Raw genomic sequence first — 72,089 nt, forward strand, 5'->3', positions numbered from 1 at the left:
TGCTGCTGGGGTGACAACTGCTCTCACCTCTACCTGACAGTAATGGGCCAGTCTGCAAATCTCTTATGGGGTACAAGTAGCTGAGCTTTAGGGGTTTCAAAAAGCCTTTCTAAGGGACTGGTAGATAAAGTGTTGGAATATTCAAATAGCCCATATGCACTCTAATAGCAATTGTAATTTTTCTAAAGAAGGTTCTTTTTACTTGACCTTTTGCTCTGTGTGCTGTAAAGCCAATAAAATAAAATCCAGCTTTGATGTTGAAGATACTTGCTGTACTCCTGAAAATGAAAGCAGCTGTCACAAACGGCTTTTTTTTTTTTTTTCTTATTTAGAGAATAAACACTGGCAAACAGACAAATGAGTTGTTGTATTTCTCCTAATTGGAGTCAAGTTTAATTTTTAAGCTGATACTAGCGGTACTGGAGCAAAGTCTCAGAAATATGAACTCCAAAGAAAGAAGAGCCCTTTATTCAGTGATAGCTCTCACCTTGTCACAGCTGATACTTGGACTTTGTCACAAGTTTGTGAGGTGAAGGAGTGGGGGGACAGGCTCCTTTGCATTTCTGAGACAATGGCTAAGCCTGGACTAATGCATATTGAATCATAGAATCATTAAAGTTGGAAAGACCAAGAAGATAATTTTGGCTGACCATCAACCTATGCCTTTTACCACTCTAGACCATGTCCTACAGTGCCACATCCAAACGATTCTTGAACACCTCCAGGGATGGTGACTCCACCACCTCCCTGGGCAGCCTCACTGCCTCACTGCTCTTTCTGAGAGAAATTTTCTCTTAATATCCAGCCTGAACCACCCCTAATGAGGAACTGCCCTCACCAACACACAGTATTTCTCTTTCTGAATAGGAAATGCTGTTGTTTTGTTTTGCCTACTTCAGCTCTCAGACAAATTTAATTTCTTTCTTCTTCCAAGAAGCTTGGATTTATTTTCTAGACCAGGATCTAGATCTAGAAAAATAACTTCTTCTGGCACAGCCTCTGATTTCTGAAGAGAAAGGGGCTGTTCAGAGTTGATACTGCTGTCCAAGTCACTGTCTATCACACTTTCCTGCTCTATTTTCACTTTTCTCATGTAACATCACATCATCTCACTTAATACATTTGTTTCTGATTACTGGCTGTGTATAATGGCCCAGCACAGTGCCTTACAGTATGCTATGGCCTCATGCCATGGGAAAACATATTCGTAATTTTTATGACCCCTGTGCAGCAGTGATGCATTTTAAAAAAACAGAAGAACATATAAAGGAATTATTTTGTAGCAGGATTAAGCATCATTACTCACAGCAGACATACACATTTGAACTCATTAAGCCTTTGCTTTGTTATTCTTGGTATTTCAGAACATGTGCTCTGAGTGTCTCTTGGTTCTTTCCAATTCTGCTATATAAAACCCCTTTAAAATTAGGCAGGACTAGACCATAAAGCTCTTGATCTCAGACTCTGGGGACGGATTTTTCCCTGCCTGTCAATCTGGAGTGAATCTGCAGGCAAAGGATTTTTATTTCAGCTTTAGATGGTCCAAAAAATGCTGATGGTATGATAAGAAAGGTGACAAGGATCAGCAAAGTGAGTGGGTTACAGCAAATGGATACACACATCCTAAGGTTGCCTTTTGCTGTTCCATGCTATTAAAAAAAAATAATAATAAAATTAAAACTGAGAAGAGTCTGGGTAGATGGATGAATGGGGTGGGGAAGAAAATGTCAGAGCAAGCCCCTGGCTATTTCTCATTTCATTTCACTCAGTGGCAATACGTCAAAAACAGAAGAAAAGGGAACATTGAAATTTAAGGGAGGGAGAGGATGTGTGTGAAAAATTCCATAAAATGTGGTTCTGTTTTAGACTCTGCTGTATGGAAACAACTTCAATGTTTTTTGCCTTCTTTTTTAGTCCTTTCTGCAAGATGATGCTTTTAAAGGAAACAGGCTAAGTCCCAAATAGCATAAACCCTTCTCAGAGTCATGCTACTCAAGGTCTAACTTCTGAAAACTTACTGGCAAGTAGAGATGGGGATCAGCCTCAGCCTTGGTGTAAATCCACTATCCACTCTAGGGCTGCATTACAGCCGAAGTTATTCTCCAGAGAGGTAGCTCTTTATTTTAAGATTAAAACAGTACTGAAGCAAAGTAGAAAGCAGAATCTAGTGAATAGCTTCATTCATTAGGGTGGAAAGTTTTGGTAGAGTAGACTGGACCTTGAGCTGTCACCACTGCTCTTTATCCTTGGCCCTCTTGTCTTGGAGAGTCTATGGAAGAAAAGGTCATTCCATACACACAACTAATTCCCCACTCTACATACCAGTGGCATTACCCATCTCTGGCCTCCCACACACTGTCATGTCCTTATCAGGACACTCACACGCATGCTAACACCAGGACACTTTGGTAGCTTCATAAAAAAGCAAAGCTATTCTTATGAGTCAGGATCTGGTAACACTAAGTTCTAGAAAAAATGTGTACAGACTGATAAGCACACAGCTAAGGATAGTGTCTGCCTTCTGGGACTGACTGCCCCTGCCTTGAAGTCATCCAGAAGACAAGTTGAGAACATGGAGATCTCCGTGGGCTACTTTTACAGAGTTGGACATCCCTAGAGCTTTATAGAATAACTGAGTTGAAAGCGTTGAACCAAATCTCCCCAGTACATCTCCCACATGTTCCTTAAAACGCCTCCACATTAAGAGTTTCAAAGCTCTTTGTGAATGAGTTGACTCTTGCTTGTTCAAAAGGCCGTTCGGCCATGTTTCCCATGCAGTGAAGCGAAATCAGATGTGCTCAACCACGTTTCCACTTCATCAGTCTTTTCTTCAGGTTTGCCATTCCATTTTCACTGCTCACCGTTTTATCTGTGTGCCTCAGCTGTTTAAGCAGTCAGCTTTGTGATGTATTCGGATTCAATCTGGTTTGCGTGTAGGAATTTTCAGGTAAAAACTGAATGCAAACTTGAAGGTTGGCTACAGAAATTTGATTTAGGAAAATTAATTTTGTCTTGATAGAGCTGAGAACAAGGACAAGGAGGAATGCTGCTTCTGCACACTGTCTGATGGAACAGAGAATTCCTGAGAATGGAGGCTCTCTGTAGAGGTTCACACAGAGAATGTGGTTTGGTCAGAGAAATAATATTCTTATAAAATCACTGCCTCTTGTGGGCTAAAAAATGGAAATACTGCATAAAGTCTCACCTCCTGGCTTTGTGCTTGTCAAGAACAGGATCTATTAGTCTTTTAAAAGAATAATATTAACACATGGTAGCCAAGGAGATTTATGTGAACTGGCGCATAATCAATGTTTCATGAAGGGTTGCTTTTTTTCCCACTTCATTTTTTAAAATTGTCAGAACTGCCATTAATAAACAAAATTTTACAGTTCCAAGTTTTCCTTGTCTTCTCATGCAGAGATGCTCCATTTCTCTGGACATTTGCTTTCTTCCTTTTTGGATAATGATCTGTATCCCAGAAAAACTCCCAGAGCAGTAGTGTGCAAATGTTGGGAAGCCTTCTTTCCATCCCTAGAAAAATGGGCCGCTAGATCTCTTCTAATTTGCTGTCTTTAAAATCATTTGTCTGCATCCTCCAACTATTCTGGCAAATGTGAGACAAACTCCACTTCGACCAGCCCCAGCAGATAGCACACCCCAGTTGCCTCACAACTTGCGTAGTCATTTGGTAAGTCAGTTATTTTATAACTGCCTTCACCTAATTGCAGCTACGTAAATTGCAATATGAGGTGATGAGCAAGCTCTGACTTCAGTAGTTTTCAGTGATGACACTGAGGTCATGGGCTGGCTCTAATAGCCTTGTAACTGTACTTCACTGTGGGAGTGGAAATGGCTTGTACGTCACTATGCAATTTGGGTCTCCTGGCACTTCTCACACAGGGACAAATGCACACAGGTGCAGCCCTGGCACCAGGGCTGGTTCAATATCCTTCCATCTCAACGTACTTGCAGCTTGACCCCAGTGACTTATGGTAATTTGGAAAGCCACTCTGGGCTGGGGTTGTTTTACAATATTGAACTGACAGTTTTACTGCATGCGCGTAACTCCTAAAAGAAGCAGAAATCAGTTGTCACCCAGGCAAGAACCAGGTTTCTGACTGTTTTCTTTTGCACGTGCCTAATTTCCTTAAAATGTAGACCATGTTGTTGTCTATTTTTTTTTTTTTAATTATTTTTTATAGGTAATTCTTGACCTTGACTCCAAGGAAAAGTATGTTTCTTCAAGAGAATGAAGGAATACCACCTATTCCTGGGGCACAATATATATTCCAAGGAAAACATTGCGCTGTAGATGCAAGAGTCTAGTTTGTCTGTCCAGAAGAAGCTGGTGTAGATACCTTCCCCGCATATGATCTAGAGATATCTTCTGAACTGTTGGAATTAAAAGCAGGTATGACTACATCAGAAAAGCAGACTGCCCCTTCAGGTCTTTACATGCACTAACACTGGAAGAGAGCCCAAGAATTCATTTATGTGCCTATATATATATATATAAGATATGTGCATGCAAATGTACATATATGTGATGTATGTGTTCTACATATGCCTGTGTGTTCTCTCTATATATACATACATGTATGCATGCATACATGTGTATGTGTGTGAATGGGAAAAGGGAAGAACAAGAGGAGCTCCAGAGTTTGTCCTCCATTAACCAGGTCATCTTTCAGACGAGAAAAAATGCTATGACCAAGCCAAGGCTTCTGCTCAGTGAGTTAATGCAAAGCCAGAAAACTGTGACAGTAACTGCTGTCTGAGCACAACCAGAATTTGAACTACTCTGTATGTGTGCATTGCTGTACAATCCATTTCTAAATAAGCTGCATTTACGGTTTGGGTAGTGCACTGAGGAAGGAGGTCATTTGCAGTCCTGAGGCTACAAACGATATCCTTTCCTTGAAACAATGGTAGGTCTCTGGGAGAAAAAAAAAATAGAAAAGAAAAAAAAAAAAAAAACACAACTGAAAATGCATTCATATTCTTTCAGTGCAGAGAGTTGTCACAAGATTTCTGAATGTGAATCACTCAATGGTGAAGGGTAATAAGAAAGAAAAAGGTTGGTAGGAAACTGGTAAACTGTTGTACATACTCAATGATTTTAAGATTAGACCACAAATGGGTAAATCCTAAGTAGGAAGTCATTTCATTTAATTGCTTGGAGGCAGCAGTTGCTTCTGGAGAAAACAGACTGAAATGATTCCCAATCTTTTCATTTTCAGCAGCTGAATCCATGTCTGGTCTCAGAGTGAGAAAATCCCACTGCTAACAATGCACACCTCCACAGTGAATGACTGAAAGCTAGAACATTACAATCCTAAAAGCCTGTCTCTTTCATCAGCAGCAGATGTGCCATGGTCTTTCCTTGTTCCATGACCCCTGATCTAGATCTGCTACTGAGGCTGTGCCTAATGTGTCCTTCCCAAAGGGTCCTTTGCCTTGCTCAGAGAAGGGTGGTTGGATGGCTTAGACCTGGATGCAACATGCTCATTTGGTCTGTGACCTTCCTGACTAGTATCACTTTGTTGCATGGAGTCTTTCACGTCAGAAGGCCAAGGAACTGAAGTATATGCCTGCTCATGGAATGGAAACAAAGTTATTGTTTTTTTCTTGAAGTGCCTGTTTTTCTCTCTTAGACTCTTCCTAAGCTGATTCCCAGAGTCTCTGTAAGCCTTTAATCTTCGATCTTTGACACTTGTCAATGATCCTTTCATGAATGATCCTTTCATTTGATGAATTATATCTAGCACTTACCTCACTCCTCAGATTTAATCTTTGATAGTCTTCAATGGACATACTGAAAATATAATTATGTGATCCTTTTGATAGCCTTCTCCCAGTCCTTCACTTCTTTGCTTCTCTGTCTTCTCTACCAGTTGTTTAATACTGGTGGTACTGTTTGTTAGTTACCTGCCCAAGTTACACACTGTAGCCTTCATGTGATTTAAGGGATTTAAAAATTTGCAAGTAGGCTGGTCAGAAAATAGCTGCCCTATCCCAAGTTTATTATTACATGCTTAAACAAATTGTCCCAAACAAGGAATACAGAAATGAAAACTCCATCAGAGGACCTGAGAAGCTGCCAAGTCATGCCAAGTTCAACTCCCTGCCCATTGCCCAGATCCTGGGCTCATGAGGATGCATATGTAGCTCTTGAAAGAAGCTTTATGAGTTATATCATTGAAGATAACACGCAATGACACTGCAGACCCCTGGAAGAAAATCAGTTACCAAAGTGTCAACTGTGGAGTCTGGAATCTCCCTCAATAGACAGTTTTTAGGCATTTGTATTTCACCAGTAGAAAACAGAAACTGTCCTTTATGAAAAACACCTATTCTCATTTGCTAAAAATCAATTCTACTTGAAAGCAGTTTTGATGTAAAAGCCTTTTCCAGCCCTACAAAGAGTAGCCCTCTAAAATGTTTTAATAAGACAGATAAGTGTAAGCTCAACAGTGAGTACAATAGAAAGCAATAAATGGCCTTGCGTGGTCCAGGACTTTTGGTTGAGTTTGCAGATATGAAGAATAGGCTAGTAGAGTCTGGAAAGGATGAAAGAAAGGGAGAACAGAAAGGCATGGATTTGAAACGTGCTTGTTTTTTTTTAAACCCTGAGTCAAACCAAGAGCGTAGGGATCTCAAGGCCAAATTCTTGATTGACACAAAAGCAGTGTAAGCCACATGTCAGACACGAGTAGATCAGAGAGTTGGCCTGGCTCTACTCTCCTCGCACTGATATGAAGCAGGAGTAACTGCACTGAGGCCAGTAAATAGGTTTTAGAAGAGTGTCAGAGCAGCGCCAGCAGATTTAAGATTGTTTAGGGGATAATGGGTCTTAGAGCAGTTTCAGCTCTGGTAGCCTGCGTGAAATGGTAGCCTACGTGTCAAAAGGACAAAAGCAAGGGTGTATCAAGAAAGCAATTAACAGCAGGGAATAAAATAGGAGAGCCAGCTTTGCTCTGCACTCTCCTTTTGTCCCTGCTCTGGACAAATTACACTTGCCTTTTCCTTTCCAGAGGCCGCTCTGTTGACGTCCATAACATCAGCGGCGGTGCATGAACTTGTAACATCAGTAGTGGCGTAAGCAGTGTTTGGTTTGGCCCAAATTACAGGACATTAAAAAGCAAAGTGAAAAGGAAGGGCTGCTCTTTTTTTTTAATGCAGTATTAATTGCTTTCTCCTCCCCAGTATGTACTGGAGTCCCTCTTGCAAAGCCCAGGATTAAATTTCATGTTCACAGTTGTCCTAAACCAAGATACTACCCTTCGTCTTTTATATTTTTTATTCTTGTTGGATATAACAAAGCATTTCAATCAGGCCAAGTCACTGAAGAGAGAAATGCCAAAGTAAATAGAAAAGTTTAAATTACTACAGCAAAGGGACCAAAATTTCATCCAGGACCCGACTTATGGGGATTTCCAAGCTATTCTATAGGGCTCCACTATATAAATTTTCTAGATTTGACTCACCCATCAATTTTGATTATCCCACTGATTTATTTCTGATTACAGAGGTCATCTCTGTATTTAAAATGTCATTTATCTTGTCGGGAAGGTGACCAATGGGGTTTGTCAGAGACTCAGGCTGGTCTCCAGCTCTCTCTGCCTTGATGCTGCTGGCTGGGAGCCACCAGCCTCAGCCACACTGGGTGAATCGCTGGGTATCCCATAGGACCTCACCCCCAACCCACTACACTGGGCTGCAGCCCCTGCACTGCACCTCAATAGGGTTTGCTTTTGCACGCAGACATTCATTATGTGCTGTAAAATAGACAGGGTTTCACTTATTTGTTGTCTCACATTTGAGGCAACAGGCTCATTATCAGAATGTGTTCATTACCCAAGCTAATAAATATTTTGAACATAAAGTATTAACATTAACTTAAACTCCCTTGGGTTTTTGGAAAGAGACCAAAAAATAAACACATCCGTTTCCTATTGTTGGTTTGCAGATATTTTAGGGCCCCCTCTTTATTTTTAACCTTGATTTTTTTCCCTCTTAACCAAATGGTGGAAAGCTGTTAGGAGTCAACAAGAAATCACAGGCAATGGCAGGGAAACCTTGACTTTTGGGAACTTTGCATCTAACTTTTCTCTTGTGGGAAAAATTGTAAACAAAAAAAAACAAAAAACCCACAACTGGCTGCAAATAGGAGTATTTTAGAAAAAGATACATGCAAAGATCACACAAACAGTTCAAAATCTTAGTGTTTTCCAAAATGCCAACAATAAATAAGCCTAAAAACCTCGGGGGCAGAAATGTTTAGAAAATAGAATTCCCTCCAAATCGGGATAATAATAATGACTGGTTCTGGTGCTATTTCCTGGCTGCTTATGAGCACCTGCAGTTGTAGTGGCTCTGCTGGCCAGCTGAAAGCATTTGCCCTCAGCCAGATGAGGTCAGCACATCTCCAACCTACTGGTAGGGTAGAGGTAAAGCACCCCGCAAAATCCAGTAACTCACTGGATTGTCACAATCATGTGACAGAAAAATAGGAAAACCTGGACACCATCACCTGTGAATGTGGGTGGGTGGAGGTCCCAGGCCTGATGCTGAGGAGCAACCATTCAGCTAGAGGAAAGCAACTGGGAGATGTATTGATGTGATCCTTATGTCCTGCGCTGAGAAGGCAGCAGAGCCTGCAGACTCTGACCTGGGGTGACTTGGCGTTCATCTCTTCCTTCTCTGGAGCAACATCCAGTGAAAAGCCAAACCCCCACATGACTGTGGAGGTGGCTCAAGACCTGCTTGAAAATGCCTTTAGAAAAGGCTTGACAAGTAACCAGCAGAATAAGGGTAATTTGTTCTGATAATTGGTTATGTCCCAGTTTGCCCAGTTGCAAGCCCAGATTGTGGGGTGGCAAGCTTGTTGCAGAGCTGGCTCTTTACTCTGCATGACTAAAAAAGTGATTTTTCCTGCTTTTGAGAAGAATTGTACTTTACAACTATTTGAATAGATATTACTATTAAAAAGCTGTCTCTCTGACATAACGTGTGTTTCCTCCTTCCCTGTTTTCTCTACTAATCTATATTTGCAACATAATAAGAGAGAGAGGGTTACTGGCAAGAACACCCTAGCAAAGGGTTAAGGGAACTAGTCCTGTTCGCAGCTCCCACTTTGTTTTAGAGAGGAGGTCCTGATCTCTGAGCCCAGCTTCCTCATCAGGATTTCTAACAGTCTCTCAGGACCTTCACCCCCAAAACAACTAAGGTTTTCAAGATCTTTTCCTGTTGCATAAGGAAAGCAGAGCCAATTTAGTCCTATTCACCTTTCCTGAAGGAAAGACCTATTTTCTAGCTACCAGCTCTTGTCTTGTATCATGAAATATCAGCTCTTTGGATCAAGAGGTACAAAGAACAGTGAGGATGATGGGAAACTGGACTGATTAACTCAATTTTGTATCATTGAAAAATTAGAATGCAGCGTCTATATCAATACAAGGAAACACTTCTTCATGCCTCTACTTACAACGTCAAACAGCGAGAGAGAAAAAGTGAGTAAGCAAGTGAGAGGGAGATTAACGAATACAATACACAGGAGCCTAAATTGAAACATCATTTTTCACAGAAATAAGGCTTTGGCAGGTCTCATGCTGTTTGTGATGTAGTGTCTCTAGCTGGTCCCAGTAAAAGTTGGCTGCAGTTTCTCAGAACCTGCTTTTTTGAGACTCACTGACTGCTTTTCTTCCCACAGATCTGATTAAGCTAATTGCACATATTCGTTAATTATAAGAAGGGAGGTCATTTATCTGCAGATAGCCTGAAAAAAAAAAAAAACTGTTGTTTTAAAATGGCTTTTTTTTTTGTCCCCTAATCCTGGCTTTTACTAAGGTGTTTGTCTTCTGCTGCCCCACTGTGCTAGGGCTGGGCACTCTGGCATATCGACAGACTCCTGGGAACTTGTGAGGATGCTTTATGGCATCCAGTCTCAGGGTTTTATACCTTGAGGAAAACATAGAGCTGCTGAGATCTCCTTCAGCCCCAGTCTGAGCTAAAGCACAACTGAACAAAGACTGCATATAGGTGCTTTTTGAATTCCTCCCCTTGAAACTTTTGCAAATGCCTCATACCAAAAACAAAATCATGCATGCTATCAAATCTGCTTTAAAGATCAGCTGCTGGATGTTTTGCAGAGTTGCTGGATGTAGCAATCCGAGATACATGTCAGCACCCAGGGTATAGCAAAAGAAAATGTATTTCAGTTATTCCTCAACTTCCGCACTGCCAAAATATCAGTCTCAAGAAGGCTATCAGGAACAGATTCTCCATGGCATTATCTTTCCTCATTCTCTAACCCAAGTAGTAAGGACATGCTGGGCATTCAGGGCAAAATTTCCCTTTCATCACTCAACCCAGTGAAGAATGTTCAAAAAAGGCAAGGAATTAATGTGTGGGGGTGAGATGGGCAAAGAGAAGGAAAGTCATTGGGACGAGGTTCAGGGAATTTCCTTGAGCTATGGACAACTCATCCAGATCTCTGCAATGTCTGGAACGTCCTCCATCCATTGCAAAATACAACAGATTTGAGGATCTGAACACAGGGGAGATATCAGTATTGCCATGCACTAACTGGCATTATGCCTGCAGATTTGAGGATCTGAACACAGGGGAGAAATCAGTATTGCCATGCACTAACTGGCATTATGCCTGCTGATAATGAACACCATGGATTATTTATTTAGAGTTCAAACCACTGTACTGCCCACCCCAGTGAGCTTTTGCTGCGGCAAGGTGCTCACATGACATTTTCCAGCTTGGGATGGAAGGCAGCGATGACTGTTTTGTGAGTTGTGTCTATCTTTCTGATTTGACATGGGCTATTTGGGGTTATCACTGGCCATTGCCCAGCAAATGACCGAGAGCCAGGCTCAAAATCATTTAAAAGAGAAGCTGATCTGGACTGTCATAGTAGCTGCCCCTAATCCCACTCTCTGTTGGGCACCTATGGACTTCTGTAAAACGGCTTCCCCTTTCATCCTGGATCTGGTCCAGTGCCATGTTCCTACCTTTTCTGTGGGCTTTGTTCACTTCTCCGTATGTGCCTTCTGCAAGCACCAAAGGTGTCTTTTTAGTCTAATTGTCTGAAGTGGTGCCAATCAGCTAAAAAATATGCTCTGTCATACAGGGTTTGACAAAAAAGCAAAGAAATTATGTCTGCCAGCAGTCCCTGACTGCTTCTGCATCTGGGTTCTTCCCAGTGCCATGGGAGCTGGGAAGTCCACACACTGGCTTCTGGGATTAAAGCACAGAGGTTCACCCAACATTTGGTAAAGGCCCATCTGTCTGTGAGAGTATGTGGAGTGGGGGTTATGGGATGGGCCTGGCCATAGCCTCTGCTGTCTTCCCTATGTGTGGTCAGAGGATGCTCCCATGCAGGTAGAGCATCACTGACCATCTGTACATCGTCCACAACTCACCCCAAATATCCATGTCCATGGCTGTTAGGCTGAGATAAAATGCAAGCTTATAGTTACAGTCACATTTTCTCCCATACAACTTTTTCTCAAGTGCCTGGGGTGGTGAAGTGATGCTGGCATTTCCCTGCTGGAGTGCCAGGCACAGACCCCTCAGGAACATCCCATTGGGATGCAGACATGGCAGCAGAGGCTGTGTCTCCCAGCGGGCAGGGAAGAGGTTAACCATGGAGCTGCGCAGAAAAGGCCAATGGGCAGAAGGCGTTATGGTCTCGTGTCTGGATGTTTTAGTGCAGAGCTGTCGTGAAGCCTCACAGAGCTGAGCGGTCCCTCGGTGGTTCCTATAGCTTTAAAGTGCCCGGGATGATTTAGTGGAGGGGAGGGATTCCTGATCAGAGAAGTGCCTTTTATTTTTTTTTTCTTTCCCCCTTTTTTTTTTTCTCAACATGTCGCTGATCAAAGCGGTGCCAGGGAGGCTAGGAAGAGCAGGATCCTAATGGATCAGCTGTGTAAAACATGTCAGCAGACAAGCCCCAGTTCTCAATATGTCTCTCAGGGAACAGCTCACAGATTAGAAAGAAAACACACACGCACACACACACATGCACGAACCCTCTTGCTGACCTTGTGTCAAGGAGTTAAGTGTTATTTGGAAGTGATTGCAATCGGCTTTTTTTCTCCTTATAAAACAAAAAAATACGCTTCCTAAATATTCAACAATAATTCAAGAAGCAATGGAAAGATTTACACAAGTTAGACAATGACCTATCGGAGACAAATGAAAAACTGAGTAGAAAAGGGCAGTGGACTCTATTGTCAACTAAATGAATCATAGCCCCCACTTACAGACAGGCTTCTCTCCCTATACCCCTACAACCATGGCATATCTTGATGTTCATGACCCTGCCACTGTTTCATTCTGCACAACTTTTGGCAAGGTGCAGAAAAAAGACTTCTGATTTCCTTTAGTAGGCAACCCATTGAAAGGCAACATCATGTTTTAGAGGATGAGAAGAAATTCGGAAATTTATGTTAACAGGAGAAAGAAAGAAATACTTTTGAAGTCTGGAACAGTAAATAAACTAGCAATTATATACACACATGAAAGGTGGTTTTACAGAAATGCTGGTGTTAAGATTGCCTTGATAGTGCTAATTAATGCCTTGTTTAAAATGTGCTGCAGAGTTCTTCAGGAATTGCATAGGAAATGCAATGTTTCTAATTCTGTAATTTTTTTCCATGTAGCCCAAGTAAAAAGGTTATGTGTGTCAGCAAGATGGGCAGCACAAATCAGAAGTGCTTGCAGCAGTTTCCATATGCTGATGGGTCCTCTTCTCCAGTACCCAGCTGGCATGGTGGCAATCAAAAGCAAAGTCTTCTCTTCCACTGCAAAGACACAAAAGCAAAAGCTTGTCTCCAGCTTCAGGTGGTCGTGTTGTTATGGTCCTCCTGCTGCAAATGTGTACTCCCTACGGACTGAGTCAAAGTGCTTGCAGAAACCAGCTCCTATGTGCATGGGCCAACTGCTTGGTGTGTTGGCCTGCACAGACAGGTGACGTCTTCCCATAGTGAAAGCATCAGACAAATGAGAGTCTTTCATCACCATCTTTTCCCCTTCTTCCTCTATGGGAATTCTCCATGCAGATAAACACCACTGAATTTGCCATCTTTAGAGAAAGAAACCCTCAAAAGATATTTCGGCTGCTCCAAGACCCCCTGCACCATGTTCCCATTGCAACTAGAGCTGAGGAACAAGGCTGATGTTTCTGCTGGCCAGCAATGAGGAGAGGTAGTTATTTGATAAAGTAGCTGAAAACCCGGGGTTACATAAACAAAGAAAGAGTTCACTTCACACAAACATCAGCATTTCCACTCAAATAAATCTGTAATGGCAGCTTTCATCTCAGGCTGAAAGGGAAAAAAAGCCAACAACCCAAAACAGCCAGTAGAAATATACACTGGCATGTAATTATTTGCTTCATATTTTGTACACATTAAGTATAGCAAGATTACTTACGAGGTGTATATTGATTTACGTTTATGCCTTTCAGTGTATCTCATATCTGCATGCAGTTTATAGGTTTCTTTTTTACAGTTTTCCTGTAATTCAGTGTACTTTGATGAGTTATGAACTCGGTTTATCTGTGGAATGTTCTCTAAGCAGCGCCGGGAGGAGTGTGAGAGGCAGAAATCCTCCCTGCCCCGCCAGGCTGGGGCAGCCCTGGAACGGCTGCGCTATGTGCCACGCGCCATATGTCAGTCCTTGAGGACAGAGGGGATGGAGGGGATCGCCATGGGGTCTGCCCAGCCTGCGAGGTGCAAAAGGCAATCTGTATGTATGCACATCATTCCTGATTTAAAGGCTCATGGGTTGCTGTGCTGCACTGGGCCTATGGGTCCCAGTGGACACAGCAGCAGCAGGCCAAGCAGCAGCAGGAAGGACCAACAGCATCTTGGACTGCATTTTGGGAAAGCACTGACAGCAGGTGAAGAGAGGTGATCTTTTCCCTTTACTCAGCACTGGTGTGGCCACATCTGGAGTACTGGGTCCAGTTCTGGGCCTCCCAGTACAAAAGAGATATGGATGTACTGGAGAGAGTCCAACAGAGGGTCGTGACAGTGGAAATGGGACTGAAGCTGGTATCCTATGAGGGGAGTCTGGCCATAATCAATATGTACAAATACCTGAAGGAAGGGAGCAAAGAGGACAGAATCAGGCTCTTTTCAGAGGCTCCCGGTGTCAGGACAAGAGGCAATGGGCACAGCTGGGGCACAGCAGGTTCCCTCTGACCATCGGGAAGCATTTTTTACTACACAGATTATGGAGCACTGGCACAGGTTGCCCAGAGGATGTGGGGGTATCCTCCTTGGGGACCTTCAGAAGCTGGATACGGGCCTGGACACCCTGCTCTGGGTGGCCCTGTTGGAGTGGGAGTGGGTCCGAGGGACACTGAGAGCCCCTGTTCACCTGTAATTCTATGATTCTGGGCTGAGTTTTCACTCCAGGGTGTGTTCTCAAATATCCTATTCATCCTACTCTGAGAAGTTCAGGGACAGCAAAGGTGAGCAGCCACTGCTGCAGTTGTTCCTCTCTGTGGGTTTGCTTTAGTTACCTGCAGAAAAGATCAAGAGATCTCAAGTGGGTTTCCACCTGGAAAGTGGGTGGGTTTTTCACCCTGCCAGACACTGGGGACTGCCTGCAGCTCAAGGCAGTGGTCCATTAAGTATATTTTGCATCTGCCTTTCACGTTGCTGCTCCACTGTTGGATATTTGACCCTTGCACTGAAGATGAGATGAAATCCTATTAAAATGGTATATATTTTTTTCCCAACAGAATAAGTTTTCCCGTGATTTAGATAATCACTTTTTGGTGTAATAATTGGCACCATGTGCTACAGGTGAACAATGATGTACTCTAACAGTAACAGGAGGCCAATTCACCAATCACTAATCTCTATTTAAAATGTAGCTTTATCACCACAGCAAACACATCGACTATAAGTGATCACCATGAACAAATAAGGAGAAGACAGATGCTCCCCATTTCATCTCTCTCTCCAGTCCTGTTTACAGTTTAACCAGTTTGCCACTTGATCTTCAACCTCTGAATAACAATGCTAACCTCAGTATTTCCTACTTAGCTAAAAATAAAGCCACACATCTTTCTAGTGCATATGATATTAACGGTTGCTCTATGCATCCAGATAAAGCATTGCTTGCTCAAAGCACTTTGCCAAAGCCTCATTCATTTATCAAGTGGCTGGATGGATTCATTGCTGTAGATAAATGCAGCATGATGGCCCTTCTTCCAAGTAGGAGCTAGCAGGAGGCAAGTCCCAGAAGTTCTGCATACTTGGTCTGGCCAGGATGGTTAGAGCAAAGTTTTGCTGTGAGGACAGACCTTGATCTAGGTGGCACAAGGGACCTTCAGGCCATGGCCATAGAGGCACTGCCTCCCCCAGCCCTCACAGCAATCCCTCTGCCTCCAGCCTTTCCTTTTTGTGGCCGCTCTGTGGATTTCAGCAGAGGCAGCGGTGATTTACAGCAGCCTGTGTGAGAAGAGAGCAAGGATACACATCTGCAAATAAAGCCTAATGAGATGTTAAGATTAAGAAAAGCCAGGAAATTCCAGAAGTTGAGGCTGCAACGTCATCATTCGTTCTCGTGCAGCTGGACAGAGGGGGCCCAGGGGGCTTCTGGCCAGCCTAGCGCCATGGCATGAGAAGCAGGCTGTGTGCACAATCAATTGCTTCCCTGCAACTGAAGGAATTACCCCTGCACTGGGCAAAATTATACCTCTCATGGGACCGGGCTCTGCTGGGGAAGCGGAGGTTGTGCATCACCCCAGAGGCAATGTCAGGAAGTCATATGATGACCAATGACAGCAGGATGCTGTAAACAGCAGTGCTTGCCTCATCTTCAAAAGGGCATAATCAAAGTCTCAGTGATTATGATCCCTATCATTGCAAAACTGCAACAGCAACTAAATTATCATTGCTTTCAGCATGTGATCCTCTGGGGCTGGGGGTTAGAAGGAAGACATGGTCTATCAGCCATCGTGTTAATTGCAGCAAAGAAAGAAAACACTTGCTGTGTGCCACAGATGGTAGAGGTAGACAAGGCTGCATTACTTAGTGGCATGATTTTGGAGCTGGAAGAACTGAAGGTGATGAGTGGAGATGAGTGGTGGTGACTACCAGAAAAAGAGCTCCTTTAATTCCTACTCCCATGCCTTAGGAGTGCTTGGATGTTGGGATTTACAGCACATCACTTTATGTGACTGGTGCAAATACAGCACATGTGCCTTTGGCTTGAGATCCTACACAAATACATAGTGGCAGCCGCCTTGTGACATCCAGCCTTGGTGGATGGTCTCCCTGACAAATGGTGGGGCCCATGTAAACGCACAGCCCCAAAACGTAACCTCCTTCTCCTCTGGTTCCACATAGTCTCTTGGAGAAGAAATATTGCATCCTACAAGACCTTCCCCTGACTTTCTGTTAACCTGTCACCCAAGCTTGGTTGAAGACCAACATCATGTCCAAGAAGAGAAATAGCTACACAGCCAGAGGGGTATCTGTTCTCCTCCTCTGTGAAGAACTGCCTGGAAATATTTGACTTAACCTGACCCACAAATGAAAAGATCATCCTGAAAACAAAAGCTGGAACTAAAAATACGCAATCCCATTGAAGTGTAGTTTTTTTCCCATGCAGGAGATCTTATTTTCATCCTGAGCTCTTGCTTTTGAGGTTGGGTTAGTTCATTCATGTAGATAGGAACAGGAGTACGTGCATGTAATAAACTTACCCCCATTTTTTATTGGTAGATAAACAAAAATGGCAGCTGAAGGATATGTGTAAGAATATTTCTGTTGGCAGACATTACTGACGCATTGCAGAGCTGGATACTTTACAATGTTTGCTCAAACCAGCTCAGCCCCTGGTGTGAAATGACTCCATTCCAACTGTGACAGACCTGTGTCAATGAGTCCCCGCTGAGGAATTGCTAGTTTGATGCAGGTTTGGGGTACCATGGACAACCCTCCTAATACCTGAAATATCTGCTCTAGGTTATCTAACACACATTTCTGGGCTATGTGTGTGCCTTTCCTACCTACATTTGATCAACAGTATGCTGGTAACTAAAACTCCCATGAAAACATCATGCGAATTGGGTACAGGGGGACAAGGGACATCTCAAAGGATTTTTGTTAATAGCTACACAAAGCTGTAAGGCTAAAATTATACTGATGCCTTTTTATTGACGTTGGTATAAGCATAGCATGTGCCTTTTGGATAAGTTGGTCCCCACTCCCAGAAAATGTTGGGACAGCACAGAGAGAATAGAAGACTGAAACTGTGTTAAAATATGTCTCAAATGGACACAGCGGGATTGTGGAAGCTAGCAGGGGTGCAAAAAGAAACAAGATCATAACAGGTTAATTTAGTATTGCAGTATATCGAAATCTGACACTGCTCTTGTCTTATGATGTAAGTAACTTAACATTAATTAAGAAGAATTATCTTAGCAGGATGGTCAAAGCAGAATCAAGCCAGCATAAGTTATCTGACCACTCTCCAAGAAATGCAGTTAGTAGTAGGAAAGGTAAACCCATAGGAGTGGCTGTGGAAGGTCGTACAGCCCCCTTCTGCTCTTGGTTTGAGGATGGGTCTGGAGTTTTGTGCCAGTTTGGGGCCCGCTCTCTGCACACATGGGGCCAGGGACCATCATGGGCTTTCCAAGTGAGATGTTCAGCTAACTCTGTGCAAGTCTTAGGTACCACAGAGGACCAGATTGGAGGAGAAAGGAACATGGTGTTTCCAGAGATGCTGAGGACAAACCTTTAGAAAGGCTTTCTCACATGAGTTATTCATGTCCAGCTACGTGACCAGACCTTGTTTGGATGAGACTTTGCAGACTACCATGACATTTAAGAGCTGCCTTTAGTGTGACACTGTATCTTCCCCCTGTTTGGCTCAGCCTTTAAATACGAATATTCCTCCTTGCACAGCCTTCATCCTGCTTCTGCCTGAGCTTTATTTGCCATGAATGCGTCCAGCTCTGAGGATTTGAAGAAAGCTGTTCTTGCAGCTCAGGCCCTCATTGCTTTAGAACTAAAGACACATGGATCTGTGATCTTCCGGGTCTACCCACTAAATGACTCAAAGTTTCCTTCTGAAAGACAGGTTCTAATATTAAGCTTTGATCTAGATTTTTTAATCTTTGTATGTATGTTTGTTTATTTGTAAAGCAATGTGAGATCTGAAAGAAATAGACAGTGTGAGAGTCTTTCTGTGCATACCCACCACACACATGCTTTAGAGAACATAGTTGTGATGGGTTGATGGTTGGCCTAGATGGTCTTAGGGGTCTTTTCTAACCTTAATGATTCTATAATTCTACACATATGTACTTCTCTTGCACACACACACACACTGGAGAAAGGTTCAATAGCTCAGTCCAGCGTTAAAAGTGTCTTGTCCTTTGAAGGCTTTTAAATTAAATTTGTTGTGTGGATGTGTGTGGTGTTTTGTTTTTTTCTTTACCCCACTTCTTAGGAAGGAAAGCAAATGTTTCTGGCACTTCAGTGCTGGATTGCTCACATATTTGCTCGAGGAAAAAAATTATAAAAGATGTTTGGCATAGTTTTCATTCAAAAAGGAATCCAGTGCCAGATCCAAGCATTGAAAACAAATGTGTGGATTAACTGTCATTTACTCCAGGATCATGGGAACCACTGCCTGGTTTCCCCAATGGGCGGCCGCTGGCTGGCTCCCTGTGGATGGGAGCGCGGGTTTGGCTGCCCCATTGCAGCCTGAACATCGTGCTGCTTGTCTGAGTGACAGCTGAGTGCTGGTGTCAGTGCATCACAGCTCTGCAGCGGCAGTCCTGCCATCGGGCTGCCACAGGCATCCCGTGGCGGTGAGAAACCCTCCCCTCAACCTGTGTTTAGCAGAGGATGTGTATCTGCACTAATCTGAAGGGCTCAAGCCAGCCTGCCATGCTGAGTGTTCATCCTGGATGGGATATAGTCCAGTTTCCAAAGGGTTTGGGAGAAGAAGCTCAGCAGAGAGGAAAAAAATGGGAAAAAAAAACCCAACCCACAAAAACAAAAACAGAGTCAGTGACTCCAGAAAGCAGCTCTTAGTCTGTCTGTTCCAGTCTGAAATAAAATCATCCCTCTTAATTCCCAGCGCATATTGTTCCTACCAAAAAGCAAAACCTTCGGAGGAAATCACATCAGTGAAGAGAAAGCCAGCTCCTTTGTACTATTTTTCAACCCTGCCTTGGGAGCCAATAATCTGTCATCCCTTGAATAAACAAGCACCTTATCATATCACAAACATTTATTTAACCCTTTTCTCCTGAGCTTTTACCAGCCAAGCAAAGTGGCTGGGGGTGGGGGGGTAGCCCTATCCCTAGACTACTCTGGCAGAAAGGACAAATTTCCTGTGTATTACACCCAATCTGTAAAGTGTCAGGCCGCCCTTCTTCAGCCTCTATGAAATGCAGCAGCTTGAATCCCTGCATTTCACATTGCGCGTTCGCATTCTCCTGCCCCCCGCCGCACCCCCGGTACATTAACGCCTGCCTCCCTGGAGACGTCCCCTTGATTCCAGCCGAAGGTCCACCCGAATGGAGCCAGATTTCATTTCTGGGAGGTTGGGGGTGGTGGCAAGGAAGAGTGTTTACATTTCTTCTTTTAACAGGAGGCCGTGATGAACAGAGCTTTTGATTCCAAGTTGCCGAGATCTTTTTTTTTTTTTTTTTTTTAAGATATTCTTTGACTCTGACATCATCAGCAAATGGAATCAGCAAAGTATGTACATTTCCTCAGCTCCCACAATATCCATGTTCTCTCAGTGGATGTTTCTTGTTTTTCTTTTCCAGTGTTGCTCCCACACAATGAGGCCAATTTTTGTTCAGGACAAAAGAAAATATAAACAGAGCATGGATTTGGAATATGAGCAAGGCCTCCGAGCCTGAAGAAATCTTCGGCCGTGGGGACAGGCCGTGCTATGCTCACCATCTGCCAACAGCGTTGGGCTGACCAAGCACCAGCCAGTATCTCCGGTTGCTTTGCCTTTGCCTCCAGAAGGCTGATGGCTTAGACTCGTGGTATGAATTAAATTCTTGATTTAGACTCCTTGGAGTCGCTAAGCACCTGAAGTGCTTGCCTTGCAGGTGAGGCCAGGAGACAGGCTGCTCTGAGCAGGTGCACAGGCAAATCCTCAAGGTGGTAGGGTACAACAAATACTGAGCTCACCAGCCAAAGTCCCAGAGAGCAGCCCCATGCAAAAGAGAGAGTTGTTATCAGACAGCCACACTGGTCTTCTGATAGGGCTTGGTGTGTAAACCTCTTAGACACTCTCCCAGGCACCAGGGCACACGTGCTGTCATGGAGAGGCTTTGTGGCAGCAAGTCACCCAGGTCTGCACACATGAATGTGTGCACTGGGCTGTGACAAGCTGATTTATTCCAGAAGAGTTGATTTATTATGGGTGATATAAACCAACTGCAATAAGGGCCTCCTATCTCCAAGCTCACTGACTGCAGCTCAGAAGCTGCTGGTAAATGCCCCGTGAAACATTTATTTAGATAAAACAATGTTAAGCCGTCAGCAGATGAACTTCATTTGTGTCCTCTGGCTTGCCAGACTTTGTACTGAGCTACTGAGATGCAAGTTGTCCTGCTAAAAGTCTACAGACAAATTCTGCCTCCTCTGAAACTGCTCGGATTTTGGTCCATTTGGTCTGCTCTGGGTTTTCGCATTGGCACAACAGCCAAAGAGATCAACAGGCTGTGATGAGAACTGACCCAAGGAAAAGAGAATAAATGAAAGCAATCAACAATCAAACTTTCAAAGGCTGTTTTTATTAATGATATTAAAATGTTGTCTCTTAGTTTTTTGCCTTTACTTAATGACTAGCATAGAAATAACCCCATTTGCAACTTTTCTGCCTGAACTTTTTTGATACAGATGAAATCACTTGGAATAAGTCAGGTGTCTGCCCACCAAAACCAGGGGCCTCAAGGCTGTGCTCGGTGGCGATGGCACCATGGCTGTATGCACAGCCAGCATTGCTTCCGAGTCACCCAGCCTGAATCTGAGACTGGGAAATACAAGACTGGAGAAGAAAAAATGATCCCATGATGTAAGGAGGTGACACCACAAAGCAGCTCTAAAGAAAGAGAGTGATGAGGCAGAAGTAAAGGATCTGGGCCTGGAGAAGCAGCGACAGCCAAGAGGTGCAGAAGTGCTGAGTGCAGCCTGTGAAGGCCAGGCTTTGCTCAATGAAAGCTGGCTATTTAAATGTGCCTTTGTCAGCCCTCACAGCATCAGAGCAGCTTGTGATTGCTAAGTCCTGCAATACAAACAGCCCCAGAGTCAAATTCACCCTCAACAAAACACAAATTAATTTAACATTATTCTCCTAGAAATTAAGTCAGCACTTATCAGAACCCGAAGAGGCACATTTGCTTCTTTTGCAGTCATTCCCTACCTGCAGTGGGGAGAAGACAGAGAAAGGGTTTTGACGCTGTGCACAGTGCTAGAAGGAGGGTACAGGCAGTCTGGATGGGGGCTGCGGCAGATCCCCGGCACGCATAGCACAGAGCTATAGAGTATGGCTCTCTGTAACCATAGGGAGAAAGGATAAATGGATTATTTCGGAGTGATGTGCATTGAGAACTCATGCCACTGGGGAATGCAGCCAGGCTATTTTTAATGTACTGCTTCATTTTGCACCTGCTACCATTACAGGGTTGTTTTTGTTTCCATTACAGTCACTTGTCTTGCAGAGTTTATAACTCCTACGAAACATGCAGTTGTGGGCTGGATTTTCCTCCACAGCTCAGGAGCAAAGATTTTTCTCGTCACAAAACAAAAAAGGTGAGCATGGCAGCTCAAGCTGCCTTTTGAATAATTTAATAGGGTTTTCATAATTGTGATTCCTAAACAGCAGTTTAACATCGCTTCCTTTATTCATTCTGAAATGGAGCAACATAGGGTACAAGGACCTGTCCCTAAGGAGCTTGCAAAACCAAAACTGAATGGAGAGTCATTCTCAAGTACTTAATCAGCCGCAATATTGCAATAAAGTGATGAAATAAGAGATAAGGAGTCTTGGCCCTTTTTCCCGCTCTCCCCACGTGGAGGCCAAGTGGAGCTTAGCATCTCTGAGAGCTCAGGCTGGTGCCTGGCGTGGAGCCGCACTGCCGGGATTGCATGCCCCCAAACACCACTCCAGCATGAAACTCCACTTCAGCAGGGTGCTGGCGTCCTCCAGGGAAGGTGATTTAGAATCACCCCTGCCTGGCGTCCACCACCTCCTCTGGAAAACACCAGGCCTAGGCTCTGTAGGTCACATTCTATGGAGAGCCTCACAGCCTTATCCAGGCAACAGCCCCACTCAGAACCTTTTCACCCTCTCACATCTGAACTCTCATTGGGGTGGTTTTGCAGTCAGGATACCAATGTGAACAGTCCCTAGGGAGTCTCCATGCCCCTCATCTTACTGTCTGAAACCAGGGAGCAGGGTGGCTGCTCAGAGTGGCTCCCCAGCCCAGCACTGCTACCAGCTTCCCACAGAGTGGAATCGAACCCAGATCACAAGGAAAACAAGCTGTGGGTGTGAGCTTTGCCTTGTGTGGCCCAAGATAAGTCAGAAATAATGGTGCAGATCCTCAGTGCCAAATATATATTCAAGGGGACTGGCCCCCTGTCTTCATAAATCAAGGCAAATCCCTAAATCAAAACCACTCTAAATTCAAACCATGGGATTGGGTTTTTCATCCAGATTCATTTGGACAATAAAAATGCACCGCTTTCCCCCTGAATATCAATTCAATTAATTTGGACTCACAGACCAAATGATGCTTGACAGCCCTTGTATACTCTCTCCTTCACTTTCTGCAAATTCCTAGCCATTGACTTTGCCAGCAGCCATCCCGCCTGGAGCAGCACTTCCAGTGCTTAACCTATCTATTTGCAACAACTTCTGTCAGAAAAGCACAATTAATTATGCTGCTGATTGCACATTTGCACAGATTTGGAGTTTGTAAGTGTTTCATCCAGATCAGTTTGTAAGTGTTTCATCCAGTTAAGCTAAGTGGATGCTGCAGAGGCAAGCCAAGGGGCTGCAAGCTCTGCTCCTACTACATCCTAGTAAGGGAATCCTCACACTGCAGCAGTCCCACTGGGAGGATCAGGCTCGGGCCACCGAGTCCTTCTTATCGCGGCTGCCTGCCAAATTCTTCCAAGGAATAAGTGTCACTTTGTGGTACCTCTATTTTCCTTCCCAATAAAATAATAATTTGGCAGTGCCTGAGATGATGATAGTAAATCAGTGTAAAACAGTAGAGGACACCACTAAATTCAACCTATTTATCATGCAACTTCACTTAGCTATGCTAGCTGCAAGAGGACATAGGCTACTGTACTCCTAGTTTAGTTCAGAAGGTGAGCTAGGCTTTCAAGAACAAAGGCAGGGAACCATCTCTCCACTGGAGCAAGGATTGCTGGGGGCTTGTGTACCACTGTGGCCATGGCCTGGACTGGATGCAGAATGCAAGGCAAAAAGTCAGTATCCCCCCTACTCCTTCCAGCAGAACTACACACTTTATTGCACCCTGCCATGACATGTTGTCCACCATCCCAAGGCACTCTGAGCTTCTCAGGCTTTCAGGTATAGCTCAGTACGTAGGCCAGACTGTTCTGCCCATGGATTATTCCAAAAGTGTACAGCAGATTGACACAAGCAGATGTCTGTGCTACAGAAAGATCGTGAGAAGGAGTGTCCCCACAGATCTTGCTCTCCGTCTTGTTTAGGTCCTGCATGGATTGCCCTTGTCCCCACTACAGTACTGTGGCACTGGGATGAAGATCCCTGGAAGTAAGGCCTGCAGTCTAAATAATATGTGCAAATCAGTTACAGTTTACAGTGTAAGATAGCAAAATTTTTGTTGAATTTTAGGTGAAAATTTTAATACAAATCCCCCCATTCTGCTTTTCCCACTACATCATGGTGCTTTTCAAAGAGAGAGCAAACAGGCTTTCTTGAGAACAAACCACAGACTTGAAATCTGCTCTCTGTTTTCATGAAAAAAAAAAAAAAAAAGGGTTTCAGAAGGATAATCATATTCGGAAATGATGTGACTAAATGTTATCAGGCTGTCATGGTGATTGCAGTCTTTTAAAAAATGTCTGCATTGTGGTTCACTAATGATAGCTATATTAACTAAACTAAACACCATTCGTCTGTTCAAGTATTTTTCATATGTGCTACTGAATTACACATCTCTTGGTTTTTTAATTTTTTTTTTTCTTTTTTTCTTTTTTTTTTTTCTGTTGGAATACTATTCTTTGTCTTATAAACACTGGAAATGAATTCAAGCAAGAAGCAAGAGCAGAGATAACTTTGTCACCTTTGCTATATTTCATATCACTGTGTCCAGCTGAGTCTCACATTAACTCGTCTGCAAAAGTAGATATTGAGCATCATGCTGCCAGCAAAGTTACTTGCTTAAAGTAGAACTTCAAACCCACAGTTTCTGGCACTTACTGTTTTTTTAGTATCAACTCAAGTGCAGCTCCCACCAGAAATCTTATTGATGTTAGTGTTCACATTTGTGTGACTTGCAGAAGATGAGCTGCACTGCTGATGTAGTGTACATGTTGAGTTGGTTCTGACTACCTTACTAGCTCAAGCTTCTGAAATTCCTCTTCCCAGGCCCCTAAGGCCCATGAGGGATTTGAGAGAGCTTTACCTATCCTAAATGGGCACAGAAATGAAAGCACCTTTGGCACACAAGTACATACCAAGGCATGGACTCCATTTCAGAAACCCTTTGGACACGGCGCTCTAAGAGACTACCTCCACACAACAGGACACAAGGATTTCGGAGCAGCAGTGAGGTCATGTTGAAGAGAAGAAGACATCTGAAGACAACCTGAAAGGGCAAGACAAAAACTTTGACCACCTAGATATTCCTTGGATCTGGAACTGTGCATTCACAGATTCAGGCACCTTCAAAGCCCTTGGAGCACTCTCCAAACCCTATGCTGACAGTGTAAGTAGCTCCAAATGATGCAGAGGATAAGCTCTGTCCAAAGATGCATCAATCATAAATTACAAGTTTGCAAAATAATTTCAGGTGGTTTTCTGTTTTGTTGTTGTTGTTGTTTGTGAAACGTAGGCTGTGCTTATGTTCCTGATTCTTTAGACACGAGATAACATCTTTCCTGGAGACTATTACTCTATGCTCTGAAATCTGCAGGAACTCTGTGATTTCATCCACGTCTCCTTGCAGAGCAATTAGGCTGGTGGAGGATGAGAGGGCTGAAAGTACATGGGTCAGATGTTCCTTGTTCTCTTGGGGACAAATGACATTATCATACACATTTAGCCACCACACTATACACCCTTCCTCTGCTGTTCACAGCAGCCTCCCACTGGCATCCCATTCGTTATTCAAGCTTGCTAAAGGAAGACGTTGACGGGCACATAATGATCAGAAATTGAATTAGTTCAGCCTTCCCAGGCATTCTGCAACTTTTGTTTAATAGAGTTGTTTAATATCATGACTCATTCACTTTATTGTTGTTCAGTGAGTAATATTTTGTGCTTACACGTGTTTTCTTTTTGCTACATGTGTAACTTCATAACATTTTTGAACACAGAATCTGCTTTTCTTCAACTTTGCTCAACTTAGAATTCAAGCACATGAACCCTGCTATTGAAAACTCATCATTAATTAATGATGCTTAACTGCTCTCAGCCTACATTTTGTGTATCGAAAGAACTCTCCCCCTCCTGCTGTATTCCCCCTCTCTTCCTGCTCACTATATATATAAGGAGGGCTATATTTAGTGGGAGATTTAGGTTGATCTGCAATTCTCACTGCAAATTCCTTTCCATCAGCAGCTCCAGCCAGAAGGTCTGAATAAGAGAAAGGTCTGCAATTCAAGCAGCACACCAAGAGGCTTCCTGTTTTCCTGGATTTTTCAGGTTTGCTACTGTGTGCACAGAGCAGCTGGTACTAGACTCTGCAGACTGAGTGGCTGCTAACTCATCCGTGTTCTGGCTCTGGCATCAGACTCCGGTGCAAAACATTGTCTGGTTGATGGTCCTTCTAGAAATATAGGCAGCGAAAGCAAGAAAAGCATATCTGATCTTGAAATATTTCCAGAGCAGAGTGTCAGAGAGGATAATGCTGACAGGACTGGCAATCTCTCAGAGAAGGAGAATGAAGTAAAGGAGAGCAGCCTGTAAATCATTGCTGAGGAAAATACGGTGTGGAGTGAGCTCTGTACTCAGATCCCTGCTTCCAGTGCGGGCAGGGAAAAGAGAAAGAAAAACATTATAGATGTGTGCTAGGTTTCCTAAGCTTTCCTGGTCCACAATGCTTGCTTGCCCTTCTGGCCTCATTTATGCCCAACCCTGAAAGCACTTGCCCAAGGAAAAAAAAAAAAAACAAACAGTGAGGCACAGCCTTCACTTCTTGCAGGAGCTGCCCAGCAGAGCCAATGTGTTGCCTGTTCCCAAAGGGAAGTCCTGTCTGGGAGGAGAGCCTTGCTTGGGGTATTGGAGACCAGGTTTCAATCACTACTAACCACAGACATCCTGGGCAGAGCCTGACACCTGTAAAGAGCAAGGCTTTTATTCACCCACCTCTCAGGCATGTTGATAGGGTGAATATTTTAAAGCCCACGAGATGCTCAAATGTGAAGGTTCTGGGAAGCACACAGTGCTGGAGATTAGGTGGTTTGCTCTTTATTCCTCACTGGACTCTAGGATTTCCATTTTGCTAACTACTGTACTACATTTCATATTCATGTTTTACCTACTACCGAACTGCCTAAGAATAGCAGTCTGCATGCTTTCAGTCTCAGCTGCATTTTAACACTTAAACATTTGTTAAAATGAAGTCAAACACTTGCCTACCTAATTTGGATGATGTCAGTGTATGTGTAGAATGAACATGATAAGGACTGTACTATGGAGTATATCTAGTAGTTGATTTTTTTGCCAACCAAGAGAAACAAGATGACTGTATAAGAACGCTTTCCCTAAAAGAATCATGCCTGAGATTAGCTAAGATTAGCTGCACTTGCTAGGCTTCAAAACCTTGCATTGTTATATGACATTTATGTCAGTAGCTGTAATAATTGTTGCAAGCCTGTAGGAATGCCAGACAATGTTGACTGTGTATTTCACAGATTTCAGTAAGATAAGAAGCATGCTATAGATTTATACTTTTTTCTTCAGCTGACCTGAAGGGACCACTTTGATAGCTTAAAGCATTGAAGGCACCTGAAGAGCCTTTGAAATGATGGTTGTAATGTACTTTTTATTTTTACAGCATGTGCTGATTGAATGGGGCTGCCACTGGCTTCTTTCTCTCTCCATATTTTTTGCTTTCTCTTCCAGACCTTCTGTAGTGCCTTATTATTTTCTTATCTTTGGTGTCTTGAAGTTGTACAACCTACTGTTGATACCCCAACATCACAGAGTGGTGTTGCCACAGATGTCCATACACAGAACATGCTTTTGCTGCCATATTCATTATACTAAACAAACAGTTTTGATAGAAATCTTCTGCATGTGATTATATTCTTCCAAGTATCAAACAATATTTTGTCAAATGCCTGGTAATCACAATCGGCTAATTGCCTTTGCTCTTGATCTTGTCCCAGACTTCCTGCATTAGCAAAATGTATTTATAGAGCCTATGTAATAAGTGCACTGCACTGATTGAAATGTTGGATGTGTTTCAGTTACTGTTTATGCTTTATTATTCTTCTTTCTTTGTAAATTAGAGACTCTGGAAAGTGTTGGAGAGTTCAGCTTGGTGCAGTTATGATGACTTCCTAATGTTCATTTCTCTTCTTATTATGTCTGCATCTGTTGTTCGGGTTAAAAGACCTAGTAGCAGTGATAGGCCCTTTCCAAAATGATGGAGCCAAATTCTTTCAGACTATGGAGAAATTTGGTCCAGATCCAAATTTCACAGCTTGGACTTATCTCCATAATGAACCAAACCAACACCCAAGATACGAACAGCCTTGAACTTAGATCCCAGATAAGGACGTGGTGTGTAAATTCTCTTAAAGCTCAGACTCATGATCTTTTCAGAAAGGGGTTTTCCTAATTTTAGATATCACTGCCTATCTCCTCTTTGCAAGTGCCTTCAGTGGGAAGTTTCCATGGCTCTATCAAGCCAAGTCAGCGGCCTTGGTGAACTGAGCAGCCTCAGCAAAAAGTCAGATGAGTTACATTGAGATGCTGCAGGAATCGCATTGAGCTAGGCCAGCAGCTTCGTCCAGTCATAATTTCCACTTGCAGGCTCTGCTGGGGAAACAGTCATCTCTAGGACAGGGACAGCAGTAATGCCCTGTTTTCTCTTCACCAGAGCTGCAAGGACACCTCTGCCTACATTCCTTGGTAGTACTCATAGCTGTGGCATTGGCTTACACCGAAGCAAAATTTTGTCCCATCTATGAGTGACAGGAGACTGATTGACAAAAAACAGTCTGTTTGTATCCCAAAATGTATTTGTATGATTCCTTTGTGGCTGCTTTTCACATGAGTCAACTTCTGCAAAAGGAAAAGCTCTGGTTTCACCAAGGAAATACAATAGTTTGTTTTCAATAGCACAAAATGTCTCCCATTTTAATTACTTCTGAGGAGCTCCGACATACGAATAAAGGGCCAAAAAAGGAGCTGCCATGGCTGGTGTGGCTAGGAGACCGTTCGTTATTTACAATAAAGCGAGCAGGATCAGAATATGACCTGATGGTATGACTGCTAGCATTCCAGTAAATTCCAATTGCAATTCCTCTTTCACAAGAAATGTTGCTTTTCCCAAAGAAGTCTGTCTGGTGTTTTATTTTTGTGTTTGGGCAGACCAGCTTGTTGTCTCTGGCTTCACAAGGAATGCCGAGGTGGAACAGACAGAACATTAGCTTGAGGGGAAAAAGAAATGGCCATTGCTTCAGAGTAAGCCTCCTGCCTTTCGTCAGCTCATGTCCTACCTCTGGTGCTTGGTGGAGAGGTATTTTTTCCCACCCACTTTGGCCCTGACAGAAACTAAAGGAAAACAAAATAAATTGTTACATACCTGGTCTGCAGATCATCGTGTCCTTCCCCTGCTTAGTAAATGTTTCTTTAATTGGCTTAGTTAGCCCCCTCACCTTTCAGCACTTCAGGAATGACTCTTTGAAGAGAGCCATGTACAGAGATTTAGTTGACGTTTAGTGACACGAGACTCTACAGTCTCCAAAATATGACTGATGTCACTTGTTATGTTCCCTTGGGTCTCTGGGGACAAAGTCACTCTTACTCTGAAGCATGCATTGACAATCTCAAGATAACACTTCTTTGACAGAGGCAGGGGCCCTCTTCCAGGGCCTGAAGTAATCTCTAGAAAGTTTCCAATATGGGCATTGTTTGTCATTTATATCTCAAAAATGCTTTTTATGTTTGACTTGCAGTGATTTTAGTATGAAAGTTGTCACTGAGAACAAAAATATGTATTATTTTTCTGCTGGAAGGTTGTGCTGAGAAGCTCACACTCGGATGGAAGAAACATTGTGAACAAGCTCACATGAAGAGAGGAGAATGACAGCAACCTGTGCTCTTAGAATCATAGAATCACCAAGGTTGAAAAAGACCTCCAAGATCATCCAGTCCAATTGTCCACCTATCACCAATGTTTCCCACTAACAGCGTCCCTCAGTATAACATCTAAGTGTTTCTTGAACACCTCCAGGGACTGCGACTTCACCACCTTCTTGGGCAGCCCATCCAGCGCTTCTCGATGAAGAAGTTTTTCCTACTATCTCCTTCCTAACGTCCAACTTCACGCCTCATTCTGCAACCCGACACTCTGCTCACGGGGAGGGCGGCGTCGGTGGCAGCCCAGGGAAGGCGACATCATCCCTTCGGAGGGGCTCGGGGTACCCGGCGAGGCGGGGCAGTGCTGCGGGAGCTGCGGGCACACGAGGGCGCTCGCGGCAGCGCTCGGCCGGCTCTGAGGCACGGCTCCCGCGCTCGCTGCTGCTGCGGCCTCGCTGAGCCTTTTCTTTCTTTCTTCCTTTTTTTTTTTTTTTTTTTTTTCTTCTTTCTTTATTATTATTTTTAAAGAGGAGTGAAATAATACTGTGTCTCTCGAAGACCAAAGGCTAAACCAACTGATAAAATTCAGCTGCTATCTGGGATAAAAGCGGCTGAAACTGCCAAAACAAGCCTGACCTCACTTCCTGTGTGTGTGCACCAAAGGCTTTCACCGGGAACTCAGCGCTCAGCGGAGCGGGGCTGGCACGCAGGGGAAAGGAGGGCCATGTGCAATGAGGAAACGGCATTGCAACTAGCCCATCTTTACTGCTTTAGTGCACTCTTGCAAATAATAATTTAATCATTGAGGTTAATAATTCATTGGTGGCAGCAAGGACTTGAGGACGGAATGCCGTAGCGGCCTTTTCTTTTTTTCTCTTACTGTGCCATACTTCTGCCCGTAGCTGCTGTCCCCCATTGATGTCTCAGTGGCACTGCCATGGTGTGAGTGCTGCCGTGGAAGCACAGCACTGCTCTCTGTGGTTCTGAATGAGCCACTTCGTGCCATAAGCCCGTGAAGGAGCTGGGCACGTTCATCCTGGAGAAGAGGAAGCTCCAGAGTGACCTCCTTGTGGCCTTCCAGTACTTGAAGGGAGCTTACAAGCAGGAGAGGGACTGACTTTTTACACAGTTTGGTAATGATAGGACAAAGGGAAATGGCTTTAAACTAAGAGGAGATTTAGGTTAGATATGAGAAAGAAATTCGTGACTCAGAGGTGAGGTACTGGCACAGCTGCCCAGAGAAGCTATAGTGCCCCATCCCTGGAGGTGCTCAAGGTCAGGTTGGATGGAGCCCTGGGCAGCTGAGCTGCTGGGGGGCAGCCATCTTTAAGGTCTCCTCTAACCTAAGCTGTTCTGTGATTCTCCTGATTCTGTTGTTGTGATCATGAGTTGGACTCAATAATCTTTATGCATCCCTTCCAACTCAGGATATTTTATGATTCCGTGCTCTCTCACCAAAACACCAGAAAGTGGTTGGAGGTCACTGAGAGCCTGTTGCGCAGAAACCTGAAATCTTTTCACTATATTTTAATTTCTTCAGACAAATGGAGCAACTTGGAGTGGATGCAAGGGATTGAATGAAAAGCAAGTCCTTAGCCAATGTGGATGGCTCCCTGCCTCTTCCAGAAGGGGACTTACATTAAATTTGGTTCTGTTATGTAAAGTTTGAAACCACCCTGTTTTGAGTCTTTTGTACAGAAATCCAGGATCTGCCTCAGTCTGGTTCTCTGGGTGATTTGGAATTGGAGAAGCTCATTTGTGCCACTTTTCTTTCTACAAATACTTCTCTCCCCCAGGGAGCAAGTTGGGCTGCAGGCAGCGTGGAGATGGCTGTGCCCTACCACATGCTCAGAGTGAAGCCAGTGCTCCTACAATACATTGGGTCTACAATATGTGGGCAGCCTGATTGCACTGTTCTGGGCATATTATCGTAGAGGATCTCAGCCCTCCCTGGAAGAAATTGGGTGGATTTGGAAAAGTTTCAAATAGGTCTGAGTGTGGAGCTGCCTAAGCAAAGAGAGAAATGAAGGAAGAAGCAGGACATGGGTGTTACTTGGTCAGAGATGGCCACCTCCCATGTTTCAAATTCCTGTGGCAGAAATTCTCCTGCAGGCTAGGCTCACATAAGACGTCCCTGTTTTTCTCCCAAGAATCAGAACTGCAAGTGGAAGGTTGGCTAAAGTGTATGGATGCACTGGTTGAAAATGTAGAAATCACCACCAGTCTTTTGTTAAGAGTTTTGTGGAATGGATTTTTAGGAGAGTGACACCTGAAACAGAGTGAGGCAAGGTACATGAGGGATACGGAGGCATCTAAGGGATCCATGTGTCTTCAGGGTCTGACAGCAGCTGAATGCAAGAGTTCTTCAAGTCACCAACGTATTATTAGTGGGTAATGAAGAGTCAGGGAAGTGTTTCAATACTGTTGCAGCTCAGTGCGTTAACTTCCCAGGTAAGGACTCCAATAGTAGTTCTTTTCTAGAAGCAGCTCATACTGACATATGACAACTCAGTGTGCCTAATATGAATGTTTTGTTAGGTTTTGGTGGTTGTTTTTGGTTTGTTTGTTTGTTTTGTGATTGTCCTGCCTGCCTGGTCCCTGCCAGTTCATGAGCCCTGAGTTTTCATCTCCTTTCCTCCCAGCAAACCCGAAATGACCACGTGGAGCTGGCATTGCATGTGCAGAAAACTTGTTGTGGGTAGCTGAAAGTTCCTCTAGGCTTTGTGTATATTCTAGGTGCACAGGAAAATCCAGGGAAAGAGCATTTAATAGTAGTCTGAAGAAGCAGCATTTCCCACTGCAAAAACAGACTTTTTCCACAAGGAATTCAGGGTTGCCTCTCCCAGAGATGAATGCATAAACTGTGAACATTCTTTAACTTGCCTATTGCCACATCAAAGAAGCAGTGGGAATGAGTTCCCAGTCTAGCTCAAGTTAAATTAAAATACATTCCAGTAAGGTGTTTGTATGTGTATTTTTATTTTTAAGTTGCAGTATTCCTGCTGTTATAGGGAGGATGCTTCTCTTGTAAATAAACAGATTCCCAGCCTTACTCTTCTGCTTTCTATGGACACATCTGCCAAGGGCAACATTTCTGCAGAAATGCTCCTCTTGTTACACTCTGGCAGTTTCCTAAGAAATCTGTTACATGTAGCATGTTGATCTTAGAAGGATTCTTCACATTTTCTGGTACATATCGCACATCGTTCTTGTGTGATTTTGAAATTCATGTTTATAAATTGTTTGGGAGATAAAGCAAGCTGTCATTGCTAGGCGCTGTCATGATGACAATCTATAATGTCAAAACACTGTCAATCTCTCATCATGCAAACAGGAAAGCTCTGTCATAGTATTGATATAACACTGCTTTCTAAGTAGATTACCACCTCAATCGTTCCTGAAGGAATGCTTGAAAAAATCCTTTTTAATATTGTTTTTAACAACGTGGGATATGCCAGGAGGATTTATAGCTGTGGCTGAACCTATGGAGTGATCAGTTGTCCCCAGTGCCACAGCTAGAACAAGACTTAGGGAATGATTCTATGTGACAACAGGCTGAATTGGTTAATCTGAAAGCCATATATTTACTCGGGATATTAAAGTTTAGTGAGATAACAATCAACCACCATCACTCATTATGAAGGGAAGAAACAGGATGCTGAAGGGCCACAAGTCAGGAGGATAGAGCTGTGTGTTTGTCACTGACAGCATTTCTAAGTCCAACATCTAGCATAAAAAGAGTGGGATGGGCAGGCTGGGACTGAATCATAGGAAGGTTCAGCTGAGGCTTGAGTAGTCAGCATGTCCAGGCTTAGTGATGGCTCTGAGGTGGACCCTATCACTGTTGGCCTATCCTGAGATGCCTCAAATGCAGTGGGAATGCCATCAGGAGTGCCCCAAGTAGAAAATACAGAATCACAGAATTGCAGGGGTTGGAAGAGATTACTGAGTCCAGCTCCCTGCTAAAGCAGGTACCCTACAACAGGTCACACAGGTAGGCATCCAAATGAGTCTTGAATATCTCTATAGAAGGAGACTCCACAACATCTCTGGGGAAACTTTTCCATGCTCCGTCACCCTTACTGTTAAGCAGTTCTTCCACATGGAAGTCTTTGAGAGCAGAGTGTAGAAAGGAAGAACAATACAAAGCTTCTTCATCTATATAACCTGTAGATGAACAAGTGCAACAGAAAGCTGCTGAGATGGTCATATTTCACCTACTGAGCAGTTAGCTAAGTACTGGAGTAAGTCATGCTGAAAGGCTCTAGAGGCTGTGGATTCTTCATCCATAAAGATCTTCAAAACTTGAATGAATGAGGTCACAAACAGCCTGATATAATTTTGAAAATGGCTCCACTTTGAGCAAGTTGTTAGAATTAAATGATCTTCAGGTCTGTCTCTATGCTCACTAACCCATGTCCCTCCGTGCCACATCTCCACATTTCTTGAACACCTCCAGGTGACACCACCACCTCCCTGGGCAGCCTGTGCCACTGCCTCACTGCTCTTTCAGAGATTTTTTTCCTAATATCCAGCCTGACTAGACACACTGGAGAGCCCCAAGGCTAGAGGTTTTAGGCTACCTGTTTCATAAACCATTTAATGTGTATTAGATTCCTGTGTTTGTAAAACAGTGCTGTGAGGGTGCTGCAATTGAAGGCAACACATATAAACTGATTTTCAGGGTGGGAAGGAGTTCCTGTGGGGCAAGGCATGACCTGTTCATAGTCCATCTTCACACTACTCAAGTAGCTTAGGACTTTCTCCAGAACTTCACTTCTTTTATCACTAAAGCCCTCTGCTTTCCAGCTTGAAGTTTATTAAAACCCATGTGTTTTTGTGCTAGCACTATCCTTTAATTTAAAAATATGTATTCATTCATGGTGCTTGAATCATGCACTTTATATGAAAGTCTTCCCTCTCACACTTTCTCCTACTAGTCTTCACAAAGTAAAACTCTTTAAATCTTCCCTCAGTTGTTCTCTATTTCCTGATCACCTTCCTTGCTTTTCTTCACCTTCCTTACTTTGAGTTCATCCTTCTGGCGCAGCATGGGCACTAGATCTGCTCATGTCCTTTCTCTACATGAATAAACTTTATGTGGATCTGAGCCTTTTTAGGAATGTAGTTTTATCCTAGATGCCGCTTGGCATGATTCAAAAGTTACTGGATGACAAGTGAATTTGGATCATTTTCCACCACCGGAGAGATGAAAATAGAGTCATGATGCCTGGCAAGGATCTGGATATAAATTGAGGCATCACCCTGGAAAATGTGTTGAGGTGGATTCTACACAAGACTGCCTCCATTCACTGTGAGATACTGAGGGGAAAATTTGGGAGATACCATGTACGGACTGACTGAAAATGACTTACAGCTTCAACACCTGCCACTACTGAGAGGTGACAAAAGATACGAAAGAGCTTCTTAAATGACTGAGGTTCTGTTAAGCAAAGACTGATTGGAAATATTGATCACCTAGAAACATCTGTGGAAAATGACTTACTTAACTTGTTAGCAACTGAAACCATGCTGAGGAACTGCAATCTGATTGAAAAGACTGTGGTACTAGATGCATTATGCTACTGGACTTCTGAATATGTAGAGCAGAATCTTTCGCAGACTGGAGAAACAGATTTGATTAGCTGTGCAGTGAACCTGGTAAGGGGCAAAAACTGGTCATTTTTGATCTTTGCAAAAGCAAATGATTATTAGGGCCTATGCATACCAAAAATATCTTTTCCATCATCTCACCTGTGTGCTTTGCTCTTCACATCATGGAATTACCTATGAAATCACAGCCATGGTCCAAGTAGCTGATGAATGGCAAATGACAAAAGGGGGTGAGTGCTTCTGGGTACTGTCCCTTGCAGCAAGCACACCCATTCAGGTGCTAAGTCCACACTGATGGAAGACTGATCTGCATTTGTCCCACAGTCACTTTCTAAATATACAGTGTTGACAAGATTTCAATTTCAGTGTCTTATCTATGAGTAATTCATTTTCTGAGTCTTGGAAAAAGTGTTTTATTAATAGGCAGCAATAGTGTGGGAGTGAATCATAGGGCACCAGACTAGAGCCAAGTTTGGTCTATCAGCAGACCAGATTCTGCTCTTAGTTTCTGTTCTACCCTGGCATAATCAGGTGGGCAGGGATATTGCCAAAAGAGAAATGCTGGCAGCTAGCTAAGAAACACTCAAAGGTGCCAGTGCAAAAGTGGTGAGGGTAGGCTCCAGCACAGGGAGCCAGAGCTCGTGATACCTACTTGCTATTCATTCTCATTGCTGCCTGCAGTCTGGCTCCACTTCAAGTCACAGCATCTCTGCTGGGATTAGTAGCATTTAGAGTCAGGCCACAGGCTGCAGAACTATGCTGTAAAGCCTAATGGAGCTAGGCTGTGTAAGCAAGGGGCTAGTCCAGACCTAAGACATCAAGAAGACCTGGGCTCTCTCTTTTATGGAGTTTGGAAGCTGATGGTTTCTTAGCACAGTCTTGAAGACCCAGAATGTTGAGGGTGGTGGTTGAATCTGCCATTCAGAATGAACTTGGAGACACACTAACTAACACAATGGACATGTTCTGGCAGCTTATTTTGACAGGGACCAAAATTATAGCTGGTGTGAATCCATAAAACTCTCTATCCTCCAGAAAGGGAGGAGTTTCAAAATGATGCTTGGATATTTAGTTCTCGTAATGTATTTTTAATCATTAGACATTAAAGTCTTGGCAAATGGAAGACTGTTTGCCTGACAAACTACCAGGTCTGTGACATCAGCAGGACAAAGACTTTTGAATGAACTGGTCTATCAAAACACATTCATGCAGTTATGAATAACTTGCTATATATTACTTGGCAGGCTGAGAAGCAGGGTAAACCGTGGGGGAGTGTCAGTACTTGAGGAAAAGCAACCAATGAGTAGAATCCATTAGGGATCTCCGTATGTGAGATAAGATAAATTCAGTCTCAGGAGCAAGAAGTGGAGCCAATTGGGAACCTAAGCAAGAGTTTAGGACCCAGTGGGGAATATCTACATTAAGAGATATGCCTAGGAAATGTTGGATCCAGAAAACTTTGGAAGGCTCACAGCAAAACAAGGAGGAGTCATAACATTTTGGATTCAAGACGGGGGCCTAAATCACTCTGTAGTTTTAAGCTTGAAGGAAAGGCAGCTGAACTAAGAAGGAATTTCAGATTTCGTCTTAACCATTCTGCTATGCTCCTGGAGTCCCGAGAATCTCTCAGAATCTGATATCTTTGGTTGTTTTATATTATGGGTTGCTTTTTTTTTTAAAGAATCTGAAGGCATAGCATCGGTTAATGGTAAGGCTCCAAAACCAAAGGACTAAATGAAAGGCTCTTTATATTCTTTAAGTAAGCATCATGAGTGCAGAGTGAGACAGAGCCAGGAGAATATGCCTCGTGATATTTTTTGTGACTTAGAGCTGGCAGTCCTGACACTGAGACAGAAGTTGCAGGTGAATGAAAATTATCAAAGCTTACCAAATGCATGCTAGAAGTTCTGGATGCATTTGAATTACTAAGGATATTAACTTTCAGGTCAGAAAAAGAAGAGCTTGGACCATGTGGAAACGTCAGAGTCAGGGTCAGAGCTGCAGCATCGTGGTATGGTGTTGAGAATTTCTAGTTCAGCAAACTGCCTAGAGCCTGGTGGGAATACTGGGGCCAGCGTGAGGAGAGCGTGAGTCATCTGGGACTGCAGACAGGAGGGGGCAGCTGCCAAGTGAGTGTGTGCCCCTGGGGAGGTTTGCATTGTGCGGGTCTCCCACAGCTGAATTTAGCAGTGCTTGGTACAAACAAGAGCACTTTCCTCTGCTTGAATGTTAATATTTCCCAGACATGAGATGGGAGCTGCACGGGAAAGCTCTCCACCTTGTCAGCTATTAGGGCCTCATCCAGCAAACATTTACATGGAAGACCCTATTTACGGAGGCCACTGAGTTTAATAAAGCTACTCCCTTGTCATAGGAGGTGAGGTCTCCCAGCAAACCACATTCATTCCTGGTGGACTCCACTGGCTTCACGGCTGTTTAAATCGGAGATAAACATTCCCCCTCTTCTCTGTGCTCAGAGATGCTTGTGATCATCCAGAACAACTGCATCCATTAAAGATGGCATAAGAAGCCTCCACTTTGAATATCTTTCCCTTGTTGTCTATTTTAATACTTAATTATCTTTGCTTGGCCATCAGCATGATAACAGTATACCAGTTTATTCTGTAAATACCTTTTCATCTTCCCAAAGAAGGACTGTTATTTATGGCTAGCAAGAAAACCTTTGCCTCCAATGGCAGAAGGAGAATGTCTCTTTGTTTAATTACCATGTATAGTTAGCTGCATAGTGATTGGGATAAAATAATTCACTTTCTATTCCCAGAAGAGTCTTCCTAAGTGCCTTGGGAGGAGAGGGGGAGGCTGGCAGATGAGTATAATCTCAAGAAGCACACTGTAGTGGAATCCAGCACTAGGAGCCAGATGGCAAGTTTGCACTGAATAGCACATTTTTTTTAATAGCTGTGAAAGTTCTCTGCCTGTGCATGGCTTCGCTGAATGACAGCAGTGAGTACTTTTAATTTATCTGGTGTTGCATTTAGGTTATTCCTTCAGAAAGTTTCCCTTGTTTTTCACAGAAGATCAGGGCCCAGTTTCAGTACGAAAGCCAATGCTTAAATATCTGTGAAAGTTCAGAAAGGCAGGGAGGGCAAAGGTGTGGGAGGAGAAATACTATAAAAATGAAAAGAGAAAAATGAATTTAGGGGAGTGCTAGCAGCAAGCAGCACCCTGGCCTTGCTCTGTACAACTCTCCGAAAAGTGACTCCATTTGTGTGGCTTTCATGCAACATCCATTGAGTGCACTGGGATTTGCACACACATTTTCAAGGATGGGGATGAGAGCTTGAGTTGAGTTAATCTGATTTTCAAAGAATGCTGCTGTAAAATGTGTACACAACTGTGTGTTATCTTGGTTCTGAGAGCTTTGTTACAGTGTTAGCTTCCACTTGAGATCTAAAATGCATTTTCCATCCATGAAATTATGGAAATGGGAGCAGTCCCAGATTTTCAGTTTTCAGACTCAAGTTAGGCGTCAAAAGTCTCAAAGCCTCCCATGCGTGAGCATGGTCTCTGAAAGTCTAATTCATCCACAGCTTCCCTCTAAGCGTGAAGAATCACCTGAAGCAACCATGGAAGATGAGACCAACCCTATCCCCATCTTCAAGCACCCAACTAACTGGTAATGATCTAATGAGCAGAGGCAATGGCAGAATTTGAAAGGACCGTGGAGAAAACACAGAGTAGGATGAGATAGTCGTGTGGACTTCCACAGTGTGCTGGGAGACCGGGAGCAGAACTAGACTGAGACCTTGTAAGAATCAACAAGTAAACAAATCTCACCAGGAGTAGGCATACGTGCCACACACCTCTGAGAATCTGGTCTGCTGTTGAAACTCTGCATTGCTCTGAATGCTTCTGGTGCAAATCTTGAGTTCCCCTGCCTGAAATCTGGCAACACGCCTGCAACTCCTGTGCTCTTGGCCAATTCTTTCAGAGGGGCAGAGCCTCCAATGAAGATCTTGTCTTGCACGTATAACCTGGACTTATATCCTAAATGGACCCAATTATTTATTATTCTGCACTTTGCCTAGCCATTTCCGTCATTGCAAAGAAAGTATGAAATTGCTGAAAGATCTACCTTGCCTTTGTGGGATTGTATAGCATGTTCTGGTTCAAATGGCTCCACTTGAAAATAAAAAAGAGAATGGGTCCATGTTGGACTGCTGACATGCTTGGAGATCTGGTAACAGAGGTGTGATTCTAAATCACATTAGTACCATGTGCCAAGCACATTTATGAACCACTGAGTGTGGGAGAATTCTCAAATAAGGTTTTGGAGTTATAGCAGCTAAAACAAAATCCATGTGTTGCCCATTGTCTGACTCAGGGGCTTTTTATTCTGTCATTGAATACTGACTGCCCTGCTCTTAAAGAACAGAAAAGACAAATGTAATTCTTCCATACTTTCCAAATTTTTCTTCATTGTAAGCATAGGAGTCATTACAATTACAAGCAAAACTTTATTTCATTGCTATGGTTTGCGCTACACCTGGCACAGTAAAAGTCTCCAGTCAAACTGTAAGCACCTAAAAATAGCAGCTGATGCTGAAAGCTTCTTCAGCCGTAGCATTGCTGCTGAGATGGTTCTGTCATATCTGCCTCAGACAGTGCTGCCTGCATGTATTTAAATAGCAGAATTTAGTTCTTTGCAAAAAGCTGTCTTCAAAACAGGACTTGTTGTGTCTTACCTGAGGCACTGACATTGCATTGGCTTTCTGCATGGGGGTCAGTCCTACAAAGTCATTACCAGAACAAGATGTAATGCTTTGCATTGTTTTTACAGACTAGTGTCTGTGGAGAATGGGAAATAGTATTTGCTTCTTCCAAAATTTCAGGGTATTTTTTGATGTAATGTAGCATTTCTGTTTTGTCTTTTCATTTTCCTTTTTCAGTTTCTACATTTTGTGCATGTTTTTGATTTTCATCTTTTTCAAAATTCCCATGGTTATGTAGAGGAAACAGTTCAATAAAAGGCAGAATTTACTTGCTGTGATGCTTCCAGCAGTCATTATCCTTATCTAAGTGAACGTTTACTTTTCCAGGATGATATTTAATTCTTCTAAGATGGGAGTTGTTTTCCTAAAACAATAACAGCAAAACTTTTAACAACAGAAAAGGTAATTGGATCAGCTTGGTGTAGCTAACCAGACCAATGATGATGTAAAATCATCTTTTTCCTCTTCTGTTTGAAGACTGTGCATATTCAAGTCATACTTCATTGACAATCAATAAACAAGTTTTTTAGTGCTGTCAGCACTACGGAGCCAATGCAGCGCTGAGAGGGAGTTGATAGCTCTACTGACTCAGCCACTCCTCAGGCAACACTCAATTCATTTCTGAGCATGGATGCTTTCTGGCTATTACACTCTGAGATCACATAAAGAACCCCACTAACCTGCTTTCGCAGATTTTTAGCATGTTTTCAGGTTCCTTGTCAGCCCTTCCCACTTCTGATGTACAAATAATCACAAGCTGAGTTCAGTAGTTTCTCCTGTCTGACACAAAACCTTCCTGAAAGACGTCCAGTCCTGATGCAATGACATCAAGTTTTGGAGAATTCACCACTTCCCAGAGTAAAGCATTCCAGTGACTAATCACTCATGCACTTGATAATTTGTTTCATTAACTTGAGATGATGTTAAAGCACTCTTTTTTTTTTTTTTTTCTTTTTTTAAATTCCCCAGCCTGGCACAAACAGCCCATCTCCATCTGATGGTGCGTTCTGAAGATCTTCTACTTCACTATCACGTCTGAAGTTTTACATTTGAAGTGGAATTTCACTGAAGTGGATTTTCAGCTGCTTTGCTAACAGATTACACCTCCAGTTCAGGTCTAACTGCTTCTATTTTTGCTCAGGGGCACAAAAATTGCATCAAGATAGCTATCCCAGGAAATGTCTAAGTGGTCCAAATGTGAATGGTCAGAACTGCCCTACTGGCAGACAGAGATAAGCTAGCTGTTATGGACTAATGAGCTGCAACCTGGAATTCTGGTTGATCCTGTCACCCTTGGCCAAAGTAATCCAAGGAGGGGTGTGACGTATGTTGAAGTCTTGTTTTGAGAACTGGACATTCAGATATCTTCCAGGACTGCTCTCAAGGTTGCATTGTGCTCACATTAAAATTGTTTGGGAGGATTTTAAAAAGCTTAGAGATGGAGGACTGGACTCTGCTATGCACCACAGTGAATGCAGAGGGGATTTATACCCTTGCAAAGAAACTCCTTAAACCTGGGCTCCCTGCTGCAGTGAATTTGTTGCTTTACTGTTTACAGCCCTTTGAGAGGGTGACTGTTTTGATCAATATTAGGCATATGCTTATGTTTCATTTCCTTTTCCATTTTCTTTTGAATCCAGTGTGACAGATTTTAGTGTTTACTTAGCTGAAAGTATTGTGTATTGTGTTTTTATATATATTTTTATACATATATACATAAGTGTTTTCCATTTATTTTTATTATTTTTTCCCCTGGGAAGCACATTTGGAAGCATCGAGGAAATAATATTCTAATGATCACTAAGTTGCAGTCTTTGAGAGCACAAAGAGTAATTGATGCAGGGAGAAGAAGTGGAGAAGTGGCTGCAGTGCACCACTTCATAAGGCATTTTGTAGCAACACCTCTACTGTCCAGTTGTTCCTCCCCTAAAAGATGATTTTTCATATTTCTCTAAATGAAAACTCAGGAAACTTACAGTTGAAATCAAACAAACTCTTGTTAAAAGCACTAGAAATCAATGCAAGTGAGTGAAAGTGTAAAGTCATACCTGTCCACTCTGGCATACAACACAACAAAGCAGCGGTGTGCCATGTTTCAGACAAACACCACATTTTGCCATCTTGTGTCTGTGCTAGAGAGTTTGCAGCCTCAGACCTAAGCTGCAAAGCAGTAAGGCAAATTCTCCACTGAAATGGCACCACAGCCATCTCCTATATTTGTGAGTTCTGCTGCCTTATCTTTTGTCATGACAGGGAATTTCAGTGGGAGGAGATATCACCTCTGAGTGCAGGTGGCGTGGGACATTCACCTGCTTTCAATAATGGGGTAAAAATGTTTTAACCAGTTAAAAGGTTAAAACAGCTTTAGATATGAATGAGATAATTTTACAGGACAGAAGAAGAGCATTGATTAGATCCCCCCTCAGTCTTCTCTTCTCTTCCTCTTCTCTTCTCCAGGCTGAACAGCCCCAGGTGTCTCAGCCTTTCATCACAAAGGAGATGCTCCAGGCCCCTAATTATCTCTGCAATACTTTCTCCAGAAGTTCCCTGTCATTCTTGAACTGAGGAGCCCAGAACTGGACACACTACTCAAGATATGGTCTCACCGGCACAGAGCAGAGGGGGAGTGTTACCTCCCTCAATCTGCTGGCCTTTTCGCAATGGAAAACTCGAGACCAAGCCTGAAGACATCACTGACATCAAATAATAATTGCCCTGGCAGCTGATGATAATGAAAATAAAAGTAACTTATTTGCCACTTCCAAAATATACAGACAATGACATCTCATGGTGAGTCTGGTGACTCTGACACAGGAGCAGAGGGACGTTTAGGGGCAAGACCAAGTTTAAATGATAAGAAGAAAATTGTACTTAGCAGTTACACCAAAGTTACCAAAAACTTACAATGAAGCTAATGCCAGAGTGTGCTTCTTGGCTCTTGGAAGGTAGCAGCAAGTAAGCAAATCTGCCTATAAGGAAAACGCCAACATTAGTGGGATTTGATCACTGCAGAGAGCTCCAGAGCATGAAATATGTGGTTGCCATTTCAATGGATCTACATGCAACAGATTTTTCACCCTTACAGCTGAGCACACAAACTGAGTGTATCTGCAGTAAAAACATGGTGAGTCTCTCATTCAGATTGGCAAAGCATACCCTGGTATTACAGATACTGCACTGTGTCCTGCTTAAAGAATGTGCTTTATCTAAGATGCTACTCTGTGCTGTTGTAGGTAGATATGGAAAGGTGCAATCTTTCTCTCCCTGTTTTTTTTTTTTTTTTTTTTGGTTTTGTTGTTGTTGTTGTTTGTTTGTTTGTTTTTAACATAGAAATAAAATATACTGCACTGTATTCCTAAGGTTTGCCTTTGAGACCTGCAGAGTAAATACCATGCAATGATACCATTCCAGCAGTATAAAAAGCTGTTATCACAGGTGCTGATTGCAGCTGATGAAGTTATATAACCTGGCAGTACCTTGCTGGATGCTTTTTTTTCTGGCCTTAAATTCTGTACATAGTTTGAATTGTTTTGTTCCATTCCCTGTTAGGAAGGAATTGTATCTTGAAGTCTTCATAGCACTCAGTTCCTAACTGCTTTGAGTTGCTCCTAAAGAGCAGCTGCTGAGTCAGCCTTTCAGCTCTTTTGCCTTTAGTGGCATCTGTACCTCACTTGGTGCCTATAGATCTGTGCTGCTGCAGCAGGGCTGCCCTGGGCTGCCTCTGCCAGATCTGCGCTGTGGGATGCACAGTGCTGGGGACAGGAAGCACCTCACCTCTGGATGCCATGCAGTGCAGACATGGACTCAGAGGTGGCACAAAGAACTTGGGACATGATTTTAGAGCATCTAAGCTAGTAGAAAGCCAGAGATTTTCTGTCCGTCAGTGAGAGTTTTCACTGATTTTGCAATGGTAGGCAAGTGGTCAAATGGCAAGTATTTTGGCTTTCCACATTACATCATGCTTGCTTGAAGGACTGAGGCTGTGTAGGAAAGAGGCGGGCCTTTTTGGACCACTTGTCAAAGATCTGTTACTCAGAGTGACCTCACCCTGCAGGAATCCAAGGCAAACCTGAACTTCCAACTCTAGCTTCACCGAAAGCTATGCATCAGTCAAAACTGGTGAAACAGTTACGAGTACAAATATGCACCCTCTAACCTCTGTATGTGGATCTGCGTGAGGGAACCAGACCACTTAGCCTTTCACAGTGGCAGTGTGCTGGTATCACTCCTCAGTGCAGACACAGCCCAGGACTGGCGGGACAGGGCCCTACTGAAGAAGTGCAAAGGAAGAGGGTGAAGCGAGATAGCCTTGTGAGCATGGCTGCAATGGTTCAGTTGTTCATCTTAGCAACATCTGGGGAAGCCAGCTCGCATGAGCAAAAATAGCCATTTTGTTGGGTCACTATGAAATAAATGCCAAGAGCCATTCAAATACGGTAGCTACATTGAATAGTTCACTGAAGGGAAGAAACATCCTGAAACTAAACTTTGTATTTGTAAACAGAAAATGTTAAAACAAACTTAGCATGCAGCAAAGCTCAAGCTGAATGAAGATTTTGCAATTATCAAAGGTTTTCAAAGAATGCAAGGGGAAAATGGCACTTACAACCTGTCCCCCCCCTCCCCCCCCCCCACACACAGCTGACATGGTGTGAAGGAATTTGTCATTGGAAGGCTACTCTGTAAATAAGAATTTGCAATTTCTTAATCATCTATAGAAAACTTTGTCATATTTCATATTTGACATATATACTTATTAAAAAAAATCACATTTTAAATGTTTTATGTTAGTTTCTGAATGTGCCATATTTTTTTATGTAAGCTGTGCTAGCAGCTAGCCTTGGAAGAATCCCTTTTAGTGCTTTACAGTTTGCTTTGCAGCCAGCGCAGTAAGTCTGCCCACAAGACTTTCCACTGCATGGAGATTTCACGTTGGTACCCCTGTCAGAAGAACAACATTTCCTAGCATCGGGGTTGGATCATTAGGTGCTCTTCATGATGAGCCCTGTTCAAGTCCCAGTTTATTGCAGGCATGTTTGTTTAAGATTGAAATTCACTTTAACACGGGGGAAAAAAAAAGAAAAAAAAAAAAGAAAGAAAAAAAAAAACCCACACTCATTTTGATGAACTCTTTTTGCTTCCAAATCCCTGGGGCTGAAAATCCAAATAATTGGTGTCTGTTCACTTTAAAAATACTGCCTGAGGAGGAGGAGGAGAACTAGATCCAAGCAAAGAACTCACTGCAAATAATTTATCCAGAGGGTCTGGCTTATTGTTTGCTGTCAGCAAACAAGTTACAGTATTTTTAAGAGCCTTTATTCAAAATTATTGTCTGTGTGATTTTACGAAGCTTTGGCTGGTACAGATGTTTGCGAGCAGTTGCTTATATTCTACTACCGATTCTTACTACTCAGATGATTATTCTACCGCAGATCCAAGATTAGATCTCATTAGTTCAGCTAGATACTTACAGCTCGTTCCACTCAGCCCAAGTTAGGAAAAACAAAATATTACTGCCTTATTTTTATGTGATTGCCAGCGCATTTGAATTAAAAACTGTCTTTCTACCAATGGTGTCTTAAAAAATAATTACAGCAATTTGTTAAGCTACTGATATTGAATAAATGCAGAAGCCACAAGAAAAGGTGAACACAGTAACCTCCCTTTTTATTTACTCAAGTTACTCAGACAGCTCAGGTGATAAAAATGAGGGCACATTGTTTCTGTACGATGTCATTCATGGATGCCTGGTGTTGCAAAGCTGATGTCTGATCACTGCTGCAGGAGCATTCAGGCTGCTGTATCGCTTGGTGGCCTGAAGGGTCTGACACAAACAGCAGGACAGGCGATACCCAGGCCACTGAAGCCACTGTGCATGATCCAGCAGGGAATGACAGCTTGGTCTTACAAACCAGATGTTCTTAAATCATGTAAACTAGTGATTTCAGCATTATGCACATCATTAATGTATCGGTGATACCTGAATTACAACTGTTATCCTTTAGTAAAATCTTATACCACAGGGATCACAAGTTTGGCCTCATGAGGGCAGATTCTCCAGACCTGGAAGTGGGCATTTCCTCCCTTGAAGTTAGAGCTACATTTTGAAATCTCTGTTATCACTTGTTTGGATAAAAGGAGTAACATGAATTCAATGAAGACCTTTGGGTTCGTTACTTTGGTTTTTTTCTGCCTTATTATTTTTTTTCTGTGAGGATCAAAAGGCTCCAGTTTGTCACCTCCAGCTGAGAAATGCAGATTCCTAACTCCTTCACTATTTGGTCATGACTTTGGCTCCAGGCCTATCAGTCCCTCGACTACAGTCACATGGCATAAAAATGTATTCAAAGAATGAGGGCTAGATTCTCAGACACTGGCAAAGTGGTAACTCTATTTAGCCTCTGAATTTTGACATCTATTAAGCAAAATGCTGTCCTTAGTTACCCAACGCTTCTCTAAAATTGAGGGCTTGAAAGTCATGATATAACTCAGATATAAAAGGTAGAGTAGAAAGCAGGTCTCCGCAGTAGGAACAAGCCATGGATTTTCCGTGTCATACAGTCACATATGTAGAAGACCTGTTAAAACCTTCTCTGTACTTGCTCTTAATACAACTGGTTTCAGTTTGCCTAGGAAAAGACAGTATCACAAATGAGCGAAGCTGCTTCATAGAGTCCATGGTAATTAATTACCAAAAGAGCAAGTGGCAACAAGAAACCAAATGCACAACCCCACTGAAGGAACTAAGGGAAATAGTGAGTGAGTGAGGGGCTTTCTGCCCACACCCTTGTCTTGGGGATTTGTGGAAAGAAGCTTTGAGGTATGGAGAGGAAATTCTCAAGGATGAGAAGGGAAGATGACCCAATGCGGTCTGACTAATGGGTCTGCACTGTGGCACACACAGAGGATCAACCTCACAGAGGGAAATAGGCTGACGTTTGGCATTTCTGAACTTCGTGTTAGCAACTGATCTGGTCCCTTCTTTTTATGGCAGGCCCTCCTAGTCATGCAGTCAGGGACTGCAGCAAACAACAAGGTCTGGGCTGGCATCTGCATATTTTACTGCTGCAAATGGCCCTAATTAGATGGGCTTTGGTCATTCATATGGATTGGTACACAGAGACCACTAGAAAGAGACAAAAACACACAATATTGAGAGCAAAAAGAGAAGGCTTGAAAAGCCTGAGGTGAGGGTAGGTCCCCAGACCATCTGTCTTTGCAGTGTAGGACAACTCAGCTCAACTGAAGTCTTGCCACAAAGGTTTGCAAGAACTGACACATGCTGTTCTGAGTGCCGCCTTCTCTGTTTAGAGTTGGGCATGCAGACCTCACTGCTTTTACCGCTGTTGCACTGGGAATAAATGCATCACTGAGTGCCCTCGTCCCACTAGAATGACTGAAAAAAAGAAGCACAGCCACTGAGCCAACAGGGCCTAGGAAGGAGCTTTGAAGAAGTTAAGAGTGGAGATCTACTGTCACTGAAATGCCATTCTGCGGCCAGGACAAAGGGACAGAAGGCAGAAGTGGCTGAGGCAAGCTCATGTGCCAGAGCACCCTGGTTACCAGCACCAACCCACAGGCAGGGAACAGATGGCATACTGGGATGCAATGGAACGAGAGGGACAAAACGGGACGGGGTCGGCTGGGCCTCGCAGGAACACCAGAGATGAAGTATTTTGTGCTGGCCTAGCCTTGCTCAGCCCCTCTTGGCCACTCTGGAGAGCTCTGCCCAGCCTGCGGCCTTTCTGCTGTGCTAGCAGCAGCGCATGTTGGTGCCTGGCTTCTTGCTTACTGCCCCGTGCCTGTGGCCAGGCCAGTGGCTCTGCATTTACACCACAGCCGTCAGGGAGACCCTCGAGCTCTCCTGCCCGGGGTGGTAGTCCTCTGCTGAGATCGCTTTTTGCTTTGCTAGAGATCAAAGGCAGTGAGAATAAACATCTCCATTTTCCCTCCTAGCATATCCAGCCTAATATGCATGGTATTTTTATTGTGGAAGGGAGCGATTTGTAAGAAGAAATGAAAATCTCCAGCGTGTCAGCTCATAGGAGCTAATGATGTTTATACAGACATACCACACTGATGGAATAGTCCCAAAATCCCCTTCTGCGGCAGAAAGGGGGGTCAAGAAGGAAAAAGGGTGGGGGGAAGATGAAAAAAAAAAAAAAAGAAAAAGGAAAAAGAGAAAAAGAGAGACAGCAGGGAGAGGAGTGACCCGGGCTCCCCTCCCCCGGTTCTTTCCTGCAGCAACCTGTACTTGACCCTCCCGAGCCTGGCTCTGCTCAGCCTCCATCCCGCCCCGCCGGAGCCGCAGCGCTGATACCAGGCAGCTGATGCGCTGCCTCATCCAAAACACACACTTCGGGGAGGCGCACGCCCACTGCATACTTTGGGGGGGCCGCCAGGGCCTGGGCTGGGGGGGCCAGGAGTCACCTTCCCCCTTTCACCCACCCTGGACAGGATGTGTTGGGCCGTCGCTGTTTGCCAAGCACTACAAGTGTCGGGAGAAACTGGTCCACTTCAGGGTGGAAATATTTAAAATGCTTAGCGGGAAGAGAGGGAGGAGGCCACCCGGCCAAAATTTTTGGGAGGAGAGGCTAGGCTGCCACCCACCCCATCCCAGTGGCACGCCTCCATGACGCAGCCTCCTAGGCCTGCAGCCCCCAGATTGACATGTATTTGGGTGGGGGCACAGCCCCTTGGTTTTTTCAGGAAAAGGCCCATCCCTTCACCCCTTTGCACGCCTTAAGTTGCCTGAGACCATGGCCCTGGAGGATGTAATGGCAGAGCCAGGCAGGCTTTAGCGACAAGCTTGAGAACATACATTTTCACTGTTGAAGTCTTTTGGCCTTGCAGTGCTTTCTGATCCCTGCAACCAATTTTTCTTCAAGCGTGCTGGAAGCTGAAGGGGCCGGGTCCAGCAACCGCTCTCTACCTGCACAGCGGTGTGCTTTCCTATGTCTTTGTGCTTGGGAAGAATGGTTAAAACCCATTTCCGTGAGTCAGAGATTCCGCTATTAAATATTTCTTTTAATTGTCCGCAATGTACACAGTTAACTTCAGTTTTGCACAGATTTCCCCAAGCAAAGCCCCTCTTTTTCTTTTTTTTTTTTTTTTTTTTTTTTTCCAGCCCAGTTGTTTCCTGAAGCACAGGCCTGCTTTTAGCGACAGATCTCTGGGTTAGGCTGCTCTGGACTGACCCATTTCCTATGGAGCTCATTCAAAGCCCCTGGCTGGGTCAGGACACCAATGGAAATTTTAGAGCATGCATAAAACAGAAAGGCTGCATAGAAGCCAAAGTGACAATTAGTTTATTTTTAAAATAACGCTATGGGTAACACAGGAGAAATAAGGAAACTTTTTTCCTCTGGTCAACAGTGCCTTTTGGTCTGCAAATCCCCCAGGCAGCTCAGTTTGGAAGCCCCCATTGCTGATCATAGGCCCACCTCTTGAATAAGAGCTGCTGATAGAGAAATTGATCCCAGAGCGGTCAGGGATGAGAGAGGACATGTTTATACACAAACCTGCTGTGATTTCATCCAGAAAGCCCCTTTGATCTGAGCCTGCTCTTAGGGTGCATTGTAAGAGCATTGACTGTGTGGGTGGGAGATAGCTGCTTTTCCACACTGAAAGCTGAGATGGTTTCCAGCCTCCTGAGCTTTACTGTGCTAAGCATTATTTCTTTCTCTGTCCCTTGGATTTCACAGAAAAGAGTTTAAACCCACCGTCCATCTTGAGTGGCAATTGTCTCAGCACATCCCTAAAGACAGCACGAGTGAAAAGTGGTGGAACAAACTACTGCAGTACTGCAAACTGCCCTTCTGGTCAGCCCTCTCCCATGGCCACACAACAGCTGTGAAGGTATTGCCCATTCCACCTACCTTTAAGGGTAAGGCTGAATGTTTTGATTCTGTCCCAAACTAAGAAGTTGTCTTCAGAACTCAAGCATGCATTATGTTTCCAAAGCATTGCTCCTGAAGGCCTGTACTGTGGAAGGCGACCACCACAGCCTCAGTTCCCAAACACCACAGAGTCAAAGAGCGCTGAACTTCAATTGCACAGAGGGTACAACGTAGGTAGCCATACCTTGGAGGTAAGAATTGCCCAGTGACATTGCTCTCCCTAATTTCATAGAATCAATAAGGTTGGAAAAGACCTCTATGATCACTAGTCCAACAACCCACCTACCACCAATATTGGCACTAACCCTTTGTCTCTAAGTATCACATCTATGAGTTTCTTGAACACCTCCAGGGGCAATGACTCCACCACCTTGCTGAAGTGCCTCACCTCTCTTTCAGACAAATTTTTTCCTAATATCCAACCTGATGCAACTGGAGGTCATTCCACCTCGTCTACCTGAGCCAATGTCCCTGCATGCATTTGCTAAGGAAAAACCTTTAAGGCACTGCTTTGTATGAAAGAGCAAATGCCTTTTGCACTGCAAAATAACAGTTCTATTATTTTTCTGCTCATAAAATGTAACTAAAATCATACCAAATGGCCAATTCTGCAATTATTATCACTATGTTCATGAATGCTGTTGCAGAACTAATGTGGTTACCGATGTTCAAACTTCTGCACGTGATTTAATGTCCCATAGTTGGGCTTTGCTCCTTTCTGTTCCCATTATCCATAAACCTCCCAGTTTTTGAGATTTCTAAGCAAATACACTCCAGCACAAAAAATGTCAAGTAGCCCTATTCTGAAGGCAGCCCCTCAATAAAATCCACTTAATATCAGATAAATTGAAGTGCTCTGATCTAAGTTGTTCATAGGGCTCCTAATTCTCTGTCCTCGGGCACTCACTTGTGTGTGGCGTCCTATTGCTGCTCAGCTTGCTCGTGAATAGCCTTGATTTTCTGCTGCCAGCTGGATGCTGGTAGAATCTCCCTGCCTTTTCTTCTGTAAGAAGACATCATCCTGAACAGAGTATAAGGAAAAAGACAAACAAAAAGCTTCTTATTAGAGAAAAAATACTTGCATATCTAGTTTCTCCTTCTGCTTAAGACCTTGTTCTCTGTGTGTAATGTGAGGCTGGATGCTGCATGGATTATTGCAATGGCTGCATGTACAGGCTGCGGGGTACATTGTTTCTGGCCTCCCTCTTCCCCAGTTCTTCCTAATTTTTACCGGGGTCTTCTATTCCTTTTGCTGCAAGTTCAGAAGCTCAATTGCAACTTAGGCTGTTGACATTACACATTTGCCAAGTTTGGGTATTCACACAGCTCCAGTTTCATTCCGTTTCCCCGGTGTGCTTTATCCCTTTTATCTCTGGCCTTATTAACGTGATTGCTCTGCGACAACAGTTGCTGGAAGGCGTTCAACGGGGCTAGAGCAATCCGCTTCCCTTCTCAGCTCTCCCCTTGCCCCAGTGCTCCCAGCATGGCTCTGCTCCCTGGCAGGGGATGGTGCCTTCCCTGGGGACTCAGCACTAAGCATCCTGGCAAAGCAGACTTTTACAATTCATTAAATAGCCAACGAGTGGGTTTGCCTTCTATTTATTTCTCCTTTTATCCTGCAAGCAAGGGATCACCAATATGCAGACAGTATCTAGCACTCCCAGATAAACTACATCTGTACAGGCTCATTCAGACACAGGCTATAAATACCCGCCGCCTGTGCACAGACTGCCGCCACACTCTCTCTGTGCCTCTTCCAGGACCGACTTTTCTCCAGGCTTTCAGAAGGATTCCCCCTGGGATCCTCATGCTCCCACGGGGTTGTGCGGTGACCAGGTTGAACTGGGACGAGGCCTGAAGGATGTGATTAGATTTGTGCGAGTGCTGACCGCTCAGCCTCTCCATTTTATACCTAGCTAGTTTGAGCGCCGTGATTTAAGCAGGTCCCTTGTCAGCCACGACATAAATTACAGCTGACACTCTGGCTCAGGACTCTGGGAGCCATTCAGGGCATTTCCCTTTCCATAGATTTGTTTCCTCCAGAGAAACTTTCTAAAGTAATGCCTTCCTCCTTCCCACTGCCCTCCACTTAATTTTAAAGACACTGTTAACCTTGGAGCTGCCCTTCTCTTAATCCTGACATATAAAAACTGAGCACAACATGAAGAAATAGTTAAATAATTAATTTAGAGATATCTAATTTTCAAAATATCATCTAATCCAGCTTTCCAGTTAGCATTCATTTTCCCCGCACTTTGTATATACCACTTTTAGTCCTTTATCTCTCCTACTTCTAAATATTTTACTGGATTTTTGTTTTATACAGCTGAGAGGAATGCTGCTCTGATAAAACCGCGCTATAATCTCCTCGGGCTGCATTTCCTTCGTTCCCACTCTTCATCTGCAGCTTTTAAACAAAAAATCTTTACTAGATGAAAATAAAGACGGTGAATTTCAGTGGTACATTTAATAATTCATAAATCAAATGAAGTTCAAACAGGTTCAAAGTTTAAAAGTTTAAAAGTTTTGCTGAAGCTTTAAAGTTTAAACTGTCAGAGACTTTGACAAAAAACTTTTCCTGTCTGGAATATTTAAGATTGTTAAACTATATTACACGCATGGCTATTGCTACATCTTTTCAACCAAAAAGTTTTCCTCTAAAAGAATCCTGATTTTTTGTTTTCTTCAAACAACTATTACATATGCAACGCACAGAACCATGTTGTTACAGTAAAGGAGATCACAGCTACATAGCCTGCATATTATAGATTTTTTTTTTCCTGGCCAACTTGCTTTGGCCAGCAAGAAATCATTTGATTTATTAATGCTGCTACATGCTAAAGGGGTAGGAAAGGTCTCCTTCTAATGGCTTGGCCATTATAAAAGAGGAATTCAGACGAGTGTACACAATACAAAGTCTAGGCTGAATGAAAAGCATTAAGTTTTATGCGTTTTATCCTTCTAAACCTTGGAAAAAACTGATGGCCAGGTTCTGTTCTGACTTATGCCAGTATCAGTGTCAAAATCAGAAATAACGTCACCAAAATCAGTGAGTTTGTACATGAATTTGTTTATGCTGTCCCAATTTCATTAATGTATTCAAAGATGTCTTTATTCATATTGTCATCATCATTTCCAAGGCATTTGAACTATTTTCAGACAGACATTAATGTAATTCATTGCATTTCTGAATGTAATTATAGCCCTAAATGAGATTCTGTGAAGCAAATATGTTATAAATATTGCATTAGGCAGAGGCTCATACCTAAAAACAGGGACAGATTTCCCTTGGATGAAGACCTGGCACTGGGGAAGACCTGGCATGGCATCAGAGGAACCTCACCAGGATCCTCTGGCTGCAGCCCAGTGCAGCACACAAGCACCACCAGTAAGCCTAGAACTGGACATCCCTCCTTCAGTAAAAATAGCATGCACTGTACCTGTCACTACTGGCCTCTAAAATTAATCTAGTTTTCATGAATGAGCTTGTGAAGTAAGCTGTTATGGTAAAAGCAAAAGCAGTAAAGACTTTAAATGGCTTTAACTGATAATAGTCTGATCGATGGAGTAAGTGCAAATATGCATTATATGTGCCTTAGCTTCCCAGGGAGATTGGCACTGGAGACAACGGAGAGAGAAAAGCCTACAGTTCTTGAGGTAGTATGAAGCAGCAGTAAGAAATTTTGTGTCAGACCACTTCTGAGATTGTTGTTTTCAACTCTCAAATGCAGATAAGTTGCAATGCTAAGAGTTTAATAAAGAGCAGAGTCATGTTCTTCCTTCAGTCAGGAATCCCTTACTCCTTCTAGTAAGTGCAGATTTTTTCCACTGAGCAACCAGAAATGTTATGCACATGTCACAAGACTTTTCTCTAGCCTCTTGGACTGTCTCACCCTCACTGAAGTTAACAGTAAATAAAAGACAGCTTCCCAGCATCCTACTCTAGTAGATTTTTTTTCCCTTCAGGGCCCATTGGAATAGCATGTGAATTGTAGTGTGAGTAATCTGCAATATATGCAAGTTGCCATTTTGCCAGCCAGATCATTTACAAAAACTCAATAAAGGAGAAAGAGAAAACTGGCCAAACAAAGTTATTTTAAAATGTGTCTTTGTGGCAAAATATTTGGCCTGGGGTAGTGTTCACTCAGTGTGATCAATAAATGAGCAATAAACCTTAGGCCACATCCAACAATAGACTGGGCACCTACAGGTTCAGTACAGGTAATGTGTAGTAATGGCATCTCAACAAGGCCAAAGTCTTAACCTGTCCATCTTTCCTGACCTGGTGGTCAAGCCTTTTCTGTCCAGCAGTAATGCAGCCTGAAGGCAGGGGCAGCTTTTAGGCCCAAAAAGAGACATCTAGGAAGCTGCGGGTCTCTAGGATTAATCAGCTGAATTCATGTTTTCCATCTCTCAATTTTAGGCTTAAAATCTTAAAATGAGGTCCTTACAGGTTCATTTTAGAGTTGTCATGCATGCATAATACAATCACCTGGCAGCATCTTGCCCAAACTACAGTTTTACTTCATTTCTATGATTTCTTCTGACTTACTTTACTATCCTAAATTCCAAGGATTCTTGATGAATGATTCTTTTATAACTTGCCACCTGCAAGGAGACAGAGATCATTGTGTTTAAATGGTCATCCTAATTTCCATCAGCTGTAGCAGTCAATGAACATGGGTTGTATGGAGCTTATTATTCCACAAATTACTAATCTACATTGCCACCGCCCCCAGCTGCTCCTTGCTGGCTGCACTAAATGAAAAGCCTCCACAAGCCCTGCAGCAAAGGGAAATCCAACAGCCATGCAAAACAATGCTATGAGATATCTTCTGCCTAATTTTGAGGCCACAACTCTTCAGGGAATGCTCTGCATTCTTCTCTTGGCTTGCCTCTTTGGTATCCTCCCTGCTTCACACATCTGGGGAGAAAGAGGGCTTGTTCCTACACAAAATGGATGTGCAGGCCACACCAGAAGAAACATTTTCACTGAAGAGCTCTACAGACATCTTTCTTTGGTGGAAAATTGAACCTTTACTGTTTCTTTCCCAGATTATAGCTTGCTGGATTCCTGTGTTCAAAAACCACAGGCAATATGTGCTCCTGACTGAACCAAGGGAGAGATCCCGCAACAGCTCCAATGCCAGTAAGCATGAAGATACACTGAATTGGTGAGAAGTTCCAGTGACATCATTTGCAGTGACAAGGCATCCTTCTTGTGTGTTTGTCTCCAGCCCAGCCTGGGCTCCCTGAGAGGTGGGTCCATTAAAGACTGGGTTAACAGCTTAGGGATGAAAAAAAAGACCAGACCCAAGAACTGTTGCACAAGTAACTTTCTTTCAACATGTTGGATATGAAGACAAATCTGATTAAGCTTAGAAGATGTAAAAGACTGTATGCTAGCTAGCACTCTTGTCCCAGGCCACAAAAAGGAAAAAGAAAACATCTGTCTGTTAGCCCTCAGAAGCACTTCATTTTCTTTGGGAGGTGTTCTTCAAGAAGGTTGAAAGCTCCTTAATTACATACTCCCTGCTTTTAACACCAGTAGCATCTATCTAGTGGAGCATAATGTTGTACAGCGTGCTCAAGGATATGACCTAGTGATTCTCTGGGGCTACTGCAGATCCACTGGGTGACCTTCAAACCTGACAGCCTCCAGCAAATTGCTCGCCTATGTATGGCCACCATTTTGCACACTCTGAGCTGCCACAGCATACAGGAACAGCAGCAGACTGAGGAGCTGCTGTGGCTCTTGAAGGGATGTTTTTGAGGAATTCTCAGTGCTACTTTACTGGTGATTGCTTGTGCTGGAGTGAGTTCCCCATGGCTGGTGCAGGGGCAGAAAGAGCCCGGCTTTCCCCTCACTGCTGGAAAATTGCACAACACCCAAATTTTAGCTGACTTCTGGCATTTAAAAGAGTTTAGCATTGAGGATTTTTCCAAACTAAGGAGGATAATTGGAACATCCCATGAATAATGGGTCCTGTTACACTAATGTGCTAGCAGATTTTGGCTAGCTTACATTAACCAGTTTCTGCAATATGAGCTCTGGAGCATCATTGTCTATTTTGTACTGCCTTTTGAGATAGAACTGTCCCTCCAACTAATGTGAATGAAGAAAATGACTGTGGTTCTTAAACATTTTGTAAATGCTAAGTATATTTTAATATTCTAGTTGGAGTCTCTGAGTTCTGAAGGCAAAAAGACAGGTTTCCCAAAGGAAGTAAATTCCACATTTTGTGATGATAATCACCACTACACTTAGGTGACAAAACAAAAACAAAACCTGATAATATTCAAAGCATCAATCAAATCTGAGAGAAAAAACAAAAACAAAAACAAAACTGTCATCTAGCTGAGGAGAAAAAGAAGAATGTAGTTGTTTGGATCCAGTCCTCAATGGCAATAAATCATGAAGTGTCTTATTATACAGCTTACACTATTGCATTTTAGCAAGGAAATTATACTGTAGTATTGGTAGTTGTATGACTGCTGCAGTGAAACTCCATATGTATTCAAAGACCCTGAATGTCACATGAAGTTGAAGTCGAATTAAGAGGAAAAAAAATCATGGAAAAGGGAATCATTCTTCTGATACTGCAAACGTCCGTGTGTGCTTTCTTGGCTGGAGCCATCAGAGGGACAAAAAAGAAGGAGCCAGTGAGTATGACAGTGCCTGAGCTGTCCCACCAGCTGTTCCCTGGCTATTCCAAGGGGCTGGAAGGCAGTGCATAAGAGCAGATCCTGCCTGAAAACAGCATCCCTTCCCAGTCCAACTTCTCAGCTTTCAGAAATTGGTTGGTGGATGCGTCTTCCCTCCTACAATTTTTCTAACCCAGCTCCAGGCCTGTGTAGACTTCATTACTGGGAAGTAAGGCGCTGGCACAGCTGCCCACGTAAGCTGTGGTGCCCCATCCCTGCAGGTGCTCAAGGCCAGGTTGGATGGGGCCCTGGGCAGCAGAGCTGCTGGGTGGCAGCCCTGCCCATGGCAGGGAGATTGGAGCACAATGATCTTTAAGGACCCTTCTAACCTAATCCATTCTGTGATACCATATCCCAGTTTTTCTGGTCACTTTATAACCCAGCTCTCAGGGCAACAGGGTGGAGAGCATCTTCACAAACCCCGGGTATCAGAAACCCCCTAAAGCCCCACGTCCCCCTAGTCTACCCATGGCTGTCTTTCAGGAGAGTTTTGCCAGCTTTTCTGAGCCAGGGCCTGTAGTTGGAAAGAGGAAACATTATTTGTCTCATAATACAGACATCAAATACAAACAAGGGAGCTGCAGTTCCTGGCACGAAAGCTTTTTTGTAGCAATTTACTATCCAACATCCTTATAATTAATGAGGGTTATAACCACTATTTTTAGTGCAGCTAGAACGAACTGTAAGTTATTGGAGAAAGACATGTTGTGTAATGAGTGACTAATGTATCATTTTACCAAGAATTTGTATTAGATTGCTGAAAATTGCAGGGAAATGATTTCCAGAGTATCCCGACTGCCCTGAGTGCTCTTTGATTTGTAGAACATAAAGCAAACTATTGCTTAGCGGGCCTGACAGGCTAATTATGGCAAATTATGTTGGAGCACTACATTGGTAATGTAAATCCAGTTTGTATACTGCAAGATGTGGCCAAATGCATTTCAGGTGAGATGAGATCAAAATTCGGTGGATGTGGCAAGGGAAGAAGACTGCCCGTGGCAGAACAGATGACGTGAAGCGTTTCCTTTAATGGGGAGATTAACATAGCTGTTAGAGCACACCGGAGATCATTCCAAAAGCAGGAACCCTGCGGTGGGCACGCAGCCTCGGGCAGCTCCGGGCTGGGGGCTCCTCCTCCCCTCCTTCCCCTGCTCTCCGTGCTGGAAGCGGGTACGGGAGGCACCGGCAGGCGGAGCCCCGCGCTGCGCCCGGAGGAGCCGGCTGTCCCGAAGGAGCCGGCTGTCTCGGAGGTGTGCTGCTGCTGCTGCTGCTGCTGCTGCTGAGCTCGGCCGGCCTGTCCAACGTTCTGCCTCACATGACGATGTTGTTTTCTTGCCTGGTGGTGCTGTGCACACCGTCACAGTTATTTGCCATGCAGTTCCATTCTTAATGCCAGCACACTGCTGAAGCAATTAGCCATATTTGCTTAAGAGACGCCCAGTGCTGAAATTGCTGGGAGAGCGTGTTACAGGTCAGTTGCAGTGTTGACCAGGATGTGGGGGAATCACGCTAGCTGGTCCTGTTTATAGCTCTGAATTAATCAGAAGACACCTACTCTTAAGAGACAGAGCTGGGAAGTAATTCTTTGTAAATCACATGCAGTATAATGCTGATGTGCACCAAGTCAAAGAAAGGAAGGCGGATCCGTGAGATGCAGGTAGCTTTGTCTGCTTAGCAAAAGTGCTGGTGCTGATGATGACTGGAGCACAACGTGTCCCTACCCAGGCATCAACATGTTGAAGTGAGGAGCGCTGGCTTGGTGCCTTGCTGCCTGCAAGACTTCCCTCTGTGCCCGTGAATGTTGTCTGCATCTTCCTGGAACTTCCCAGCCAGGCGGGGGGATGCTTTGCACAGGTGCAAGAGGCCTAACCTGCTGAGGGAAGCTGGGAGTCCGTGTGACTTTTCGCCTTCACCTTCAAAGAGCAGATATCCATTATGGGGAAAAAAAGGCTGTGTGACAGCACAGCCCTCAGAACACAACCTGGACAATGGAGGCAGCAGTGGGATTTTTCAAAGCTTGAAAGTAACTTAGCAACACATATTTATTTCCTGTTTTAGAAAAAGGTGCTATGAAGGCATGGATTCCTAGAAGATGAATCACGTATGAAAGACACGCTTTGTTTTCCTTTGAAATTGCACGTAGAATAGCAGTGAGATAATTCAGGATATGCTTTCCTCCGTTCATAAAAACCCTGCATGTTGCTCACGTAGCATTCAAACATAGCATGAAGTTGGAAAGTCCTCATAAAACAGCATTTAATGTCCCTTCCCATTTGCATTAGGCACAGGAAGTAGCAGATGCAGATTCATCTTACAGAAAAGCAAATCGTGCCTGAGACATTGTGTTGGTACATGAGAAATCTGAAGTTAGAAATTTCCTTTGTGTTCATAGTTAAATGAATCATCAAATATTAACTTAAAGCCAGGAGTGAAAAATCTGAAGTAGATGACTGATAAAATATTGTGCCTGTTTGGGAAAAGTGCAAAGCAAAATGATTCAGGAATCATGTTTGAGTGAAATCAAAAGAAAATTGCAGGTACTTTTTTTCTTACTTGAAAGCCTTTCCTCTTTCCTGGTGACCTTCAGCTCTCAAAAACAGCAGCGCTGTTTCTGAAGAAGTCAGGTCTGAGCAGGCAGTGTTTTAAAGGTTGCACTGATGACATTCCCAGTTCAGCTCTGAGCATGAGATCTTTAATGGTCTTGAGCAAGCTAAACTCTACAGCTCTGTCCATAACCTTACAAATATTGTTCCACCTGTGTTGAAAGATATTTATTGACACTTAGCAATTTATATGAGGTCATCGACCTTTCAAACAGGTCTCTTGCTTGAAAATTTTATTACTAGACTAAAAATAATTAACCTTCTACAACATTATTTAATGACACTGCTAAACTGCCAATAGTAAGATGAAAAAGAAATGCGTGGCCTTGAGAAAACTCTATCTCCTGCTCGTTGAGCTTGTTTTAAAAGGAAAAGCAATTTATTTAAAAATCTATGATGGTGTAAAAACGTCCTTGTTCTGTTCCTGATGGATTTATATAGCCAGTAACTGCGGTACCCATGTTGCTTCCTGGTCTTCTCACAACACCTTTGTGAGATGGCAAAAGACATTGGATAAAGAAGAACGAGTGTAGGATGGGCATATATGTAGCTGCTTACACCTGGGTGTGTCTACACACACCTTTAGCTCTCTCAGAGTTTGCTGCTCTGCAGCATCATGACAAGACCTCTCTGCCACGAGCACATGCTGGAGCACTGCTGGAAGACCCAAACACTGCAGCCTGATAGGTAAATGGTGAAGGAGGAAAGCACTGCCATAAGTAAAACTACACTCCGGAATTTTAGCATCTAAAAAGGAATAAATACTGCAGTTTGTAACAGTTGAGTAAGGATGTGGAAATTGCTCTTTCTTCAACATCTCCTGGATGATCAGCCTTGTTAGCTGGCTTTAAACCCGTGAGAAATAGGATCTTTTCATTTTCTCTCATTCTTCATAGTTTACTTTGGTAAATCCACACTTAAAATAGCAACTTTTTCTCATAATGACCTTTTCACACCTATGCCACCTCTTTACCTGCCTGGAGTGGTGAAGGAAGCTGCAGGAAAGGGCTCAGAATGAGTCCTAGGCATCTCTTTTGTTTCTCCCCTTGCCCCAAGGCCCATACCAGCCATATGTATCAGTGGCTCTGCACCCAGCAGGAGAGCCCCCCATCCACTCAGAAAAGCAACTCCCCATGTTTCTATCTGGTTTGACTCTCTGCAATTTAACATGTGCACTATTTCACAGCCAGTTCCAGTCCAAGCCACCAAAGATGGTAATGAATGTCTTCCAATTGTATTAAATTAGCTTGGTCAGATATCATTGGCTATTTCAAAGGAACAAGATGAACACGACAGATTAGATCTATGGAAATATGAGGCTGAATACTACTTTCCCTTGTAGCAGCCCTGCTTGAGCAGCACAAATAGTGCCTGTCTACTACTGATTTGCTTATATTTTTATGCACCATATCAAATATTTCTGCACATATACAATAGGTCTTGCTATTTTTAAAAGCAGAATTTGCCTTACTTTTGAGGGGGGCATGAATTCATCACTCTGTCCATAAGTGTCCCAGAGGCAGTCACTTTGTCCAGGGGTGCTCCTCACTTGGACCATGAAAAAAAGTGGGAGCTGCCACCTTTGTCTGACCTCAAGAGGAAGGAAATCCAAACCCAGACCCCTCATGAGATGGACAACATTGCTGTGCCTGTAAAGCATGCTCTGAGTGATGAAGAAATCAGTTGTTAGGTATTCTGCAGACACCCAGCACCTCCTTACCCTACTTGCCTATTCCAAGAGCATCTTCCCAATGACTAGACTCCACCATCTACTGAAGAACTGCAGTATACCCAGATGATGTATGTCACACATGGAATTTGGCATTACTTTACCAGAAATGCAAAAAAAATGGAACAAATAAGTGTTAACTTCAGGTCTGAGGAGATTTTGATTGAAATTTATGGAGACAGCTATCAGTGAAGTAAAGGCATGAAAAGTTTAGAATATGTTAATGGAAGTATTTCTTCACAGAAGCTAAAAGCATATGATGGGATTGCATTTTGAAGAGGGTGGCTATTACGATGGCTTCAGATGAGGGCTGTGCAAATGGAAGTATGCACATACAAAAGCTGATCAACCTCAGGTGTCAAGAAAGCAAAATTGCATATATCAGACACTGCCCTTTCTGCCCAGGTTGGAGCCTCTGCTGTCTATAAAAACACATAAAAAATGAAAGTGCTCAAGCAAATGCTTGGTGTTACTGCTGCAGCATTCTGTGTGACAGCAAGCCAGAGCAATTGCTTTCAGGTGAACTGGCTATCTTATCTAAACGTAAAAAAACATATAATCATCAAGCTTCTTTAATGTTCAAGACTGAATTGTTTTAAAGTGCCAGAAAAGAAAGTGAGGTTCCTGCAGTGCCAAACGCAGTGTAGCGTCCCATGCAGGAGGAGCATACAATCACTCGTGTTTTCCTTCAAACATGGACACAGGCTGAGCCTCTACTGGAAACTTATCCCAAGGAGTCTGGCAGCACAGGAAAATTATACTCTGAATATCTGCTCAGCCGCCTGTAAGATTTTATTCATTGTAGTGTGAAAATGTATTGTACTTATAGGATGAAAACATATAAATACAGCTATAATTTTCTTATCGTTTTGTTTTCTACCTTGCTTCATTTTGACAACTGATTTGATGTGGTGTAAAAATAGATTTGTATTACTGAAGCCCAAGTGTACCTTGATTCATACGTGCCTGTGAGATGAAACCTGTAAAGTCCTATATTGAATCCAGGCTAGGTAAAATGTTAGCAGTGCAAGAAAAAAAAATGCCTCAAAGTAAAGCACTTAAAAGGCTGAACATTTTGTTCCTCTTCCTTCAGCACAAGCTGCTCTAGCCAAGAATATTAACACAAGTAACAAAAGGGATGGCTGAAGGGGAAGTGCAAGATGAGGCTTAACATCCTCCAGGTCTGAACCCAAAGTGCTTTCTGCAGCTGAAGCTGCTATTTTTGCTAAAAAGCATGTTGTCAGTTCAGGGACACCGGCAAGCCTCCCTATATTGTGTGAAATTTCTGGAGAGTAAATTGCTGGAGCAGTAATAAAGAGTGCCTTGCCTTGAGAAACTGCAGAAGATGATTTCATATACGTCTTTAAGAAGGTCCCTGTTTTCCTAGATTTTAAGAATCTTTAACAGCAAATGCCCTTTGAAAGCCCTGAAAACATCCAAAATTTACTTAGTCGGGCTGTTAAACATCTGATCCTGAAGAAGCAGAGCCACTACCTTACTGGCTTGCAGTGGTTCAGACTGCTGCTAGGCCTCACAGGGCTCCAGAACAGAGGAAATGCCTCAGCCTATGACGCTTCCATCCTCACAGGACAGGAGTATCTTTATATTCCCCTTGGGTAAACTCAGAGATACTGACAGACCTCCTGAAATGAGAAGAGTCATGACTTATGCCAGTAACATCAGACGGTATGGTGGCTACCATCCACCAGTAGGGTGGTAACATCATGTAATGTGCTCTTCCCCCACTTCCTCCATGCACCAAAGCAGTAAGTGACACCCGGCCCCATTCCTTGTGAAGACAGGGGAGGGAGGTGGGCTGCTGACTTCCTTCCTGCTAGGGCTGCGCCGTGGTGGGGGGTGATGGGGGAAGGAAGTGGATAGCAGGCTGCTGTTCTGCTGCATGGAGTGGGGGTGGAGGAAAAGGTAATGATTGTTAGCCAAGAATATCCAGGTTGGAGAATAATAGCCAGGTGATACTAATCTCCAGACAGTGCTGAGCTCCCTGAGCATCATGGAGTCGGGTCGGTGGGGACTTTCTGCTCCTGATACTGCTGAACCATCAATGGTCTGAGCCATGGGAGTGGGAAAGTCATGTTGAGTAACCAGCCCAGGCTGGCAGTGCCACACTGCCAGACCCCTTGAGCAGCAATGGTTGATTCATTGCGTAATGATGGGAAAGGACAGTAATCATTTCCACACTCAGTGCTGTTTTTCTCTTTATTCATGGTTAGGTATCTATAACCTACCTTGAAACCAATGACTGCTGCTGTATCAACATACCATTTATTATTTTCCATAGACAACCTTCTATGCTCTCCTTACTGTGAGATGAGCAAAAGTCACTTGTTCTGGTAGGAAGCATATAGATTCCTGATACCAATTGTCTTGATTTTATACAATATGGAGAACTCACAAAACACAGTGTCCACAAAAACTTCAGTGAGAACTGCAAACTAAGTATAATTCCAGTATTCAATTATACTAGAGTCAGAAGGAAAAGAGATAACATCTGGGTCAGGTGAATCCATCAACAAGAGTCTCATTCACTCTCATGACAGGTCTTTCCTGTTAAGTAAAACATCTTCAGAACAAGGACAAGGAAGAAAAGAAAGTGGGTAAATGTGGCAGCAAATGAGAAGAAAGAGAGAAAGAGAGAGAGAGAGAAAGGAAGAAAGGAAGGAGGAAAGAAGGAAAGAAGGAAAGGATGAAAGGAAGAAAGGAAGAAAGGAAGGAAGAAAGGGAGAAAGGGAGAAAGGGAGAAAGAGAGAAAGAGAGAGAGAAAGAGAGAAAGAGAGAGAGAAAGAGAGAGAGAAAGAGAGAAAGAGAGAAAGAAAGAGAAAGAGAGAGAAAGAGAGAGAGAAAGAGAAAGAGAAAGAGAAAGAGAGAAAGAGAGAAAGAAAGAGAGAAAGAGAGAAAGAGAAAGAAAGAGAGAAAGAAAAGAGAGAAAGAGAGAAAGAGAGAAAGAGAGAGAGAAAGAGAGAAAGAGAGAAAGAGAGAAAGAGAGAAAGAGAGAGAAAGAGAGAGAAAGAGAGAGAGAGAGAGAGAGAGAGAGAGAGAGAGAGAAGAGAAGAGAGAGAGAGAGAGAGAGAGAGAGAGAGAGAGAGAGAGAGAGAGAGAGAGAGAGAGAAAGAAAGAAAGAAAGAAAGAAAGAAAGAAAGAAAGAAAGAAAGAAAGAAAGAAAGAAAGAAAGAAAGAAAGAAAGAAAGAAAGAAAGAAAGAAAGAAAGAAAGAAAGAAAGAAAGAAAGAAAGAAAGAAAGAAAGAAAGAAAGAAAGAAAGAAAGATAGGAAAGATGGTGAGGTCTTGTGCTTAAACAGAGCCTGCCGAAGCTTGATGTGAGAGAAACTGAGAAGACTTTTTCATTGTTCACGTGACTCTTGGTTCAAAGATGAAACACTGGAAACATCTGTGCTCTGTTCTGCCTTATTTAAATCATTTCAGGACAAATCCAGCCCTGTTAGGTGGGTGTAACCTTGTTCAAGCCCGCGGAGTTGCACCTGCTTACTCTAAGGCAAAATTTGGCTCGGTTTGAATCTAGATTAACTCAACATTTGGAAATAAAAATGAGAAGCTTGGCATATTCCAGTATTTCATCTGGAGTCTTATGGCACTTGAGATTAGTTTATCTAGTAGATTTACTGCTTGAAAAATATTTGATATCAGTATCAACAGTTCAATATCTCCTTCTCACTACCCCCTTATCCTTCCACCCTCCTCTCCACAAGCAAAAGGAGACCTGCCTTGGTCTTTCTTGGCCTACTGCAGCTGACGGGGAGCTGAGCTGACAACACCACATCCCTTTTGATCTCCACAGTGCTCTGCAGGAGACAAAGAGGTTGTTCCTGTTGGTACAGCAGGCCAGGCTGTGTCCATCTGCCAGTTTGTCCTCAGCCTGTAAGGATGTGAGTGCCTGGGGATGAGGGACGCTTCCTGCACCAGCATCGCCAAGGACCAAGTCAGCAGTGTCTGGCATCACTGGGAAGGAGGAAGTCTGGTTTCCTCCCTTAATTACTAAAGAACTGGTACAGAGGCTGTGTAGGAAGAGAATAACTTCTCCACATTTTGTTTTGTTTTGTTTTACTTTTTGCAGCATTGTACATCTACCATACTTCTTTAGGAGACATAAGGGACAAGAAAAACCTGAAAATCAGTTAGGATATGAATGAGTATTTTCCAAAGAAAGGAAAGCAAAAGGAAATTTCAAAGATCCTCCCCACTAAACCCACCCATCCAGAAAAGGCCTGAATAAATAGATAGCCTGTGCAACATGTTGGGAAAGTCAACAAACAGGGGCTCCCTCACGCAAAGAGGGAAGTGAATTCCTGAATCAAGAACTGTGTCCTGAGTAGTTCCTGCCCACAGCCCTAGGAAGAGTAGGATTTCTGTCTCCTAATGTTATTTCTTATTCAGTTCTCAAAAAAAAGAGTAGTCTTAGAAAACACCCTGTAATTAAATTGAATCTAGCTCAACAGAAAAGAGTAATTTGGATTACACTTGGAAATGAGCTGCAAGACAGATCAGTCTTTGCATTACACATTTTTTAATGTTTAAACATTGTTCTATGTGTGTAGATATGTGCGTGATACCCCGACAGTAGGCTTCCAGGAAGAACCAAGTGAGTACATTGTCACCATCCAGGAAAAAAATAACAAGAAGCTCATGCTAAGTTGGTAGAGAGTAGGTAGTTCTTAGAGGACATAAAAAGCTCACATGGCTCAGCTGGGAAGGCAGCAGTTTCTTGGATTAAATTATCATGAAGCACAGAATGGTTGAGGTTGGAAGAAACCTCTGGGTCCATCTGACCCAACCTCTGTTCTGGCAGGGACACCCAGAGCAGAGTTCCCAGGCCCATATCTGGAGGCTGCTGAACATCTCCAAGGAGGAAATTCTCCAACCTCTCTGGGCACCTGTGCCAGTTCTCAGCCAATACTGCCCCAGTGGAACCTCACAGCCCAGCATCTCTCCACCTTTCAACCATGGGACTGTCATTTCAGCCTTGTACCATGTAGGCAAGAGTGACTGAGCAGCTGCCTTGCTTGCATGGGGTATCAGATGTGTTACTTGAAGGGTCAGCAGGGTGCTTCTGCCACCACAGGGCATGTTGTCCCATTATTTCCCTTTATAGCTTAATATCCACATGGGTATACTAAATAATCCAGGTTCTGGCCAAATGGAAAGACAGAAGCCACGGAGGTGGAGCTTTGTCTGGCTTTCATTAATGGACATGTGCCCATCAGCTCGGGCTTTGGAGCAAGACATTCCCACCACTTAGTTATCTTCTACTGGAAGGAAAGCAAGTGCATGCTAAAGCAATGCTCCTCATTCTCAGCCTCTAGCCAAATACAAGCTGGTCGAATTATTTACCTCATCTTAGCATATGTGCTGATTTTATTACTAGATGTTTTTACAAAGGCTGTTTTATTAAGCCTTTTTTATTGACCTGAAGACAGAGGCTTATTGATATCGTTGCCTGTGTCAGGATAAGATTGAATCTATTATTTGTGAATGCTAAGGCTTGGCTTTTCTGAAGGATACTGTCAACAGCTGCCATGGAAACAGTTTGAATGAAATAGTTACTTTCCTACAACTGTTTCATCAGCAGCAAGGAACTTAATTCCAAACTGCAAATAACAAGCAGCTCTCCATCCAGTTACTTTATCAGTTCTCCTGTTTAAAACACACAGGTCTATTTTCTAGGAGCATGAAAATAACAGATCTTGAATCACCAAAGAGTTGCAGAGGAGAAGAAGGAAATGGTGGGTTACATCACCAAGACGAGAGCAGCAGCAACTAAGAAAATTTTATTAAAGCAGATATAAATTCCTCTTTTGTTGAAAATGCAGGAGTATTTTGCCATTCACTTCAAACTGCTATCTGATCCATGAGAATGTGAATCTAAACAGGAAAAAAAATCTGTCATTTTGGACACATAGGAGAGAAAGATAAATTAGTGAGCAGAAATGAGATATTGCATGTTTTTTGGCTCTCCTTGGAATCTTTTGGAAGTGAGAACTTTTATAAGCATCTCTTCCTCTTTTTTTGTGCAGGAGGCAAGCTTGTTTTTCATTTCTCCTTCAAATGCCTAAAAGTGAGCTTTACCTTCAGGATGTGTGCACTGAGATGAGAAGTTGAGTGTGTCACAGTGAGCCTTTCATGGAAGATGAGCAAGGATCAGTGAAAAAAAAATTAAAGAACATAATCAGATTGTTAATTCCATGATAATTCGAACCAGGAAGATAACTCCTGATATCAAGAAATCAAGAAGTACCTCTTTTTACCATTTATGCTATCTTTGATTTTAGTTCCCATCACATGAACTGCTGGCAGAATCTAACCAGCGTAACTCATAACTGCAAAGATTTACATCACTTTTCTTTCCAAATATTTAAAATCTAGAGAAGAATTTGCTCATCTTGACTTCTGCTGACACTTGTGTAAATCTTGTTATCTACTTCAAGATACTTAATTTTTCCAAGATGTGAAAAAGAGCTACCAGGTTTATCTGGCTGTTGGAGTCCAGGCACCATTGAAATCACAGAGACATTTTTGGCGTACAGTTTGAAATCTACCCAGAAAGCAGCAGTGGTTTTGACTTTCCCTTAGACTTCAGTGTGACAAACCTGCCCACCTGTACTTGTGATTCCATGCACTCACAGCTGCCTGTGTCAGTTACTGCCTTTGTTTTGACTTTCTATGTCACTTATTTTGTCTCCCATTCAAAGAAAAATAAAATTGCTGATAGATAATACTTCTGTGTGATATAAAGTATTCACAACAGCGAATGAAAGAAGCTAGCAGGGAGGGGGAAATAACAGAGGGCAACTTTATCAGATATTTTTGACCTGAAGCAATTACAAACGTAAAGTTTGCATGAGCATGCATGATGTTTTTATATGCATATCATATTTTAGATTGGTTTGAGAGAGAAACAGATAAAATCAATCAACTGGTGATGTGGCAGTAATTATGCAAATGGAGCAACCTGACCATAAAACACTTTGAATGGGATAAGGTAGCTCAACAACAACTGAGCATTAAAAATATGGTTATTGCGTCTGTCCTAATAATCCGACATCTCTCCTGCCAAAGTGTGGAAGGAATGGATGTTGTGTAACAAAATTTAAACCATATAAAGAATCGGATAAAGATCATAAATAACTTGTCCTTATAAAAATCATGTCTTTAGTTCCCTTCTGTGTGTTTCTTACAGTTTTGTTCAATCTTGGGCAAAGTTCACTTTTATGAGACCAACCTTATGCAGCAAACACACCTTTGCTCTGCTGCTTTACTGCAGTGTTAATGGTTCGTTTGCCTTTGGGGGTAGGGAAAGGTAAGTGCTGCTGTTCCAGCTTTTTCCTTTGAGTGCTGCTCAAATGAGCGCTGTGGGGTTAGATTAGTTCATCACATAACACCATGAATTATTCTCAATTGCAAAATCAGCTGTGATAGCAAGCAACAGAAGTATATCCCACTTTACAGGCAAAGTATTTTGCAGCTGCCTGGAACACAAGTGATGCAGACTGGTGGATACTTGAGAAAGAGGAAATGAAAAAAATGATGCACATTTTCATCTTGATCCCAAAGGAAGTTTGAACAAAAGTACTGTCTGTTCACTTCTTTCTTCTTGCCACTTGTTTTCCTGTGTCCAAGTTGTTTTGACTCTACCCCACGCCATATGTGCTTCCATATGTTATCACTACTCCAAACAAACTCAACCCCAGTTTGCAGTGCATGCACCAAATCCCCACAGCCCTTCCAGCCTTCCTCATTATCAGCCATGTACTAGTAGCATTCCCCATGGTGAGGAAGGTCTGGGCAGCAGTCACTTCTTCAGCACGTCCCTGGCTGATCTATAGCAAGACCCGCAGTCAGATTGTTACTCCATTTCTATGGGCTGGCTTTATATACTTTTACCTCAGTCCTCCAGGTCAGGCAGCTGGTCAGAGCCTGAGGAATCTGTCTCTACCCTTTAGCTGAGAACATGGACTGTCTTTGGAAATGAGGGAGCAGGCATGAAAGAGCACTAATCTGAGGCCAGATTAATCCTTACTATAGGTTTTGGATGTAGGTGAAGAATTCTCCCATACCTAGGAAATCTGAGATGTTAATCCACAAGCAGCCATAGTATTAATTTTAGCAAAACAGTACTGATTGGTGAGTGGTAATCCAGCAAGACCTGCAAGCATGGGACACAACAGACAGAGAGGAGAGGACCTACACACACACACACACACACATGCATACACACAGTCTTCCCCAAATAGAGCTTTGAAAATTTCCTGGAGAGATCCTCCCCTTCCAGCTAGCACGTTGTCCAAGCAGTTTGAACTTTCTTCACCTCAGCTGTGGCATGCCTTTGGCTGAATGCTACCCTCAGCAGTGATCCCAGTGCCATCAGGCAAGCCCACATGTGGATGTGATCAGTGTCATTGTGTCTGACACTTCTGAGTGTCCCTAAGAAACTTATGCACAACCATGCCAGTGCTGCAGCATAGGTTTCCTTCTGGAGAAAACTGTTTCTCCCCATCATCTGCTGATTGATTCTCCAAGCTGAAGATGGCCTTTGCATGTACCCTCTGGAAGATGAAATAATTATGCATAAAAAGCAACTGTGCTTTTCTCAAATACCAATAAGCAGCTTTGCACTGCAATGAGTATCAGCATGGTGTGAACAGCATTCTGTTGGAGGACACAGGTTTAGAGACATTAGAGTCTGAGAGTCTTTGGTGAAGATAGGAGAGTAGTTTGTCAGAAGTGGCTTGGAGAGCACAGATAGGGATTGGCTCAGTATCTTCCAAAAGATGACCTAGGGACCATCAAACTAAACTATTAGGAACTGGGTTCACAGCTGGGCAAAGGAGGCTCATAGAATCATTTGAGTTGGAGGGGACCCTTAAAGACCATCTAGTCCATCTCCCCTGCAATGAACAGGGACACCTCCAACTTCATCAGGTTGCTCAGAGTCCCACCTGCCTGATCTTGAATGTCTCAAGGGATGGGGCTTCCACCTCTTGGCAAAGGAGGTGGCTCTTCTCGCAGCAGGTGCAACTCCTTTTCAAAGGTCACTGTGGATGCACACAATTTACATGGGATCAGGGTGGGAATGGATGAGCCCTGGATGAGGAATCCATTGCGAGCTGCTACACATAAACAAACTGCAGGGGCTTAGGAAGGTCCAAACAGTTATGAGCTGAAAATGGTCAGAGAGTGGGAGGGACTTAAAGGAAAATGTTACACATACTTGCCCTGTTCTCACGCTCCCTGAAACATCTTTTTGTAGCCAGTTTTAAGACACGGCATATTGGACTAGAAGATCCTTGGTCTGAACCAGTACGTTCACACTGATGTTTCCCCTCCAGACAAGTAGACTGCTGAAACCTTTTCACCACGTAGATAGGACATAATAAAAATAAAAAATAGAAAATAGAAAAGGGACACTACTTATACATTTTACTCTCTCAGGCAGAACGTTCCTCCCACCCCCATTATTTCACAACAAGTAGTAACAGAGACTGAAACTAACTGGAACTGAGACTGAAGAGGTGAAGGTGAGAAATCTCAGCTGCTCTCAGCAGTGTTATAAGGCAAGAAATGGTTATGCTCATATAGTCTGATGGTTATCATGAAATCAACAGGTGTTGATTTCTCCTGTATGTAGGAACTGTGATTTTCACCCTGTATGACAAGATCAATAGGTTATCAAACAGCAAACACCCTGCCATGACATGTGAAGGTCTATCTGCTCTGGGAAACCAGGAGCTCCTGCCTTGAACAGCTTTCATCATGACTCTGATCACACTCTTTCTTTTTTTTTTTTTTAAATCTGAGTGTTGTGCAAGGCTTCTGTCACAGTTGTGGACAGCCACAGTGGTACCAAGGCGCCCGTACAGACAGGAGAGTGATGCTCCTGAATAAGACGAGCAGGACTCGGTGAGGTTATGTTTTTTAACCTTAGTATTTTCACCCACATTTAGTTCAGTGTCCATTTGGACTAACACAGAATTACCAGAAGATGAGAAAGATTTATTTACACACTTATACCAGTAGTCTGCAAATGCAAGGCAGTCCTTCAACACACAACACATCAGACACCAAAGTAAAGGCAACATTTCAGCCCATATTCTGCAGCTAGACCAAACAGAAACACAATTCCCACTGGGGTCATTTAGCACTTACAGGTAATAAGTAGGCAAGTGAGAAAAAAGTGTCTATTTCTGATTTAAAAGCAATGGCTGAACCTGGCACAGCAGAAACAATAGATTGGTTCCCAAGTAGACATCAGGTGTATTTATTTTACTGAAATATATGGGTTTGTGACAATCAAAAACAGATGTTCATTAACTGGCAGAGCTGTAGGTAGGTTTCCAAGGTATGAAGCATGAGGAGGCCAAAGAGGTAAAACATTCAGTCTCCTGCCTTGAACCTGAATTTGTTGAGTCTTTTACAACAGTTTTCAACAAAGTTTTTCAATTTCCATGTTTTTAAGTAGCATCTATGAAGATGCTGCTAGCCTTTGGACATTGTTTCTTTTCTAGGACTTTTCCACTTTGTTTGCTTTTATTTGGGATCCAGAATTAGATTTGAAATTTGCTGTCTAAAGATATGCAGAGCTAAAGATATGAGAGACATCTTTTACAAACCCACTGCAACCTTCAGTCTGGAACTGAGTTCCTTCAGAGCTTGTGCACTCAGATCCCGTGACAGGTGCAGATGGATCCTTCTGAATGTGTCACTCCTTATACAGCTCTTTTGTGATTCCTAACATTTGGAAATTCCCTTGCTGGAGGTGAGTGATGTTGCACCAAACCAGGGCAACCTTATTTCAAGCAGGAACTGTCAGCAAGATCAGTGCAAGGTCAGTTGCTCCGGTTGTTCATTTCAGCAAACTCCTCCTCCTACAGACAAGCTTATGCTAAACCAACTCCAGAGATACAAGGGCTGCAGCATTCTTCCATTTGCTGGCGCCATGAAAGCTGGCAAAAAATGCCATGGCAGCAGATGTTAGCAGCCTGCCAGACTAAATCAAGCCCCATTCTCCCCTGTACAAGGACAATTCCAAGATAACTTCGTAGTTGGCCGAGTTTCTCTTTCCAAACACTGCAGTGGAGTATCAGCACAAGAAAGCCTCAGGAGTGTTTCTGCCAAGGAAATTGAGTGATGGGACCTCTAACTGCATTCAACACATAGGCAAAAGAATTATTTTTATCAACTGACCTTGAACGTGCTTATATGATTTTTTATTTTTTTTAAGTTTC

This window comes from Lagopus muta, chromosome 3 (genome assembly GCF_023343835.1).
Source record: "Lagopus muta isolate bLagMut1 chromosome 3, bLagMut1 primary, whole genome shotgun sequence".
In the NCBI taxonomy this organism is placed as follows: domain Eukaryota; kingdom Metazoa; phylum Chordata; class Aves; order Galliformes; family Phasianidae; genus Lagopus; species Lagopus muta.